We start from the raw sequence: 72,089 nt of genomic DNA on the forward strand, positions 1-72,089 counted from the left end.
TTTCACTCTGTTTTCTCCTATATGGATACATGTAGTTGGAACTCTAAATCAAACACAGTTTGTGCAAGCTCTTTGAATCTTGACACAATAATGTAGTTCCAAGATCTATCTCTATGGTTTGTTTCCTATTGATGTAGCCCTATGCAGAGACCGGCGCAAATCACTTTCATGGAAAAAGATTGGCAAGCTTCCAAAAAGCTATGAGTTTCCTGAAATCTCAGCACACATTTTTTCACCCAATCTTGATGACACTTTAAGGTAATGATCAGTATCCCAATCCCACTTGGCTCACCAAATTTCGTTCTTCTAGGTTCAACCGTTCGTTGGCAGTAACAGTTTAAATTTTTAGGATTCACTGTTTTCTCCTATATGGATACATGTAGTTGGAACTCTAAACCAAACACGGTTTGCGCTAGCTCTTTGTAACTTGAACCAATAAAGTAGTTCCAAGTTCTATCTCTATGGTTTGTTTCCTATTGATGTAGCCCTAAGAAGAGACTGGCGCAAATCCCGTTCATGGAAAGGGGTTGCCAAGATTCCAAAATCTACGAGTTTCCTGAAATCTCAGCACACATTTTTTCACCCAATCTTGATTACACTTTCAGGTTATGATCAGTACCCCAATCCCACTTGGCTCAACAAATTTCGTTCTTCTAGGTTTAACCGTTCGTTGGCAGTAACAGTTTTAATTTTTAGGTTTCACTCTGTTTTCTCCTATATGGATACATGTAGTTGGAACTCTTAATCAAACACGGTTTGTGCTAGCTCTTTGAAACTTGACACAATAAAATAGTTCCAATTTCTATCTCTATGGATTGTTTCCTATTGATGTAGCCCCAAGCAGAGAGTGGCGCAAATCACTTTCATCGAAAGGGGTTGCCAAGCTTCCAAAAAACTACGAGTTTCCTGAAATCTCAGCACACATTTTTTCACCCAATCTTGATGACACTTTCAGGTAATGATCAGTATCCCAATCCCACTTGGCTCACCAAATTTCGTTCTTCTAGGTTAAACCGTTCGTTCGCAGTAACAGTTTAAATTTTTAGGTTTCACTCTGTTTTTTCCTATATGGATTCATGTAGTTTTAACTCTAAATCAAACACGGTTTGTGCTGGCTCTTTGAAACTTGACACAATAGAGTAGTTCCAAATTCTATCTCCATGGTTTTTTTCCTATTGATGTAGCCCTAAGCAGAGACTGGCGCAAATCCCTTTAATTGAAAGGGGTTGCCAAGCTTCCAAACAACTACGAGTTTCCTGAAATCTCAGCACACATTTTTTCACCCAATCTTGATGACACTTTCAGGTAATGATCAGTACCCCAATCCCACTTCGCTAAACAAATTTCGTTCTTCTAGTTTAAACCGTTCGTTGGCAGTACCAGTTTTAATTTTTAGGTTTCACTCTGTTTTCTCCTATATGGATATATGTAGTTGGAACTCTAAACCAAACACGGTTTCTGCTAGCTCTTTGAAACTTGATACAATAAAGTAGTTCCAAGTTCTATTTCTATGGTTTGTTTCCTATGGATGTAGCCCTAAGCAGAGACTGGCGCAAATCACTTTCATGGAAAGGGTTGCCAAGCTTCCAAAAACTACGAGTTTCCTGAAATCTCAGCACACATTTTTTCACCCAAACTTGATGACACTTTCAGGTAATGATCAGTACCCCAATCCTCCTTGGCTCACCAAATTTCATTCTTCTAGGTTAAACCATTCGTTGGCAGTAACAGTTTTAATATTTAGGTTTTACTCTGTTTTCTCCAATATGGATACATGTATTTGGAACTCTAAATCAAAGACGGTGTGTCCTAGCTCTTTGAAACTTGACACAATAAAGTAGTTCCAAGTTCTATCTATATGGTTTGTTTCCTATTGATGTAGCCCTAAGAAGAGACTGCCGCAAATCACTTACATGGAAAGGGGTTGCCAAGCTTCCAAAAAACTACGAGTTTCCTGAAATCTCAACACACATTTTTTCACCCAATCTTGATGACACTTTCAGTTAATGATCAGTACCCCAATCCCACTTGGCTCACCAAATTTCGTTCTTCTAGGTTAATCCGTTCGTTGGCAGTAAGAGTTTTAATTTTCAGGTTTCACTCTGTTTTCTCCTATATGGATACATGTAGTTGGAACTCTAAATCAAACACAGTTTGTCCTAGCTCTTTGAAACTTGACACAATAAAGTAGTTCCAAGTTCTATCTCTATGGTTTGTTTCCTATTGATGTAGCCCTAAGCAGGGAGCGGCGCAAATCACTTTCATGGAAAGGGATTGCCAAGCTTCCAAAAAAGTACGAGTTTCCTGAAATCTCAGCGCACATTTTTTCACCCAATTTTTATGACACTTTCAGGTAATGATCAGTACCCCAATCCCACTTGGCTCACCAAATTTCGTTCTTCTAGGTTAAACTGTTCGTTGGCAGTAAGAGTTTTAATTTCTAGGTTTCACTCTGTTTTCTCTTATATGGATACATGTAGTTGGAACTCTACACCAAACACGGTTTGTGCTAGCTCTTTGAAACTTGACACAATAAAGTAGTTCCAAATTCTATCTCTATGGTTTGTTTCCTATTGATGTAGCCCTAAGCAGAGACTGGCGCAAATCACTTTAATTGAAAGGGGTTGCCAAGCTTCCAAACAACTACGAGTTTCCTGAAATCTCAGCACACATTTTTTCACCCAATCTTGATGACACTTTCAGGTAATGATCAGTACCCCAATCCCACTTCGCTAAACAAATTTCGTTCTTCTAGTTTAAACCGTTCGTTGGCAGTACCAGTTTTAATTTTTAGGTTTCACTCTGTTTTCTCCTATATGGATATATGTAGTTGGAACTCTAAACCAAACACGGTTTCTACTAGCTCTTTGAAACTTGATACAATAAAGTAGTTCCAAGTTCTATTTCTATGGTTTGTTTCCTATGGATGTAGCCCTAAGCAGAGACTGGCACAAATCACTTTCATGGAAAGGGTTGCCAAGCTTCCAAAAACTACGAGTTTCCTGAAATCTCAGCACACATTTTTTCACCCAAACTTGATGACACTTTCAGGTAATGATCAGTACCCCAATCCTCCTTGGCTCACCAAATTTCATTCTTCTAGGTTAAACCATTCGTTGGCAGTAACAGTTTTAATATTTAGATTTTACACTGTTTTCTCCAATATGGATACATGTATTTGGAACTCTAAATCAAACACGGTTTGTGCTAGCTCTTTGAATCTTGACACAATAAAGTAGTTCCAAGTTCTATCTCTATGGATTGTTTCCTATTGATGTAGCCCTCAGCAGAGATGGCGCAAATCACTTACATGGAAAGGGGTTGCCAAGCTTCCAAAAAACTATGAGTTTCCTGAAATCTCAGCACACATTTTTTCACCCAATCTTGATGACACATTCAGGTAATGATCAGTACCCCCAATCCAACTTGGCTCAATAATTTCGATCTTCTAGGTTAAACCGTTCGTTGGCAGTAAGAGTTTTAATTTTTAGGTTTCACTCTGTTTTCTCCTATATGGATTCATGTAGTTTGAACTCTAAATCAAACACGGTTTGTGCTGGCTCTTTGAAACTTGACACAATAGAGTAGTTCAAATTCTATCTCCATGGTTTTTTTCCTATTGATGTAGCCCTAAGAAGAGGCTGGCGCAAATCACTTACATGGAAAGGGGTTGCCAAGCTTCCAAAAAACTACGAGTTTCCTGAAATCTCAACACACATTTTTTCACCCAATCTTGATGACACTTTCAGTTAATGATCAGTACCCCAATCCCACTTGGCTCACCAAATTTCGTTCTTCTAGGTTAAACCGTTCGTTGGCAGTAACAGTTTAAATTTTTAGGTTTCACTCTGTTTTCTCCTATATGGATACATGTATTTGGAACTCTAAATCAAAGACTGTTTGTGATAGCTCTTTGAAACTTGACACAATAAAGTAGTTCCAAGTTCTATATCTATGGTTTGTTTCCTATTGATGTAGCCCTAAGCAGAGACCAGCGCAAATCACTTTCATGGAAAGCGGTTGCCAAGCTTCCAAAAAACTACGAGTTTCCTGAAATTTCAGCACACATTTTTTCACCCAATCTTGATGATACTTTCAGGAAATGATCAGTACCCCAATCCCACTTGGCTCACCAAATTTTGTTTTTCTAGGTTAAACCGTTCGTTGGCAGTAACAGTTTTAATTTTTAGGGTTCATTCTGTTTTCTCCTATATGGATATATGTATTAGGAACTCTAAATCAAATACGGTTTGTGCTAGCTCTTTGAAACTTGACACAGTAAAATAGTTCCAAGTTCTATCCCTATGGTTTGATTCCTATTGATGTAGCCCTAACCAGAGACTGGCGCAAATCACTTTCATGGAAAGTGGTTGCCAAGCTTCCAAAAAACTACGAGTTTCCTGAAATCTCAGCACACATTTTTTCACCCAATCTTGATGACACTTTCAGGTAATGATCAGTACCACAATCCCACTTGGCTTACCAAATTTCATTCTTCTAGGTTAAACAGTTCGTTGGCAGTAACAGTTTTAATTTTCAGGTTTCACTCTGTTTTCTCCTGTATGGATACATGTAGTTGGAACTCTAAATCAAAGACGGTTTGTGCTAGCTCTTTGAAACTTGACACAATAAAGTAGTTCCAAGTTCTATCTATATGGTTTGTTTCCTATTGATGTAGCCCTAAGCAGAGACCGGAAAATCACTTTCATGGAAAGGGGTTGCCAAGCTACAAAAAACTACGAGTTTCCTGAAAACTCAGCACATATTTTTTCACCCAATCTTTATGACACGTTCAGGTAATGATCAGTACCGCAATCCCACTTGGCTCACCAAATTTTTTCTTTTAGATTAAACCGTTCGTTGGCAGTAACAGATTTAATTTTTAGGTTTCACTCTGTTTTCTCCTATATGGATACATGTATTTGGAACTCTAAATCAAACACGCTTTGTGATAGCTCTTTAAAACTTGACACAATAACGTGGTTTCAAGTTCTATCCCTATGGTTTTTTTCCTATAGATGTAGCCCTAGGCAGAGACTGGCGTCAATCACTTTCAGGGAAAGGGGTTGCCAAGCTTCCAAAATACGAAGAGTTTCCTGAAATCTCAGTAGACATTTTTTCTTCAAATCTTGATGACACTTTCAGGTAATGATCAGTAACCCAATCCCACTTGGCTCACCAAATTTCGTTCTTCTAGGTTAAACCGTTCGTTGGCAGTAACAGTTTTAATTTTTAAGTTTCACTCTGTTTTCTCCTATATGGATACATGTAGTTGGAACACTAAATCAAACACGGTTTGTGCTAGCTCTTTGAAACTTGACCCAATAAAGTAGTTCCAAGTTCTATCTATATGGTTTGTTTCCTATTGATGTAGCCCTAAGAAGAGACTGCCGCAAATCACTTACATGGAAAGGGGTTGCCAAGCTTCCAAAAAACTACGAGTTTCCTGAAATCTCAACACACATTTTTTCACCCAATCTTGATGACACTTTCAGTTAATGATCAGTACCCCAATCCCACTTGGCTCACCAAATTTCGTTCTTCTAGGTTAATCCGTTCGTTGGCAGTAAGAGTTTTAATTTTCAGGTTTCACTCTGTTTTCTCCTATATGGATACATGTAGTTGGAACTCTAAATCAAACACAGTTTGTCCTAGCTCTTTGAAACTTGACACAATAAAGTAGTTCCAAGTTCTATCTCTATGGTTTGTTTCCTATTGATGTAGCCCTAAGCAGGGAGCGGCGCAAATCACTTTCATGGAAAGGGATTGCCAAGCTTCCAAAAAAGTACGAGTTTCCTGAAATCTCAGCGCACATTTTTTCACCCAATTTTTATGACACTTTCAGGTAATGATCAGTACCCCAATCCCACTTGGCTCACCAAATTTCGTTCTTCTAGGTTAAACTGTTCGTTGGCAGTAAGAGTTTTAATTTCTAGGTTTCACTCTGTTTTCTCTTATATGGATACATGTAGTTGGAACTCTACACCAAACACGGTTTGTGCTAGCTCTTTGAAACTTGACACAATAAAGTAGTTCCAAATTCTATCTCTATGGTTTGTTTCCTATTGATGTAGCCCTAAGCAGAGACTGGCGCAAATCACTTTAATTGAAAGGGGTTGCCAAGCTTCCAAACAACTACGAGTTTCCTGAAATCTCAGCACACATTTTTTCACCCAATCTTGATGACACTTTCAGGTAATGATCAGTACCCCAATCCCACTTCGCTAAACAAATTTCGTTCTTCTAGTTTAAACCGTTCGTTGGCAGTACCAGTTTTAATTTTTAGGTTTCACTCTGTTTTCTCCTATATGGATATATGTAGTTGGAACTCTAAACCAAACACGGTTTCTACTAGCTCTTTGAAACTTGATACAATAAAGTAGTTCCAAGTTCTATTTCTATGGTTTGTTTCCTATGGATGTAGCCCTAAGCAGAGACTGGCACAAATCACTTTCATGGAAAGGGTTGCCAAGCTTCCAAAAACTACGAGTTTCCTGAAATCTCAGCACACATTTTTTCACCCAAACTTGATGACACTTTCAGGTAATGATCAGTACCCCAATCCTCCTTGGCTCACCAAATTTCATTCTTCTAGGTTAAACCATTCGTTGGCAGTAACAGTTTTAATATTTAGATTTTACACTGTTTTCTCCAATATGGATACATGTATTTGGAACTCTAAATCAAACACGGTTTGTGCTAGCTCTTTGAATCTTGACACAATAAAGTAGTTCCAAGTTCTATCTCTATGGATTGTTTCCTATTGATGTAGCCCTCAGCAGAGATGGCGCAAATCACTTACATGGAAAGGGGTTGCCAAGCTTCCAAAAAACTATGAGTTTCCTGAAATCTCAGCACACATTTTTTCACCCAATCTTGATGACACATTCAGGTAATGATCAGTACCCCCAATCCAACTTGGCTCAATAATTTCAATCTTCTAGGTTAAACCGTTCGTTGGCAGTAAGAGTTTTAATTTTTAGGTTTCACTCTGTTTTCTCCTATATGGATTCATGTAGTTTGAACTCTAAATCAAACACGGTTTGTGCTGGCTCTTTGAAACTTGACACAATAGAGTAGTTCAAATTCTATCTCCATGGTTTTTTTCCTATTGATGTAGCCCTAAGAAGAGGCTGGCGCAAATCACTTACATGGAAAGGGGTTGCCAAGCTTCCAAAAAACTACGAGTTTCCTGAAATCTCAACACACATTTTTTCACCCAATCTTGATGACACTTTCAGTTAATGATCAGTACCCCAATCCCACTTGGCTCACCAAATTTCGTTCTTCTAGGTTAAACCGTTCGTTGGCAGTAACAGTTTAAATTTTTAGGTTTCACTCTGTTTTCTCCTATATGGATACATGTATTTGGAACTCTAAATCAAAGACTGTTTGTGATAGCTCTTTGAAACTTGACACAATAAAGTAGTTCCAAGTTCTATATCTATGGTTTGTTTCCTATTGATGTAGCCCTAAGCAGAGACCAGCGCAAATCACTTTCATGGAAAGCGGTTGCCAAGCTTCCAAAAAACTACGAGTTTCCTGAAATTTCAGCACACATTTTTTCACCCAATCTTGATGATACTTTCAGGAAATGATCAGTACCCCAATCCCACTTGGCTCACCAAATTTTGTTTTTCTAGGTTAAACCGTTCGTTGGCAGTAACAGTTTTAATTTTTAGGGTTCATTCTGTTTTCTCCTATATGGATATATGTATTAGGAACTCTAAATCAAATACGGTTTGTGCTAGCTCTTTGAAACTTGACACAGTAAAATAGTTCCAAGTTCTATCCCTATGGTTTGATTCCTATTGATGTAGCCCTAACCAGAGACTGGCGCAAATCACTTTCATGGAAAGTGGTTGCCAAGCTTCCAAAAAACTACGAGTTTCCTGAAATCTCAGCACACATTTTTTCACCCAATCTTGATGACACTTTCAGGTAATGATCAGTACCACAATCCCACTTGGCTTACCAAATTTCATTCTTCTAGGTTAAACAGTTCGTTGGCAGTAACAGTTTTAATTTTCAGGTTTCACTCTGTTTTCTCCTGTATGGATACATGTAGTTGGAACTCTAAATCAAAGACGGTTTGTGCTAGCTCTTTGAAACTTGACACAATAAAGTAGTTCCAAGTTCTATCTATATGGTTTGTTTCCTATTGATGTAGCCCTAAGCAGAGACCGGAAAATCACTTTCATGGAAAGGGGTTGCCAAGCTACAAAAAACTACGAGTTTCCTGAAAACTCAGCACATATTTTTTCACCCAATCTTTATGACACGTTCAGGTAATGATCAGTACCGCAATCCCACTTGGCTCACCAAATTTTTTCTTTTAGATTAAACCGTTCGTTGGCAGTAACAGATTTAATTTTTAGGTTTCACTCTGTTTTCTCCTATATGGATACATGTATTTGGAACTCTAAATCAAACACGCTTTGTGATAGCTCTTTAAAACTTGACACAATAACGTGGTTTCAAGTTCTATCCCTATGGTTTTTTTCCTATAGATGTAGCCCTAGGCAGAGACTGGCGTCAATCACTTTCAGGGAAAGGGGTTGCCAAGCTTCCAAAATACGAAGAGTTTCCTGAAATCTCAGTAGACATTTTTTCTTCAAATCTTGATGACACTTTCAGGTAATGATCAGTAACCCAATCCCACTTGGCTCACCAAATTTCGTTCTTCTAGGTTAAACCGTTCGTTGGCAGTAACAGTTTTAATTTTTAAGTTTCACTCTGTTTTCTCCTATATGGATACATGTAGTTGGAACACTAAATCAAACACGGTTTGTGCTAGCTCTTTGAAACTTGACCCAATAAAGTAGTTCCAAGTTCTATCTCTATGATTTGTTTCCTATTGATGTAGCCCTAAGCAGATACTGGCGCAAATCACTTTCATGGAAAGGGGTGGCCAAGCTTCCAAAAAACGACGAGTTTCCTGAAATCTCAGCACACATTTTTTCACCCAATCTTTATGACACTTTCAGGTAATGATCAGTACCCCAATCCCACTTGATTCACCAAATTTTGTTTTTCTATGTTAAACCGTTCGTTGGCAGTAACAGTTTTAATTTTTAGGTTTCACTCTGTTTTCTCCTATATGGATACATGTAGTTGGAACTCTAAATCAAACACAGTTTGTGCAAGCTCTTTGAATCTTGACACAATAATGTAGTTCCAAGATCTATCTCTATGGTTTGTTTCCTATTGATGTAGCCCTATGCAGAGACCGGCGCAAATCACTTTCATGGAAAAAGATTGGCAAGCTTCCAAAAAGCTATGAGTTTCCTGAAATCTCAGCACACATTTTTTCACCCAATCTTGATGACACTTTAAGGTAATGATCAGTATCCCAATCCCACTTGGCTCACCAAATTTCGTTCTTCTAGGTTCAACCGTTCGTTGGCAGTAACAGTTTAAATTTTTAGGATTCACTGTTTTCTCCTATATGGATACATGTAGTTGGAACTCTAAACCAAACACGGTTTGCGCTAGCTCTTTGTAACTTGAACCAATAAAGTAGTTCCAAGTTCTATCTCTATGGTTTGTTTCCTATTGATGTAGCCCTAAGAAGAGACTGGCGCAAATCCCGTTCATGGAAAGGGGTTGCCAAGATTCCAAAATCTACGAGTTTCCTGAAATCTCAGCACACATTTTTTCACCCAATCTTGATTACACTTTCAGGTTATGATCAGTACCCCAATCCCACTTGGCTCAACAAATTTCGTTCTTCTAGGTTTAACCGTTCGTTGGCAGTAACAGTTTTAATTTTTAGGTTTCACTCTGTTTTCTCCTATATGGATACATGTAGATGGAACTCTTAATCAAACACGGTTTGTGCTAGCTCTTTGAAACTTGACACAATAAAATAGTTCCAATTTCTATCTCTATGGATTGTTTCCTATTGATGTAGCCCCAAGCAGAGAGTGGCGCAAATCACTTTCATCGAAAGGGGTTGCCAAGCTTCCAAAAAACTACGAGTTTCCTGAAATCTCAGCACACATTTTTTCACCCAATCTTGATGACACTTTCAGGTAATGATCAGTATCCCAATCCCACTTGGCTCACCAAATTTCGTTCTTCTAGGTTAAACCGTTCGTTCGCAGTAACAGTTTAAATTTTTAGGTTTCACTCTGTTTTTTCCTATATGGATTCATGTAGTTTTAACTCTAAATCAAACACGGTTTGTGCTGGCTCTTTGAAACTTGACACAATAGAGTAGTTCCAAATTCTATCTCCATGGTTTTTTTCCTATTGATGTAGCCCTAAGCAGAGACTGGCGCAAATCCCTTTAATTGAAAGGGGTTGCCAAGCTTCCAAACAACTACGAGTTTCCTGAAATCTCAGCACACATTTTTTCACCCAATCTTGATGACACTTTCAGGTAATGATCAGTACCCCAATCCCACTTCGCTAAACAAATTTCGTTCTTCTAGTTTAAACCGTTCGTTGGCAGTACCAGTTTTAATTTTTAGGTTTCACTCTGTTTTCTCCTATATGGATATATGTAGTTGGAACTCTAAACCAAACACGGTTTCTGCTAGCTCTTTGAAACTTGATACAATAAAGTAGTTCCAAGTTCTATTTCTATGGTTTGTTTCCTATGGATGTAGCCCTAAGCAGAGACTGGCGCAAATCACTTTCATGGAAAGGGTTGCCAAGCTTCCAAAAACTACGAGTTTCCTGAAATCTCAGCACACATTTTTTCACCCAAACTTGATGACACTTTCAGGTAATGAACAGTACCCCAATCCTCCTTGGCTCACCAAATTTCATTCTTCTAGGTTAAACCATTCGTTGGCAGTAACAGTTTTAATATTTAGGTTTTACTCTGTTTTCTCCAATATGGATACATGTATTTGGAACTCTAAATCAAACACGGTTTGTGCTAGCTCTTTGAATCTTGACACAATAAAGTAGTTCCAAGTTCTATCTCTATGGATTGTTTCCTATTGATGTAGCCCTCAGCAGAGATGGCGCAAATCACTTTCATGGAGAGGGGTTGCCAAGCTTCCAAAAAACTACGAGTTTCCTGAAATCTCAGCACACATTTTTTCAGCCAATCTTGATGACACTTTCAGGTAATGATCAGTACCCCCAATCCAAGTTGGCTCAATAATTTCGTTCTCCTAGGTTAAACCGTTCGTTGGCAGTAAGAGTTTTAATTTTTAGGTTTCATTCTGTTTTCTCCTATATGGATTCATGTAGTTTGAACTCTAAATCAAACACGGTTTGTGCTGGCTCTTTGAAACTTGACACAATAGAGTAGTTCCAAATTCTATCTCCATGGTTTTTTTCCTATTGATGTAGCCCTAAGAAGAGGCTGGCGCAAATCACTTACATGGAAAGGGGTTGCCAAGCTTCCAAAAAACTACGAGTTTCCTGAAATCTCAACACACATTTTTTCACCCAATCTTGATGACACTTTCAGTTAATGATCAGTACCCCAATCCCACTTGGCTCACCAAATTTCGTTCTTCTAGGTTAAACCGTTCGTTGGCAGTAACAGTTTAAATTTTTAGGTTTCACTCTGTTTTCTCCTATATGGATACATGTATTTGGAACTCTAAATCAAAGACTGTTTGTGATAGCTCTTTGAAACTTGACACAATAAAGTAGTTCCAAGTTCTATATCTATGGTTTGTTTCCTATTGATGTAGCCCTAAGCAGAGACCAGCGCAAATCACTTTCATGGAAAGTGGTTGCCAAGCTTCCAAAAAACTACGAGTTTCCTGAAATCTCAGCACACATTTTTTCACCCAATCTTGATGACACTTTCAGGTAATGATCAGTACCACAATCCCACTTGGCTTACCAAATTTCATTCTTCTAGGTTAAACAGTTCGTTGGCAGTAACAGTTTTAATTTTCAGGTTTCACTCTGTTTTCTCCTGTATGGATACATGTAGTTGGAACTCTAAATCAAAGACGGTTTGTGCTAGCTCTTTGAAACTTGACACAATAAAGTAGTTCCAAGTTCTATCTATATGGTTTGTTTCCTATTGATGTAGCCCTAAGCAGAGACCGGAAAATCACTTTCATGGAAAGGGGTTGCCAAGCTACAAAAAACTACGAGTTTCCTGAAAACTCAGCACATATTTTTTCACCCAATCTTTATGACACGTTCAGGTAATGATCAGTACCGCAATCCAACTTGGCTCACCAAATTTTTTCTTTTAGATTAAACCGTTCGTTGGCAGTAACAGATTTAATTTTTAGGTTTCACTCTGTTTTCTCCTATATGGATACATGTATTTGGAACTCTAAATCAAACACGCTTTGTGATAGCTCTTTAAAACTTGACACAATAACGTGGTTTCAAGTTCTATCCCTATGGTTTTTTTCCTATAGATGTAGCCCTAGGCAGAGACTGGCGTCAATCACTTTCAGGGAAAGGGGTTGCCAAGCTTCCAAAATACGAAGAGTTTCCTGAAATCTCAGTAGACATTTTTTCTTCAAATCTTGATGACACTTTCAGGTAATGATCAGTAACCCAATCCCACTTGGCTCACCAAATTTCGTTCTTCTAGGTTAAACCGTTCGTTGGCAGTAACAGTTTTAATTTTTAAGTTTCACTCTGTTTTCTCCTATATGGATACATGTAGTTGGAACACTAAATCAAACACGGTTTGTGCTAGCTCTTTGAAACTTGACCCAATAAAGTAGTTCCAAGTTCTATCTCTATGATTTGTTTCCTATTGATGTAGCCCTAAGCAGATACTGGCGCAAATCACTTTCATGGAAAGGGGTGGCCAAGCTTCCAAAAAACGACGAGTTTCCTGAAATCTCAGCACACATTTTTTCACCCAATCTTTATGACACTTTCAGGTAATGATCAGTACCCCAATCCCACTTGATTCACCAAATTTTGTTTTTCTATGTTAAACCGTTCGTTGGCAGTAACAGTTTTAATTTTTAGGTTTCACTCTGTTTTCTCCTATATGGATACATGTAGTTGGAACTCTAAATCAAACACAGTTTGTGCAAGCTCTTTGAATCTTGACACAATAATGTAGTTCCAAGATCTATCTCTATGGTTTGTTTCCTATTGATGTAGCCCTATGCAGAGACCGGCGCAAATCACTTTCATGGAAAAAGATTGGCAAGCTTCCAAAAAGCTATGAGTTTCCTGAAATCTCAGCACACATTTTTTCACCCAATCTTGATGACACTTTAAGGTAATGATCAGTATCCCAATCCCACTTGGCTCACCAAATTTCGTTCTTCTAGGTTCAACCGTTCGTTGGCAGTAACAGTTTAAATTTTTAGGATTCACTGTTTTCTCCTATATGGATACATGTAGTTGGAACTCTAAACCAAACACGGTTTGCGCTAGCTCTTTGTAACTTGAACCAATAAAGTAGTTCCAAGTTCTATCTCTATGGTTTGTTTCCTATTGATGTAGCCCTAAGAAGAGACTGGCGCAAATCCCGTTCATGGAAAGGGGTTGCCAAGATTCCAAAATCTACGAGTTTCCTGAAATCTCAGCACACATTTTTTCACCCAATCTTGATTACACTTTCAGGTTATGATCAGTACCCCAATCCCACTTGGCTCAACAAATTTCGTTCTTCTAGGTTTAACCGTTCGTTGGCAGTAACAGTTTTAATTTTTAGGTTTCACTCTGTTTTCTCCTATATGGATACATGTAGATGGAACTCTTAATCAAACACGGTTTGTGCTAGCTCTTTGAAACTTGACACAATAAAATAGTTCCAATTTCTATCTCTATGGATTGTTTCCTATTGATGTAGCCCCAAGCAGAGAGTGGCGCAAATCACTTTCATCGAAAGGGGTTGCCAAGCTTCCAAAAAACTACGAGTTTCCTGAAATCTCAGCACACATTTTTTCACCCAATCTTGATGACACTTTCAGGTAATGATCAGTATCCCAATCCCACTTGGCTCACCAAATTTCGTTCTTCTAGGTTAAACCGTTCGTTCGCAGTAACAGTTTAAATTTTTAGGTTTCACTCTGTTTTTTCCTATATGGATTCATGTAGTTTTAACTCTAAATCAAACACGGTTTGTGCTGGCTCTTTGAAACTTGACACAATAGAGTAGTTCCAAATTCTATCTCCATGGTTTTTTTCCTATTGATGTAGCCCTAAGCAGAGACTGGCGCAAATCCCTTTAATTGAAAGGGGTTGCCAAGCTTCCAAACAACTACGAGTTTCCTGAAATCTCAGCACACATTTTTTCACCCAATCTTGATGACACTTTCAGGTAATGATCAGTACCCCAATCCCACTTCGCTAAACAAATTTCGTTCTTCTAGTTTAAACCGTTCGTTGGCAGTACCAGTTTTAATTTTTAGGTTTCACTCTGTTTTCTCCTATATGGATATATGTAGTTGGAACTCTAAACCAAACACGGTTTCTGCTAGCTCTTTGAAACTTGATACAATAAAGTAGTTCCAAGTTCTATTTCTATGGTTTGTTTCCTATGGATGTAGCCCTAAGCAGAGACTGGCGCAAATCACTTTCATGGAAAGGGTTGCCAAGCTTCCAAAAACTACGAGTTTCCTGAAATCTCAGCACACATTTTTTCACCCAAACTTGATGACACTTTCAGGTAATGAACAGTACCCCAATCCTCCTTGGCTCACCAAATTTCATTCTTCTAGGTTAAACCATTCGTTGGCAGTAACAGTTTTAATATTTAGGTTTTACTCTGTTTTCTCCAATATGGATACATGTATTTGGAACTCTAAATCAAACACGGTTTGTGCTAGCTCTTTGAATCTTGACACAATAAAGTAGTTCCAAGTTCTATCTCTATGGATTGTTTCCTATTGATGTAGCCCTCAGCAGAGATGGCGCAAATCACTTTCATGGAGAGGGGTTGCCAAGCTTCCAAAAAACTACGAGTTTCCTGAAATCTCAGCACACATTTTTTCAGCCAATCTTGATGACACTTTCAGGTAATGATCAGTACCCCCAATCCAAGTTGGCTCAATAATTTCGTTCTTCTAGGTTAAACCGTTCGTTGGCAGTAAGAGTTTTAATTTTTAGGTTTCATTCTGTTTTCTCCTATATGGATTCATGTAGTTTGAACTCTAAATCAAACACGGTTTGTGCTGGCTCTTTGAAACTTGACACAATAGAGTAGTTCCAAATTCTATCTCCATGGTTTTTTTCCTATTGATGTAGCCCTAAGAAGAGGCTGGCGCAAATCACTTACATGGAAAGGGGTTGCCAAGCTTCCAAAAAACTACGAGTTTCCTGAAATCTCAACACACATTTTTTCACCCAATCTTGATGACACTTTCAGTTAATGATCAGTACCCCAATCCCACTTGGCTCACCAAATTTCGTTCTTCTAGGTTAAACCGTTCGTTGGCAGTAACAGTTTAAATTTTTAGGTTTCACTCTGTTTTCTCCTATATGGATACATGTATTTGGAACTCTAAATCAAAGACTGTTTGTGATAGCTCTTTGAAACTTGACACAATAAAGTAGTTCCAAGTTCTATATCTATGGTTTGTTTCCTATTGATGTAGCCCTAAGCAGAGACCAGCGCAAATCACTTTCATGGAAAGCGGTTGCCAAGCTTCCAAAAAACTACGAGTTTCCTGAAATTTCAGCACACATTTTTTCACCCAATCTTGATGACACTTTCAGGAAATGATCAGTACCCCAATCCCACTTGGCTCACCAAATTTCGTTCTTCTAGGTTAAACTGTTCGTTGGCAGTAAGAGTTTTAATTTCTAGGTTTCACTCTGTTTTCTCCTATATGGATACATGTAGTTGGAACTCTAAACCAAACACGGTTTGTGCTAGCTCTTTGAAACTTGACACAATAAAGTAGTTCCAAATTCTATCTCTATGGTTTGTTTCCTATTGATTTAGCCCTAAGCAGAGACTGGCGCAAATCACTTTAATTGAAAGGGGTTGCCAAGCTTCCAAACAACTACGAGTTTCCTGAAATATCAGCACACATTTTTTCACCCAATCTTGATGACACTTTCAGGTAATGATCAGTACCCCAATCCCACTTCGCTAAACAAATTTCGTTCTTCTAGTTTAAACCGTTCCTTGGCAGTACCAGTTTTAATTTTTAGGTTTCACTCTGTTTTCTCCTATATGGATATATGTAGTTGGAACTCTAAACCAAACACGGTTTCTGCTAGCTCTTTGAAACTTGATACAATAAAGTAGTTTCAAGTTCTATTTCTATGGTTTGTTTCCTATGGATGTAGCCCTAAGCAGAGACTGGCGCAAATCACTTTCATGGAAAGGGTTGCCAAGCTTCCAAAAACTACGAGTTTCCTGAAATCTCAGCACACATTTTTTCACCCAAACTTGATGACACTTTCAGGTAATGATCAGTACCCCAATCCTCCTTGGCTCACCAAATTTCATTCTTCTAGGTTAAACCATTCGTTGGCAGTAACAGTTTTAATATTTAGGTTTTACTCTGTTTTCTCCAATATGGATACATGTATTTGGAACTCTAAATCAAACACGGTTTGTGCTAGCTCTTTGAATCTTGACACAATAAAGTAGTTCCAAGTTCTATCTCTATGGATTGTTTCCTATTGATGTAGCCCTCAGCAGAGATGGCGCAAATCACTTTCATGGAGAGGGGTTGCCAAGCTTCCAAAAAACTACGAGTTTCCTGAAATCTCAGCACACATTTTTTCAGCCAATCTTGATGACACTTTCAGGTAATGATCAGTACCCCCAATCCAACTTGGCTCAATAATTTCGTTCTTCTAGGTTAAACAGTTCGTTGGCAGTAAGAGTTTTAATTTTTAGGTTTCACTCTGTTTTCTCCTATATGGATTCATGTAGTTTGAACTCTAAATCAAACACGGTTTGTGCTGGCTCTTTGAAACTTGACACAATAGAGTAGTTCCAAATTCTATCTCCATGGTTTTTTTCCTATTGATGTAGCCCTAAGAAGAGGCTGGCGCAAATCACTTACATGGAAAGGGGTTGCCAAGCTTCCAAAAAACTACGAGTTTCCTGAAATCTCAACACACATTTTTTCACCCAATCTTGATGACACTTTCAGTTAATGATCAGTACCCCAATCCCACTTGGCTCACCAAATTTCGTTCTTCTAGGTTAAACCGTTCGTTGGCAGTAACAGTTTAAATTTTTAGGTTTCACTCTGTTTTCTCCTATATGGATACATGTATTTGGAACTCTAAATCAAAGACTGTTTGTGCTAGCTCTTTGAAACTTGACACAATAAAGTAGTTCCAAGTTCAATCTCTATGGTTTGTTTCCTATTGATGTAGCCCTAAGCAGAGACTGGCCCAAATCACTTTCATGGAAAGTGGTTTCCAAGCTTCCAAAAAACTACAATTTTCCTGAAATCTCAGCACACATTTTTTCACCCAAGCTTGATGACACTTTCAGGTAATGATCAGTACCCCAATACTCCTTGGCTCACCAAATTTCATTCTTCTAGGTTAAACCATTCGTTGGCACTAACAGTTTTAATATTTAGGTTTCACTCTGTTTTCTCCTATATGGATACATGTAGTTGGAACTCTAAATCAAACACGGTTTGTGCTAGCTCTTTGAAACTTGACACAATAAAGTAGTTCCTAGTTCTATCTCTATGGTTTGTTTCGTATTGATGTAGCCCTAAGCAGAGACTGTCGCAAATCACTTTCATGGAAAGGGGTTGCCAAGCTTTCAAAAAACTACGAGTTTCCTGAAATCTCAGCACACATTTTTTCACCCAAGCTTGATGACACTTTCAGGTAATGATCAGTACCCCAATCCGACTTGGCATTCCAAATTTCGTTCTTCTAGGTTAAACCGTTCGTTGGCAGTAACAGTTTTAATATTTAGATTTTACTCTGTTTTCTCCTATATGGATACATGTAGTTGGAACTCTAAATCAAACACGGTTTGTGCTAGCTCTTTTAAACTTGACACAATAAAGTAGTTCCAAGTTCTATCTCTATGGTTTGTTTCCTATTGATGTAGCCCTAAGCAGAGACTGTCGCAAAACACTTTCATGGAAAGTGGTTGCCAAGCTTCCAAAAAACTACGAATTTCCTGAAATCTCAGCACACATTTTTTCACCCAAGCTTGATGACACTTTCAGGTAATGATCAGTACCCCAATCCTCCTTGGCTCACCAAATTTCATTCTTCTAGGTTAAACCGTTCGTTGGCAGTAACAGTTTTAATTTTTAGGTTTCACTCTGTTTTCTCCTATATGGATACATGTAGTTGGAACTCTAAATCAAACACGGTTTTTGCTAGGTCTTTGAAACTTGACACAATAAAGTAGTTCCAAGTTCTATCTCTATGGTTTGTTTCCTATTGATGTAGCCCTAAGCAGAGACTGTCGCAAATCACTTTCATGGAAAGGGGTTGCCAAGCTTCCAAAAAACTACGAGTTTCCTGAAATCTCAGCACAAATTTTTTCACCCAATCTTGATGACACTTTCAGGTAATGATCAGTACCCCAATCCTCCTTGGCTCACCTAATTTCATTCTTTTAGGTTAAACCATTCGTTGGCACTAACAGTTTTAATATTTAGGTTTTAATCTGTTTTCTCCTATATGGATACATGTAGTTGGAACTGTAAATCAAACACGATTTGTGCTAGCTCTTTGAAACTTGACACACGAAAGTAGTTCCAAGTTCTATCTCTATGGTGTGTTTCCTATTGAAGTAGCCCTAAGAAGAGACTGGCGCAAATCCCTTTCATGGAAAGGGGTTGCCAAGCTTCCAAAAAACTACGAGTTTCCTGAAATCTCAGCACACATTTTTTCAAACACTCTTGATGACACTTTCAGGTGATGATCAGTACCCAAATCCCACTTGGCTCACCAAATTTCATTCTTGTAGGTTAAATCGTTCGTTGGCATTAACAGTTTTAATTTTTAGGTTTCACTCTGTTTTCTCCTATATGGATACATGTAGTTGGTACTCTAAATCAAACACGGTTTGTGCTAGCTCTTTGAAACTTGTCACAATAAAGTAGTTCGAAGTTCTATCTCTATGGTTTGTTTCCTATTGATGTAGCCCTAAGCAGAGACTGGCGCAAATCACTTTAATGGAAAGGGGTTGCCAAGCTTCCAAAAAACTACGAGTTTCCTGAAATCTCAGCACACATTTTTTCACCGAATCTTGATGACACTTTCTGGTAATGATCAGTACCCCAATCCCACTTGGCTCACCAAATTTAGTTCTTCTAGTTTAAACTGTTCGGGGCAGTAACAGTTTTAATGTTTAGTTTTCACTCTGTTTTCTCCTATATGGATACATGTAGTTGGAACTCTAAATCAAAGACGGTTTGTGCTAGCTCTTTGAAACTTGACAAATTAATGTAGTTCCAATTTCTATCTCTATGGTTTGTTTCCTATTGATGTAGCCCTAAGCAGAGACTGTCGCAAAACACTTTCATGGAAAGTGGTTGCCAAGCTTCCAAAAAACTACGAGTTTCCTGAAATCTCAGCACACATTTTTTCAAACACTCTTGATGACACTTTCAGGTGATGATCAGTACCCAAATCCCACTTGGCTCACCAAATTTCATTCTTCTAGGTTAAATCGTTCGTTGGCATTAACAGTTTTAATTTTTAGGTTTCACTCTGTTTTCTTCTATATGGATACATGTAGTTGGTACTCTAAATCAAACACGGTTTGTGCTAGCTCTTTGAAACTTGACACAATAAAGTAGTTCCAAGTTCTATCTCTATGGTTTGTTTCCTATTGATGTAGCCCTAAGCAGAGACTGGCGCAAATCACTTTAATGGAAAGGGGTTGCCAAGCTTCCAAAAAACTACGAGTTTCCTGAAATCTCAGCACACATTTTTTCACCGAATCTTGATGACACTTTCTGGTAATGATCAGTACCCCAATCCCACTTGGCTCACCAAATTTCGTTCTTCTAGTTTAAACCGTTCGGGGCAGTAACAGTTTTAATGTTTAGTTTTCACTCTGTTTTCTCCTATATGGATACATGTAGTTGGAACTCTAAATCAAACACGGTTTGTGCCAGCTCTTTGAAACTTGACACAATGAAGTAGTTCCAAGTTCTATCTCTATGGTTTGTTTCCTATTGATGTAGCCCTAAGCAGAGACTGTCGCAAAACACTTTCAAGGAAAGGGGTTGCCAAGCTTCCAAAAAACTACGAGTTTCCTGAAATCTCAGCACATATTTTTTCACCCAATCTTGATGACACTTTAAGTTAATGATCAGTACCCCAAACCACTTGGATCACCAAATTTCGTTCTTCTAGATTAAACCGTTCGTTGTCAGTAACAGTTTTAATTTTTAGGTTTCACTCTGTTTTCTCCTATATGGATACATGTAGTTGGAACTCTAAACCAAACACGGTTTGTGCCAGCTCCTTGAAACTTGACACAATGAAGTAGTTCCAAGTTCTATCTCTATGGTTTGTTTCCTATTGATGTAGCCCTAAGCAGAGACTGTCGCAAATCACTTTCATGGAAAGTGGTTGCCAAGCTTCCAAAAAACTACGAGTTTTTTGAAATCTCAGCACACATTTTTTCACCCAAGCTTGATGACACTTTCAGGTAATGATCAGTACCCCAATCCGACTTGGCATTCCAAATTTCGTTCTTCTAGGTTAAACCGTTCTTTGGCAGTAACAGTTTTAATTTTTAGGTTTCACTCTGTTTTCTCCTATATGGATACATATAGTTGGAACTCTAAATCAAACACGGTTTGTGCTAGCTCTTTGAAACATGACACAATAAAGTAGTTCCAAGTTATAACTCTATGGTTTGTTTCCTGTTGATGTAGCCCTAAGCAGAGACTGTCGCAAATCACTTTCATGGAAAGTGGTTGCCAAGCTTCCAAAAAACTACGAGTTTCCTGAAATCTCAGCACACATTTTTTCACCCAAGCTTGATGACACTTTCAGGTAATGATCAGTACCCCAATCCTCCTTGGCTCACCAAATTTCATTCTTCTAGGTTAAACCATTCGTTGGCACTAACAGTTTTAATATTTAGGTTTTAATCCGTTTTCTCCTATATGGATACATGTAGTTGGAACTGTAAATCAAACACGGTTTGTGCTAGCTCTTTGAAACTTGACACAATAAAGTAGTTCCAAGTTCTATCTCTATGATTTGTTTCCTAATGATGTAGCCCTAAGCAGAGACTGGCGCAAATCACTTTCATGGAAAGGGGTTCCCAAGCTTCCAAAAAACTACGAGTTTCCTGAAATCTCAGCACACATTTTTTCACGCAATCTTGATGACACTATCAGGTAATGATCAGTACCCCAATCCCACTTGGCTCAACAAATTTCGTTCTTCTAGGTTAAACCGTTCGTTGGCAGTAACAGTATTAATTTTTACGTTTCACTCTGTTTTCTCCCTTATGGATACATGTAGTTGGAACTCTAAATCAAACACGGTTTATGCTAGCTCTTTGAATCTTGACACAATAAAATAGTTCCAATTTCTATCTCTATGGATTGTTTCCTATTGATGTAGCCCTAAGCAGAGACTGTCGCAAATCACTTTCATGGAAAGGGGTTGCCAAGCTTCCAAAAAACTGTGAGTTTCCTGAAATCTCAGCACATATTTTTTCACCCAAGCTTGATGACACTTTCAGGTAATGATCAGTACCCCAATCCAACTTGGCTCACCAAATTTCGTTCTTCTAGGTTAAACCGTTCGTTGGCAGTAACAGTTTTAATTTTTAGGTTTCACTCTGTTTTCTCCTATATGGATACATATAGTTGGAACTCTAAATCAAACACGGTTTGTGCTAGCTCTTTGAAACTTGACACAATAAAGTAGTTCCAAGTTCTATCTCTATGGTTTGTTTCCTATTGATGTAGCCCTAAGCAGAGACTGTCACAAATCACTTTCATGGAAAGGGGTTGCCAAGCTTCTAAAAAACTACTAGTTTCCTGAAATCTCAGCACACATTTTTTACCCAAGCTTGATGACACTTTCAGGTAATGATCAGTACCCCAATCCGACTTGGCATTCCAAATTTCGTTCTTCTAGGTTAAACCGTTCGTTGGCAGTAACAGTTTTAATTTTTAGGTTTCACTCTGTTTTCTCCTATATGGATACATGTAGTTGGAACTCTAAATCAAACACGGTTTGTGCTAGCTCTTTGAAACTTGACACAATAAAGTAGTTCCAAGTTCTATCTCTATGGTTTGTTTCCTATTGATGTAGCCCTAAGCAGAGACTGGCCCAAATCACTTTCATGGAAAGTGGTTTCCAAGCTTCCAAAAAACTACGATTTTCCTGAAATCTCAGCACACATTTTTTCACCCATGCTTGATGACACTTTCAGGTAATGATCAGTACCCCAATACTCCTTGGCTCACCAAATTTCATTCTTCTAGGTTAAACCATTCGTTGGCACTAACAGTTTTAATATTTAGGTTTCACTCTGTTTTCTCCTATATGGATACATGTAGTTGGAACTCTAAATCAAACACGGTTTGTGCTAGCTCTTTGAAACTTGACACAATAAAGTAGTTCCAAGTTCTATCTCTATGGTTTGTTTCCTATTGATGTAGCCCTAAGCAGAGACTGGCGCAAATCACTTTCATCGAAAGGGGTTGCCAAGCTTCCAAAAAACTACAAGTTTCCTGAAATCTCAGCACACATTTTTTCACCCAAGCTTGATGACACTTTCAGGTAATGATCAGTACCCCAATCCGACTTGGCATTCCAAATTTCGTTCTTCTAGGTTAAACCGTTCTTTGGCAGTAACAGTTTTAAATTTTAGGTTTCACTCTGTTTTCTCCTATATGGATACATGTAGTTGGAACTCTAAATCAAACACGGTTTGTGTTAGCTCTTTGAAACTTGACACAATAAAGTAGTTCCAAGTTCTATCTCTATGGTTTGTATCCTATTGATTAGACCTAAGCAGAGACTGTCACAAATCACTTTCATGGAAAGGGGTTGCCAAGCTTCCAAAAAACTACGAGTTTCCTGAAATCTCAGCACACATTTTTTCACCCAAGCTTGATGACACTTTCAGGTAATGATCCGTACCCCAATCCGACTTGGCATTCCAAATTTCGTTCTTCTAGGTTAAACCGTTCGTTGGCAGTAACAGTTTTAATTTTTAGGTTTCACTCTGTTTTCTCCTATATGGATACATGTAGTTGGAACTCTAAATCAAACACGGTTTGTGCTAGCACTTTGAAACTTGACACAATAAAGTAGTTCCTAGTTCTATCTCTATGGTTTGTTTCCTATTGATGTAGCCCTAAGCAGAGACTGTCGCAAATCACTTTCATGGAAAGGGGTTGCCAAGCTTCCAAAAAACTACGAGTTTCCTGAAATCTCAGCACACATTTTTTCACCCAAGCTTGATGACACTTTCTGGTAATGATCAGTACCCCAATCCCACTTGGCTCACCAAATTTAGTTCTTCTAGTTTAAACTGTTCGGGGCAGTAACAGTTTTAATGTTTAGTTTTCACTCTGTTTTCTCCTATATGGATACATGTAGTTGGAACTCTAAATCAAAGACGGTTTGTGCTAGCTCTTTGAAACTTGACAAATTAATGTAGTTCCAATTTCTATCTCTATGGTTTGTTTCCTATTGATGTAGCCCTAAGCAGAGACTGTCGCAAAACACTTTCATGGAAAGTGGTTGCCAAGCTTCCAAAAAACTACGAGTTTCCTGAAATCTCAGCACACATTTTTTCAAACACTCTTGATGACACTTTCAGGTGATGATCAGTACCCAAATCCCACTTGGCTCACCAAATTTCATTCTTCTAGGTTAAATCGTTCGTTGGCATTAACAGTTTTAATTTTTAGGTTTCACTCTGTTTTCTTCTATATGGATACATGTAGTTGGTACTCTAAATCAAACACGGTTTGTGCTAGCTCTTTGAAACTTGACACAATAAAGTAGTTCCAAGTTCTATCTCTATGGTTTGTTTCCTATTGATGTAGCCCTAAGCAGAGACTGGCGCAAATCACTTTAATGGAAAGGGGTTGCCAAGCTTCCAAAAAACTACGAGTTTCCTGAAATCTCAGCACACATTTTTTCACCGAATCTTGATGACACTTTCTGGTAATGATCAGTACCCCAATCCCACTTGGCTCACCAAATTTCGTTCTTCTAGTTTAAACCGTTCGGGGCAGTAACAGTTTTAATGTTTAGTTTTCACTCTGTTTTCTCCTATATGGATACATGTAGTTGGAACTCTAAATCAAACACGGTTTGTGCCAGCTCTTTGAAACTTGACACAATGAAGTAGTTCCAAGTTCTATCTCTATGGTTTGTTTCCTATTGATGTAGCCCTAAGCAGAGACTGTCGCAAAACACTTTCAAGGAAAGGGGTTGCCAAGCTTCCAAAAAACTACGAGTTTCCTGAAATCTCAGCACATATTTTTTCACCCAATCTTGATGACACTTTAAGTTAATGATCAGTACCCCAAACCACTTGGATCACCAAATTTCGTTCTTCTAGATTAAACGGTTCGTTGTCAGTAACAGTTTTAATTTTTAGGTTTCACTCTGTTTTCTCCTATATGGATACATGTAGTTGGAACTCTAAACCAAACACGGTTTGTGCCAGCTCTTTGAAACTTGACACAATGAAGTAGTTCCAAGTTCTATCTCTATGGTTTGTTTCCTATTGATGTAGCCCTAAGCAGAGACTGTCGCAAATCACTTTCATGGAAAGTGGTTGCCAAGCTTCCAAAAAACTACGAGTTTTTTGAAATCTCAGCACACATTTTTTCACCCAAGCTTGATGACACTTTCAGGTAATGATCAGTACCCCAATCCGACTTGGCATTCCAAATTTCGTTCTTCTAGGTTAAACCGTTCTTTGGCAGTAACAGTTTTAATTTTTAGGTTTCACTCTGTTTTCTCCTATATGGATACATATAGTTGGAACTCTAAATCAAACACGGTTTGTGCTAGCTCTTTGAAACATGACACAATAAAGTAGTTCCAAGTTATAACTCTATGGTTTGTTTCCTGTTGATGTAGCCCTAAGCAGAGACTGTCGCAAATCACTTTCATGGAAAGTGGTTGCCAAGCTTCCAAAAAACTACGAGTTTCCTGAAATCTCAGCACACATTTTTTCACCCAAGCTTGATGACACTTTCAGGTAATGATCAGTACCCCAATCCTCCTTGGCTCACCAAATTTCATTCTTCTAGGTTAAACCATTCGTTGGCACTAACAGTTTTAATATTTAGGTTTTAATCCGTTTTCTCCTATATGGATACATGTAGTTGGAACTGTAAATCAAACACGGTTTGTGCTAGCTCTTTGAAACTTGACACAATAAAGTAGTTCCAAGTTCTATCTCTATGATTTGTTTCCTAATGATGTAGCCCTAAGCAGAGACTGGCGCAAATCACTTTCATGGAAAGGGGTTCCCAAGCTTCCAAAAAACTACGAGTTTCCTGAAATCTCAGCACACATTTTTTCACGCAATCTTGATGACACTATCAGGTAATGATCAGTACCCCAATCGCACTTGGCTCAACAAATTTCGTTCTTCTAGGTTAAACCGTTCGTTGGCAGTAACAGTATTAATTTTTACGTTTCACTCTGTTTTCTCCCTTATGGATACATGTAGTTGGAACTCTAAATCAAACACGGTTTATGCTAGCTCTTTGAATCTTGACACAATAAAATAGTTCCAATTTCTATCTCTATGGATTGTTTCCTATTGATGTAGCCCTAAGCAGAGACTGTCGCAAATCACTTTCATGGAAAGGGGTTGCCAAGCTTCCAAAAAACTGTGAGTTTCCTGAAATCTCAGCACATATTTTTTCACCCAAGCTTGATGACACTTTCAGGTAATGATCAGTACCCCAATCCAACTTGGCTCACCAAATTTCGTTCTTCTAGGTTAAACCGTTCGTTGGCAGTAACAGTTTTAATTTTTAGGTTTCACTCTGTTTTCTCCTATATGGATACATATAGTTGGAACTCTAAATCAAACACGGTTTGTGCTAGCTCTTTGAAACTTGACACAATAAAGTAGTTCCAAGTTCTATCTCTATGGTTTGTTTCCTATTGATGTAGCCCTAAGCAGAGACTGTCACAAATCACTTTCATGGAAAGGGGTTGCCAAGCTTCTAAAAAACTACTAGTTTCCTGAAATCTCAGCACACATTTTTTACCCAAGCTTGATGACACTTTCAGGTAATGATCAGTACCCCAATCCGACTTGGCATTCCAAATTTCGTTCTTCTAGGTTAAACCGTTCGTTGGCAGTAACAGTTTTAATTTTTAGGTTTCACTCTGTTTTCTCCTATATGGATACATGTAGTTGGAACTCTAAATCAAACACGGTTTGTGCTAGCTCTTTGAAACTTGACACAATAAAGTAGTTCCAAGTTCTATCTCTATGGTTTGTTTCCTATTGATGTAGCCCTAAGCAGAGACTGGCCCAAATCACTTTCATGGAAAGTGGTTTCCAAGCTTCCAAAAAACTACGATTTTCCTGAAATCTCAGCACACATTTTTTCACCCATGCTTGATGACACTTTCAGGTAATGATCAGTACCCCAATACTCCTTGGCTCACCAAATTTCATTCTTCTAGGTTAAACCATTCGTTGGCACTAACAGTTTTAATATTTAGGTTTCACTCTGTTTTCTCCTATATGGATACATGTAGTTGGAACTCTAAATCAAACACGGTTTGTGCTAGCTCTTTGAAACTTGACACAATAAAGTAGTTCCAAGTTCTATCTCTATGGTTTGTTTCCTATTGATGTAGCCCTAAGCAGAGACTGGCGCAAATCACTTTCATCGAAAGGGGTTGCCAAGCTTCCAAAAAACTACAAGTTTCCTGAAATCTCAGCACACATTTTTTCACCCAAGCTTGATGACACTTTCAGGTAATGATCAGTACCCCAATCCGACTTGGCATTCCAAATTTCGTTCTTCTAGGTTAAACCGTTCTTTGGCAGTAACAGTTTTAAATTTTAGGTTTCACTCTGTTTTCTCCTATATGGATACATGTAGTTGGAACTCTAAATCAAACACGGTTTGTGTTAGCTCTTTGAAACTTGACACAATAAAGTAGTTCCAAGTTCTATCTCTATGGTTTGTATCCTATTGATTAGACCTAAGCAGAGACTGTCACAAATCACTTTCATGGAAAGGGGTTGCCAAGCTTCCAAAAAACTACGAGTTTCCTGAAATCTCAGCACACATTTTTTCACCCAAGCTTGATGACACTTTCAGGTAATGATCCGTACCCCAATCCGACTTGGCATTCCAAATTTCGTTCTTCTAGGTTAAACCGTTCGTTGGCAGTAACAGTTTTAATTTTTAGGTTTCACTCTGTTTTCTCCTATATGGATACATGTAGTTGGAACTCTAAATCAAACACGGTTTGTGCTAGCACTTTGAAACTTGACACAATAAAGTAGTTCCTAGTTCTATCTCTATGGTTTGTTTCCTATTGATGTAGCCCTAAGCAGAGACTGTCGCAAATCACTTTCATGGAAAGGGGTTGCCAAGCTTCCAAAAAACTACGAGTTTCCTGAAATCTCAGCACACATTTTTTCACCCAAGCTTGATGACACTTTCAGGTAATGATAAGTACCCCAATCCGACTTGGCATTCCAAATTTCGTTCTTCTAGGTTAAACCGTTCGTTGGCAGTAACAGTTTTAATGTTTAGTTTTCACTCTGTTTTCTCCTATATGGATACATGTAGTTGGAACTCTAAATCAAAGACGGTTTGTGCTAGCTCTTTGAAACTTGACAAATTAATGTAGTTCCAATTTCTATCTCTATGGTTTGTTTCCTATTGATGTAGCCCTAAGCAGAGACTGTCGCAAAACACTTTCATGGAAAGTGGTTGCCAAGCTTCCAAAAAACTACGAGATTCCTGAAATCTCAGCACACATTTTTTCAAACACTCTTGATGACACTTTCAGGTGATGATCAGTACCCAAATCCCACTTGGCTCACCAAATTTCATTCTTCTAGGTTAAATCATTCGTTGGCATTAACAGTTTTAATTTTTAGGTTTCACTCTGTTTTCTTCTATATGGATACATGTAGTTGGTACTCTAAATCAAACACGGTTTGTGCTAGCTCTTTGAAACTTGACACAATAAAGTAGTTCCAAGTTCTATCTCTATGGTTTGTTTCCTATTGATGTAGCCCTAAGCAGAGACTGGCGCAAATCACTTTAATGGAAAGGGGTTGCCAAGCTTCCAAAAAACTACGAGTTTCCTGAAATCTCAGCACACATTTTTTCACCGAATCTTGATGACACTTTCTGGTAATGATCAGTACCCCAATCCCACTTGGCTCACCAAATTTCGTTCTTCTAGTTTAAACCGTTCGGGGCAGTAACAGTTTTAATGTTTAGTTTTCACTCTGTTTTCTCCTATATGGATACATGTAGTTGGAACTCTAAATCAAACACGGTTTGTGCCAGCTCTTTGAAACTTGACACAATGAAGTAGTTCCAAGTTCTATCTCTATGGTTTGTTTCCTATTGATGTAGCCCTAAGCAGAGACTGTCGCAAAACACTTTCAAGGAAAGGGGTTGCCAAGCTTCCAAAAAACTACGAGTTTCCTGAAATCTCAGCACATATTTTTTCACCCAATCTTGATGACACTTTAAGTTAATGATCAGTACCCCAAACCACTTGGATCACCAAATTTCGTTCTTCTAGATTAAACCGTTCGTTGTCAGTAACAGTTTTAATTTTTAGGTTTCACTCTGTTTTCTCCTATATGGATACATGTAGTTGGAACTCTAAACCAAACACGGTTTGTGCCAGCTCTTTGAAACTTGACACAATGAAGTAGTTCCAAGTTCTATCTCTATGGTTTGTTTCCTATTGATGTAGCCCTAAGCAGAGACTGTCGCAAATCACTTTCATGGAAAGTGGTTGCCAAGCTTCCAAAAAACTACGAGTTTTTTGAAATCTCAGCACACATTTTTTCACCCAAGCTTGATGACACTTTCAGGTAATGATCAGTACCCCAATCCGACTTGGCATTCCAAATTTCGTTCTTCTAGGTTAAACCGTTCGTTGGCAGTAACAGTTTTAATTTTTAGGTTTCACTCTGTTTTCTCCTATATGGATACATATAGTTGGAACTCTAAATCAAACACGGTTTGTGCTAGCTCTTTGAAACATGACACAATAAAGTAGTTCCAAGTTATAACTCTATGGTTTGTTTCCTGTTGATGTAGCCCTAAGCAGAGACTGTCGCAAATCACTTTCATGGAAAGTGGTTGCCATGCTTCCAAAAAACTACGAGTTTCCTGAAATCTCAGCACACATTTTTTCACCCAAGCTTGATGACACTTTCAGGTAATGATCAGTACCCCAATCCTCCTTGGCTCACCAAATTTCATTCTTCTAGGTTAAACCATTCGTTGGCACTAACAGTTTTAATATTTAGGTTTTAATCTGTTTTCTCCTATATGGATACATGTAGTTGGAACTGTAAATCAAACACGGTTTGTGCTAGCTCTTTGAAACTTGACACAATAAAGTAGTTCCAAGTTCTATCTCTATGATTTGTTTCCTAATGATGTAGCCCTAAGCAGAGACTGGCGCAAATCACTTTCATGGAAAGGGGTTCCCAAGCTTCCAAAAAACTACGAGTTTCCTGAAATCTCAGCACACATTTTTTCACGCAATCTTGATGACACTATCAGGTAATGATCAGTACCCCAATCCCACTTGGCTCAACAAATTTCGTTCTTCTAGGTTAAACCGTTCGTTGGCAGTAACAGTATTAATTTTTACGTTTCACTCTGTTTTCTCCCTTATGGATACATGTAGTTGGAACTCTAAATCAAACACGGTTTGTGCTAGCTCTTTGAATCTTGACACAATAAAATAGTTCCAATTTCTATCTCTATGGATTGTTTCCTATTGATGTAGCCCTAAGCAGAGACTGTCGCAAATCACTTTCATGGAAAGGGGTTGCCAAGCTTCCAAAAAACTACGAGTTTCCTGAAATCTCAGCACACATTTTTTCACCCAATATTGATGACACTTTCAGGTAATGATCAGTATCCCAATCCCACTTGGCTCACCAAATTTCGTTCTTCTAGGTTAAACCGTTCGTTGGCAGTAACAGTTTAAATTTTTAGGTTTCACTCTGTTTTCTCCTATATGGATTCATGTAGTTTGAACTCTAAATCAAACACGGTTTGTGCTGGCTCTTTGAAACTTGACACAATAGAGTAGTTCCAAGTTCTATCTATATGGTTTGTTTCCTATTGATGTAGCCCTAAGAAGAGACTGGCACAAATCACTTACATGGAAAGGGGTTGCCAAGCTTCCAAAAAACTACGAGTTTCCTGAAATCTCAACACACATTTTTTCACCCAATCTTGATGACACTTTCAGTTAATGATCAGTACCCCAATCCCACTTGGCTCACCAAATTTCGTGCTTCTAGGTTAATCCGTTCGTTGGCAGTAAGAGTTTCAATTTTCAGGTTTCACTCTGTTTTCTCCTATATGGATACATGTAGTTGGAACTCTAAATCAAACACAGTTTGTCCTAGCTCTTTGAAACTTGACACAATAAAGTAGTTCCAAGTTCTATCTCTATGGTTTGTTTCCTATTGATGTAGCCCTAAGCAGGGAGCGGCACAAATCACTTTCATGGAAAGGGATTGCCAAGCGTCCAAAATAGTACGAGTTTCCTGAAATCTCAGCGCACATTTTTTCACCCAATTTTTATGACACTTTCAGGTAATGATCAGTACCCCAATCCCACTTGGCTCACCAAATTTCGTTCTTCTAGGTTAAACTGTTCGTTGGCAGTAAGAGTTTTAATTTCTAGGTTTCACTCTGTTTTCTCTTATATGGATACATGTAGTTGGAACTCTAAACCAAACACGGTTTGTGCTAGCTCTTTGAAACTTGACAAAATAAAGTAGTTCCAAATTCTATCTCGATGGTTTGTTTCCTATTGATGTAGCCCTAAGCAGAGACTGGCTCAAATCACTTTAATTGAAAGGGGTTGCCAAGCTTCCAAACAACTACGAGTTTCCTGAAATCTCAGCACACATTTTTTCACCCAATCTTGATGACACTTTCAGGTAATGATCAGTACCCCAATCCCACTTCGCTAAACAAATTTCGTTCTTCTAGTTTAAACCGTTCGTTGGCAGTACCAGTTTTAATTTTTAGGTTTCACTCTGTTTTCTCCTATATGGATATATGTAGTTGGAACTCTAAACCAAACACGGTTTCTGCTAGCTCTTTGAAACTTGATACAATAAAGTAGTTCCAAGTTCTATTTCTATGGTTTGTTTCCTATGGATGTAGCCCTAAGCAGAGACTGGCGCAAATCACTTTCATGGAAAGGGTTGCCAAGCTTCCAAAAACTACGAGTTTCCTGAAATCTCAGCACATATTTTTTCACCCAAACTTGATGACACTTTCAGGTAATGATCAGTACCCCAATCCTCCTTGGCTCACCAAATTTCATTCTTCTAGGTTAAACCATTCGTTGGCAGTAACAGTTTTAATATTTAGGTTTTACTCTGTTTTCTCCAATATGGATACATGTATTTGGAACTCTAAATCAAAGACGGTGTGTCCTAGCTCTTTGAAACTTGACACAATAAAGTAGTTCCAAGTTCTATCTATATGGTTTGTTTCCTATTGATGTAGCCCTAAGAAGAGACTGCCGCAAATCACTTACATGGAAAGGGGTTGCCAAGCTTCCAAAAAACTACGAGTTTCCTGAAATCTCAACACACATTTTTTCACCAAATCTTGATGACACTTTCAGTTAATGATCAGTACCCCAATCCCACTTGGCTCACCAAATTTCGTTCTTCTAGGTTAATCCGTTCGTTGGCAGTAAGAGTTTTAATTTTCAGGTTTCACTCTGTTTTCTCCTATATGGATACATGTAGTTGGAACTCTAAATCAAACACAGTTTGTCCTAGCTCTTTGAAACTTGACACAATAAAGTAGTTCCAAGTTCTATCTCTATGGTTTGTTTCCTATTGATGTAGCCCTAAGCAGGGAGCGGCGCAAATCACTTTCATGGAAAGGGATTGCCAAGCTTCCAAAAAAGTACGAGTTTCCTGAAATCTCAGCGCACATTTTTTCACCCAATTTTTATGACACTTTCAGGTAATGATCAGTACCCCAATCCCACTTGGCTCACCAAATTTCGTTCTTCTAGGTTAAACTGTTCGTTGGCAGTAAGAGTTTTAATTTCTAGGTTTCACTCTGTTTTCTCTTATATGGATACATGTAGTTGGAACTCTACACCAAACACGGTTTGTGCTAGCTCTTTGAAACTTGACACAATAAAGTAGTTCCAAATTCTATCTCTATGGTTTGTTTCCTATTGATGTAGCCCTAAGCAGAGACTGGCGCAAATCACTTTAATTGAAAGGGGTTGCCAAGCTTCCAAACAACTACGAGTTTCCTGAAATCTCAGCACACATTTTTTCACCCAATCTTGATGACACTTTCAGGTAATGATCAGTACCCCAATCCCACTTCGCTAAACAAATTTCGTTCTTCTAGTTTAAACCGTTCGTTGGCAGTACCAGTTTTAATTTTTAGGTTTCACTCTGTTTTCTCCTATATGGATATATGTAGTTGGAACTCTAAACCAAACACGGTTTCTACTAGCTCTTTGAAACTTGATACAATAAAGTAGTTCCAAGTTCTATTTCTATGGTTTGTTTCCTATGGATGTAGCCCTAAGCAGAGACTGGCACAAATCACTTTCATGGAAAGGGTTGCCAAGCTTCCAAAAACTACGAGTTTCCTGAAATCTCAGCACACATTTTTTCACCCAAACTTGATGACACTTTCAGGTAATGATCAGTACCCCAATCCTCCTTGGCTCACCAAATTTCATTCTTCTAGGTTAAACCATTCGTTGGCAGTAACAGTTTTAATATTTAGATTTTACACTGTTTTCTCCAATATGGATACATGTATTTGGAACTCTAAATCAAACACGGTTTGTGCTAGCTCTTTGAATCTTGACACAATAAAGTAGTTCCAAGTTCTATCTCTATGGATTGTTTCCTATTGATGTAGCCCTCAGCAGAGATGGCGCAAATCACTTACATGGAAAGGGGTTGCCAAGCTTCCAAAAAACTATGAGTTTCCTGAAATCTCAGCACACATTTTTTCACCCAATCTTGATGACACATTCAGGTAATGATCAGTACCCCCAATCCAACTTGGCTCAATAATTTCGATCTTCTAGGTTAAACCGTTCGTTGGCAGTAAGAGTTTTAATTTTTAGGTTTCACTCTGTTTTCTCCTATATGGATTCATGTAGTTTGAACTCTAAATCAAACACGGTTTGTGCTGGCTCTTTGAAACTTGACACAATAGAGTAGTTCAAATTCTATCTCCATGGTTTTTTTCCTATTGATGTAGCCCTAAGAAGAGGCTGGCGCAAATCACTTACATGGAAAGGGGTTGCCAAGCTTCCAAAAAACTACGAGTTTCCTGAAATCTCAACACACATTTTTTCACCCAATCTTGATGACACTTTCAGTTAATGATCAGTACCCCAATCCCACTTGGCTCACCAAATTTCGTTCTTCTAGGTTAAACCGTTCGTTGGCAGTAACAGTTTAAATTTTTAGGTTTCACTCTGTTTTCTCCTATATGGATACATGTATTTGGAACTCTAAATCAAAGACTGTTTGTGATAGCTCTTTGAAACTTGACACAATAAAGTAGTTCCAAGTTCTATATCTATGGTTTGTTTCCTATTGATGTAGCCCTAAGCAGAGACCAGCGCAAATCACTTTCATGGAAAGCGGTTGCCAAGCTTCCAAAAAACTACGAGTTTCCTGAAATTTCAGCACACATTTTTTCACCCAATCTTGATGATACTTTCAGGAAATGATCAGTACCCCAATCCCACTTGGCTCACCAAATTTTGTTTTTCTAGGTTAAACCGTTCGTTGGCAGTAACAGTTTTAATTTTTAGGGTTCATTCTGTTTTCTCCTATATGGATATATGTATTAGGAACTCTAAATCAAATACGGTTTGTGCTAGCTCTTTGAAACTTGACACAGTAAAATAGTTCCAAGTTCTATCCCTATGGTTTGATTCCTATTGATGTAGCCCTAACCAGAGACTGGCGCAAATCACTTTCATGGAAAGTGGTTGCCAAGCTTCCAAAAAACTACGAGTTTCCTGAAATCTCAGCACACATTTTTTCACCCAATCTTGATGACACTTTCAGGTAATGATCAGTACCACAATCCCACTTGGCTTACCAAATTTCATTCTTCTAGGTTAAACAGTTCGTTGGCAGTAACAGTTTTAATTTTCAGGTTTCACTCTGTTTTCTCCTGTATGGATACATGTAGTTGGAACTCTAAATCAAAGACGGTTTGTGCTAGCTCTTTGAAACTTGACACAATAAAGTAGTTCCAAGTTCTATCTATATGGTTTGTTTCCTATTGATGTAGCCCTAAGCAGAGACCGGAAAATCACTTTCATGGAAAGGGGTTGCCAAGCTACAAAAAACTACGAGTTTCCTGAAAACTCAGCACATATTTTTTCACCCAATCTTTATGACACGTTCAGGTAATGATCAGTACCGCAATCCCACTTGGCTCACCAAATTTTTTCTTTTAGATTAAACCGTTCGTTGGCAGTAACAGATTTAATTTTTAGGTTTCACTCTGTTTTCTCCTATATGGATACATGTATTTGGAACTCTAAATCAAACACGCTTTGTGATAGCTCTTTAAAACTTGACACAATAACGTGGTTTCAAGTTCTATCCCTATGGTTTTTTTCCTATAGATGTAGCCCTAGGCAGAGACTGGCGTCAATCACTTTCAGGGAAAGGGGTTGCCAAGCTTCCAAAATACGAAGAGTTTCCTGAAATCTCAGTAGACATTTTTTCTTCAAATCTTGATGACACTTTCAGGTAATGATCAGTAACCCAATCCCACTTGGCTCACCAAATTTCGTTCTTCTAGGTTAAACCGTTCGTTGGCAGTAACAGTTTTAATTTTTAAGTTTCACTCTGTTTTCTCCTATATGGATACATGTAGTTGGAACACTAAATCAAACACGGTTTGTGCTAGCTCTTTGAAACTTGACCCAATAAAGTAGTTCCAAGTTCTATCTATATGGTTTGTTTCCTATTGATGTAGCCCTAAGAAGAGACTGCCGCAAATCACTTACATGGAAAGGGGTTGCCAAGCTTCCAAAAAACTACGAGTTTCCTGAAATCTCAACACACATTTTTTCACCCAATCTTGATGACACTTTCAGTTAATGATCAGTACCCCAATCCCACTTGGCTCACCAAATTTCGTTCTTCTAGGTTAATCCGTTCGTTGGCAGTAAGAGTTTTAATTTTCAGGTTTCACTCTGTTTTCTCCTATATGGATACATGTAGTTGGAACTCTAAATCAAACACAGTTTGTCCTAGCTCTTTGAAACTTGACACAATAAAGTAGTTCCAAGTTCTATCTCTATGGTTTGTTTCCTATTGATGTAGCCCTAAGCAGGGAGCGGCGCAAATCACTTTCATGGAAAGGGATTGCCAAGCTTCCAAAAAAGTACGAGTTTCCTGAAATCTCAGCGCACATTTTTTCACCCAATTTTTATGACACTTTCAGGTAATGATCAGTACCCCAATCCCACTTGGCTCACCAAATTTCGTTCTTCTAGGTTAAACTGTTCGTTGGCAGTAAGAGTTTTAATTTCTAGGTTTCACTCTGTTTTCTCTTATATGGATACATGTAGTTGGAACTCTACACCAAACACGGTTTGTGCTAGCTCTTTGAAACTTGACACAATAAAGTAGTTCCAAATTCTATCTCTATGGTTTGTTTCCTATTGATGTAGCCCTAAGCAGAGACTGGCGCAAATCACTTTAATTGAAAGGGGTTGCCAAGCTTCCAAACAACTACGAGTTTCCTGAAATCTCAGCACACATTTTTTCACCCAATCTTGATGACACTTTCAGGTAATGATCAGTACCCCAATCCCACTTCGCTAAACAAATTTCGTTCTTCTAGTTTAAACCGTTCGTTGGCAGTACCAGTTTTAATTTTTAGGTTTCACTCTGTTTTCTCCTATATGGATATATGTAGTTGGAACTCTAAACCAAACACGGTTTCTACTAGCTCTTTGAAACTTGATACAATAAAGTAGTTCCAAGTTCTATTTCTATGGTTTGTTTCCTATGGATGTAGCCCTAAGCAGAGACTGGCACAAATCACTTTCATGGAAAGGGTTGCCAAGCTTCCAAAAACTACGAGTTTCCTGAAATCTCAGCACACATTTTTTCACCCAAACTTGATGGCACTTTCAGGTAATGATCAGTACCCCAATCCTCCTTGGCTCACCAAATTTCATTCTTCTAGGTTAAACCATTCGTTGGCAGTAACAGTTTTAATATTTAGATTTTACACTGTTTTCTCCAATATGGATACATGTATTTGGAACTCTAAATCAAACACGGTTTGTGCTAGCTCTTTGAATCTTGACACAATAAAGTAGTTCCAAGTTCTATCTCTATGGATTGTTTCCTATTGATGTAGCCCTCAGCAGAGATGGCGCAAATCACTTACATGGAAAGGGGTTGCCAAGCTTCCAAAAAACTATGAGTTTCCTGAAATCTCAGCACACATTTTTTCACCCAATCTTGATGACACATTCAGGTAATGATCAGTACCCCCAATCCAACTTGGCTCAATAATTTCGATCTTCTAGGTTAAACCGTTCGTTGGCAGTAAGAGTTTTAATTTTTAGGTTTCACTCTGTTTTCTCCTATATGGATTCATGTAGTTTGAACTCTAAATCAAACACGGTTTGTGCTGGCTCTTTGAAACTTGACACAATAGAGTAGTTCAAATTCTATCTCCATGGTTTTTTTCCTATTGATGTAGCCCTAAGAAGAGGCTGGCGCAAATCACTTACATGGAAAGGGGTTGCCAAGCTTCCAAAAAACTACGAGTTTCCTGAAATCTCAACACACATTTTTTCACCCAATCTTGATGACACTTTCAGTTAATGATCAGTACCCCAATCCCACTTGGCTCACCAAATTTCGTTCTTCTAGGTTAAACCGTTCGTTGGCAGTAACAGTTTAAATTTTTAGGTTTCACTCTGTTTTCTCCTATATGGATACATGTATTTGGAACTCTAAATCAAAGACTGTTTGTGATAGCTCTTTGAAACTTGACACAATAAAGTAGTTCCAAGTTCTATATCTATGGTTTGTTTCCTATTGATGTAGCCCTAAGCAGAGACCAGCGCAAATCACTTTCATGGAAAGCGGTTGCCAAGCTTCCAAAAAACTACGAGTTTCCTGAAATTTCAGCACACATTTTTTCACCCAATCTTGATGATACTTTCAGGAAATGATCAGTACCCCAATCCCACTTGGCTCACCAAATTTTGTTTTTCTAGGTTAAACCGTTCGTTGGCAGTAACAGTTTTAATTTTTAGGGTTCATTCTGTTTTCTCCTATATGGATATATGTATTAGGAACTCTAAATCAAATACGGTTTGTGCTAGCTCTTTGAAACTTGACACAGTAAAATAGTTCCAAGTTCTATCCCTATGGTTTGATTCCTATTGATGTAGCCCTAACCAGAGACTGGCGCAAATCACTTTCATGGAAAGTGGTTGCCAAGCTTCCAAAAAACTACGTTTTCCTGAAATCTCAGCACACATTTTTTCACCCAATCTTGATGACACTTTCAGGTAATGATCAGTACCACAATCCCACTTGGCTTACCAAATTTCATTCTTCTAGGTTAAACAGTTCGTTGGCAGTAACAGTTTTAATTTTCAGGTTTCACTCTGTTTTCTCCTGTATGGATACATGTAGTTGGAACTCTAAATCAAAGACGGTTTGTGCTAGCTCTTTGAAACTTGACACAATAAAGTAGTTCCAAGTTCTATCTATATGGTTTGTTTCCTATTGATGTAGCCCTAAGCAGAGACCGGAAAATCACTTTCATGGAAAGGGGTTGCCAAGCTACAAAAAACTACGAGTTTCCTGAAAACTCAGCACATATTTTTTCACCCAATCTTTATGACACGTTCAGGTAATGATCAGTACCGCAATCCCACTTGGCTCACCAAATTTTTTCTTTTAGATTAAACCGTTCGTTGGCAGTAACAGATTTAATTTTTAGGTTTCACTCTGTTTTCTCCTATATGGATACATGTATTTGGAACTCTAAATCAAACACGCTTTGTGATAGCTCTTTAAAACTTGACACAATAACGTGGTTTCAAGTTCTATCCCTATGGTTTTTTTCCTATAGATGTAGCCCTAGGCAGAGACTGGCGTCAATCACTTTCAGGGAAAGGGGTTGCCAAGCTTCCAAAATACGAAGAGTTTCCTGAAATCTCAGTAGACATTTTTTCTTCAAATCTTGATGACACTTTCAGGTAATGATCAGTAACCCAATCCCACTTGGCTCACCAAATTTCGTTCTTCTAGGTTAAACCGTTCGTTGGCAGTAACAGTTTTAATTTTTAAGTTTCACTCTGTTTTCTCCTATATGGATACATGTAGTTGGAACACTAAATCAAACACGGTTTGTGCTAGCTCTTTGAAACTTGACCCAATAAAGTAGTTCCAAGTTCTATCTCTATGATTTGTTTCCTATTGATGTAGCCCTAAGCAGATACTGGCGCAAATCACTTTCATGGAAAGGGGTGGCCAAGCTTCCAAAAAACGACGAGTTTCCTGAAATCTCAGCACACATTTTTTCACCCAATCTTTATGACACTTTCAGGTAATGATCAGTACCCCAATCCCACTTGATTCACCAAATTTTGTTTTTCTATGTTAAACCGTTCGTTGGCAGTAACAGTTTTAATTTTTAGGTTTCACTCTGTTTTCTCCTATATGGATACATGTAGTTGGAACTCTAAATCAAACACAGTTTGTGCAAGCTCTTTGAATCTTGACACAATAATGTAGTTCCAAGATCTATCTCTATGGTTTGTTTCCTATTGATGTAGCCCTATGCAGAGACCGGCGCAAATCACTTTCATGGAAAAAGATTGGCAAGCTTCCAAAAAGCTATGAGTTTCCTGAAATCTCAGCACACATTTTTTCACCCAATCTTGATGACACTTTAAGGTAATGATCAGTATCCCAATCCCACTTGGCTCACCAAATTTCGTTCTTCTAGGTTCAACCGTTCGTTGGCAGTAACAGTTTAAATTTTTAGGATTCACTGTTTTCTCCTATATGGATACATGTAGTTGGAACTCTAAACCAAACACGGTTTGCGCTAGCTCTTTGTAACTTGAACCAATAAAGTAGTTCCAAGTTCTATCTCTATGGTTTGTTTCCTATTGATGTAGCCCTAAGAAGAGACTGGGGCAAATCCCGTTCATGGAAAGGGGTTGCCAAGATTCCAAAATCTACGAGTTTCCTGAAATCTCAGCACACATTTTTTCACCCAATCTTGATTACACTTTCAGGTTATGATCAGTACCCCAATCCCACTTGGCTCAACAAATTTCGTTCTTCTAGGTTTAACCGTTCGTTGGCAGTAACAGTTTTAATTTTTAGGTTTCACTCTGTTTTCTCCTATATGGATACATGTAGTTGGAACTCTTAATCAAACACGGTTTGTGCTAGCTCTTTGAAACTTGACACAATAAAATAGTTCCAATTTCTATCTCTATGGATTGTTTCCTATTGATGTAGCCCCAAGCAGAGAGTGGCGCAAATCACTTTCATCGAAAGGGGTTGCCAAGCTTCCAAAAAACTACGAGTTTCCTGAAATCTCAGCACACATTTTTTCACCCAATCTTGATGACACTTTCAGGTAATGATCAGTATCCCAATCCCACTTGGCTCACCAAATTTCGTTCTTCTAGGTTAAACCGTTCGTTCGCAGTAACAGTTTAAATTTTTAGGTTTCACTCTGTTTTTTCCTATATGGATTCATGTAGTTTTAACTCTAAATCAAACACGGTTTGTGCTGGCTCTTTGAAACTTGACACAATAGAGTAGTTCCAAATTCTATCTCCATGGTTTTTTTCCTATTGATGTAGCCCTAAGCAGAGACTGGCGCAAATCCCTTTAATTGAAAGGGGTTGCCAAGCTTCCAAACAACTACGAGTTTCCTGAAATCTCAGCACACATTTTTTCACCCAATCTTGATGACACTTTCAGGTAATGATCAGTACCCCAATCCCACTTCGCTAAACAAATTTCGTTCTTCTAGTTTAAACCGTTCGTTGGCAGTACCAGTTTTAATTTTTAGGTTTCACTCTGTTTTCTCCTATATGGATATATGTAGTTGGAACTCTAAACCAAACACGGTTTCTGCTAGCTCTTTGAAACTTGATACAATAAAGTAGTTCCAAGTTCTATTTCTATGGTTTGTTTCCTATGGATGTAGCCCTAAGCAGAGACTGGCGCAAATCACTTTCATGGAAAGGGTTGCCAAGCTTCCAAAAACTACGAGTTTCCTGAAATCTCAGCACACATTTTTTCACCCAAACTTGATGACACTTTCAGGTAATGATCAGTACCCCAATCCTCCTTGGCTCACCAAATTTCATTCTTCTAGGTTAAACCATTCGTTGGCAGTAACAGTTTTAATATTTAGGTTTTACTCTGTTTTCTCCAATATGGATACATGTATTTGGAACTCTAAATCAAAGACGGTGTGTCCTAGCTCTTTGAAACTTGACACAATAAAGTAGTTCCAAGTTCTATCTATATGGTTTGTTTCCTATTGATGTAGCCCTAAGAAGAGACTGCCGCAAATCACTTACATGGAAAGGGGTTGCCAAGCTTCCAAAAAACTACGAGTTTCCTGAAATCTCAACACACATTTTTTCACCCAATCTTGATGACACTTTCAGTTAATGATCAGTACCCCAATCCCACTTGGCTCACCAAATTTCGTTCTTCTAGGTTAATCCGTTCGTTGGCAGTAAGAGTTTTAATTTTCAGGTTTCACTCTGTTTTCTCCTATATGGATACATGTAGTTGGAACTCTAAATCAAACACAGTTTGTCCTAGCTCTTTGAAACTTGACACAATAAAGTAGTTCCAAGTTCTATCTCTATGGTTTGTTTCCTATTGATGTAGCCCTAAGCAGGGAGCGGCGCAAATCACTTTCATGGAAAGGGATTGCCAAGCTTCCAAAAAAGTACGAGTTTCCTGAAATCTCAGCGCACATTTTTTCACCCAATTTTTATGACACTTTCAGGTAATGATCAGTACCCCAATCCCACTTGGCTCACCAAATTTCGTTCTTCTAGGTTAAACTGTTCGTTGGCAGTAAGAGTTTTAATTTCTAGGTTTCACTCTGTTTTCTCTTATATGGATACATGTAGTTGGAACTCTACACCAAACACGGTTTGTGCTAGCTCTTTGAAACTTGACACAATAAAGTAGTTCCAAATTCTATCTCTATGGTTTGTTTCCTATTGATGTAGCCCTAAGCAGAGACTGGCGCAAATCACTTTAATTGAAAGGGGTTGCCAAGCTTCCAAACAACTACGAGTTTCCTGAAATCTCAGCACACATTTTTTCACCCAATCTTGATGACACTTTCAGGTAATGATCAGTACCCCAATCCCACTTCGCTAAACAAATTTCGTTCTTCTAGTTTAAACCGTTCGTTGGCAGTACCAGTTTTAATTTTTAGGTTTCACTCTGTTTTCTCCTATATGGATATATGTAGTTGGAACTCTAAACCAAACACGGTTTCTACTAGCTCTTTGAAACTTGATACAATAAAGTAGTTCCAAGTTCTATTTCTATGGTTTGTTTCCTATGGATGTAGCCCTAAGCAGAGACTGGCACAAATCACTTTCATGGAAAGGGTTGCCAAGCTTCCAAAAACTACGAGTTTCCTGAAATCTCAGCACACATTTTTTCACCCAAACTTGATGACACTTTCAGGTAATGATCAGTACCCCAATCCTCCTTGGCTCACCAAATTTCATTCTTCTAGGTTAAACCATTCGTTGGCAGTAACAGTTTTAATATTTAGATTTTACACTGTTTTCTCCAATATGGATACATGTATTTGGAACTCTAAATCAAACACGGTTTGTGCTAGCTCTTTGAATCTTGACACAATAAAGTAGTTCCAAGTTCTATCTCTATGGATTGTTTCCTATTGATGTAGCCCTCAGCAGAGATGGCGCAAATCACTTACATGGAAAGGGGTTGCCAAGCTTCCAAAAAACTATGAGTTTCCTGAAATCTCAGCACACATTTTTTCACCCAATCTTGATGACACATTCAGGTAATGATCAGTACCCCCAATCCAACTTGGCTCAATAATTTCGATCTTCTAGGTTAAACCGTTCGTTGGCAGTAAGAGTTTTAATTTTTAGGTTTCACTCTGTTTTCTCCTATATGGATTCATGTAGTTTGAACTCTAAATCAAACACGGTTTGTGCTGGCTCTTTGAAACTTGACACAATAGAGTAGTTCAAATTCTATCTCCATGGTTTTTTTCCTATTGATGTAGCCCTAAGAAGAGGCTGGCGCAAATCACTTACATGGAAAGGGGTTGCCAAGCTTCCAAAAAACTACGAGTTTCCTGAAATCTCAACACACATTTTTTCACCCAATCTTGATGACACTTTCAGTTAATGATCAGTACCCCAATCCCACTTGGCTCACCAAATTTCGTTCTTCTAGGTTAAACCGTTCGTTGGCAGTAACAGTTTAAATTTTTAGGTTTCACTCTGTTTTCTCCTATATGGATACATGTATTTGGAACTCTAAATCAAAGACTGTTTGTGATAGCTCTTTGAAACTTGACACAATAAAGTAGTTCCAAGTTCTATATCTATGGTTTGTTTCCTATTGATGTAGCCCTAAGCAGAGACCAGCGCAAATCACTTTCATGGAAAGCGGTTGCCAAGCTTCCAAAAAACTACGAGTTTCCTGAAATTTCAGCACACATTTTTTCACCCAATCTTGATGATACTTTCAGGAAATGATCAGTACCCCAATCCCACTTGGCTCACCAAATTTTGTTTTTCTAGGTTAAACCGTTCGTTGGCAGTAACAGTTTTAATTTTTAGGGTTCATTCTGTTTTCTCCTATATGGATATATGTATTAGGAACTCTAAATCAAATACGGTTTGTGCTAGCTCTTTGAAACTTGACACAGTAAAATAGTTCCAAGTTCTATCCCTATGGTTTGATTCCTATTGATGTAGCCCTAACCAGAGACTGGCGCAAATCACTTTCATGGAAAGTGGTTGCCAAGCTTCCAAAAAACTACGAGTTTCCTGAAATCTCAGCACACATTTTTTCACCCAATCTTGATGACACTTTCAGGTAATGATCAGTACCACAATCCCACTTGGCTTACCAAATTTCATTCTTCTAGGTTAAACAGTTCGTTGGCAGTAACAGTTTTAATTTTCAGGTTTCACTCTGTTTTCTCCTGTATGGATACATGTAGTTGGAACTCTAAATCAAAGACGGTTTGTGCTAGCTCTTTGAAACTTGACACAATAAAGTAGTTCCAAGTTCTATCTATATGGTTTGTTTCCTATTGATGTAGCCCTAAGCAGAGACCGGAAAATCACTTTCATGGAAAGGGGTTGCCAAGCTACAAAAAACTACGAGTTTCCTGAAAACTCAGCACATATTTTTTCACCCAATCTTTATGACACGTTCAGGTAATGATCAGTACCGCAATCCCACTTGGCTCACCAAATTTTTTCTTTTAGATTAAACCGTTCGTTGGCAGTAACAGATTTAATTTTTAGGTTTCACTCTGTTTTCTCCTATATGGATACATGTATTTGGAACTCTAAATCAAACACGCTTTGTGATAGCTCTTTAAAACTTGACACAATAACGTGGTTTCAAGTTCTATCCCTATGGTTTTTTTCCTATAGATGTAGCCCTAGGCAGAGACTGGCGTCAATCACTTTCAGGGAAAGGGGTTGCCAAGCTTCCAAAATACGAAGAGTTTCCTGAAATCTCAGTAGACATTTTTTCTTCAAATCTTGATGACACTTTCAGGTAATGATCAGTAACCCAATCCCACTTGGCTCACCAAATTTCGTTCTTCTAGGTTAAACCGTTCGTTGGCAGTAACAGTTTTAATTTTTAAGTTTCACTCTGTTTTCTCCTATATGGATACATGTAGTTGGAACACTAAATCAAACACGGTTTGTGCTAGCTCTTTGAAACTTGACCCAATAAAGTAGTTCCAAGTTCTATCTATATGGTTTGTTTCCTATTGATGTAGCCCTAAGAAGAGACTGCCGCAAATCACTTACATGGAAAGGGGTTGCCAAGCTTCCAAAAAACTACGAGTTTCCTGAAATCTCAACACACATTTTTTCACCCAATCTTGATGACACTTTCAGTTAATGATCAGTACCCCAATCCCACTTGGCTCACCAAATTTCGTTCTTCTAGGTTAATCCGTTCGTTGGCAGTAAGAGTTTTAATTTTCAGGTTTCACTCTGTTTTCTCCTATATGGATACATGTAGTTGGAACTCTAAATCAAACACAGTTTGTCCTAGCTCTTTGAAACTTGACACAATAAAGTAGTTCCAAGTTCTATCTCTATGGTTTGTTTCCTATTGATGTAGCCCTAAGCAGGGAGCGGCGCAAATCACTTTCATGGAAAGAGATTGCCAAGCTTCCAAAAAAGTACGAGTTTCCTGAAATCTCAGCGCACATTTTTTCACCCAATTTTTATGACACTTTCAGGTAATGATCAGTACCCCAATCCCACTTGGCTCACCAAATTTCGTTCTTCTAGGTTAAACTGTTCGTTGGCAGTAAGAGTTTTAATTTCTAGGTTTCACTCTGTTTTCTCTTATATGGGTACATGTAGTTGGAACTCTACACCAAACACGGTTTGTGCTAGCTCTTTGAAACTTGATACAATAAAGTAGTTCCAAATTCTATCTCTATGGTTTGTTTCCTATTGATGTAGCCCTAAGCAGAGACTGGCGCAAATCACTTTAATTGAAAGGGGTTGCCAAGCTTCCAAACAACTACGAGTTTCCTGAAATCTCAGCACACATTTTTTCACCCAATCTTGATGACACTTTCAGGTAATGATCAGTACCCCAATCCCACTTCGCTAAACAAATTTCGTTCTTCTAGTTTAAACCGTTCGTTGGCAGTACCAGTTTTAATTTTTAGGTTTCACTCTGTTTTCTCCTATATGGATATATGTAGTTGGAACTCTAAACCAAACACGGTTTCTACTAGCTCTTTGAAACTTGATACAATAAAGTAGTTCCAAGTTCTATTTCTATGGTTTGTTTCCTATGGATGTAGCCCTAAGCAGAGACTGGCACAAATCACTTTCATGGAAAGGGTTGCCAAGCTTCCAAAAACTACGAGTTTCCTGAAATCTCAGCACACATTTTTTCACCCAAACTTGATGACACTTTCAGGTAATGATCAGTACCCCAATCCTCCTTGGCTCACCAAATTTCATTCTTCTAGGTTAAACCATTCGTTGGCAGTAACAGTTTTAATATTTAGATTTTACACTGTTTTCTCCAATATGGATACATGTATTTGGAACTCTAAATCAAACACGGTTTGTGCTAGCTCTTTGAATCTTGACACAATAAAGTAGTTCCAAGTTCTATCTCTATGGATTGTTTCCTATTGATGTAGCCCTCAGCAGAGATGGCGCAAATCACTTACATGGAAAGGGGTTGCCAAGCTTCCAAAAAACTATGAGTTTCCTGAAATCTCAGCACACATTTTTTCACCCAATCTTGATGACACATTCAGGTAATGATCAGTACCCCCAATCCAACTTGGCTCAATAATTTCGATCTTCTAGGTTAAACCGTTCGTTGGCAGTAAGAGTTTTAATTTTTAGGTTTCACTCTGTTTTCTCCTATATGGATTCATGTAGTTTGAACTCTAAATCAAACACGGTTTGTGCTGGCTCTTTGAAACTTGACACAATAGAGTAGTTCAAATTCTATCTCCATGGTTTTTTTCCTATTGATGTAGCCCTAAGAAGAGGCTGGCGCAAATCACTTACATGGAAAGGGGTTGCCAAGCTTCCAAAAAACTACGAGTTTCCTGAAATCTCAACACACATTTTTTCACCCAATCTTGATGACACTTTCAGTTAATGATCAGTACCCCAATCCCACTTGGCTCACCAAATTTCGTTCTTCTAGGTTAAACCGTTCGTTGGCAGTAACAGTTTAAATTTTTAGGTTTCACTCTGTTTTCTCCTATATGGATACATGTATTTGGAACTCTAAATCAAAGACTGTTTGTGATAGCTCTTTGAAACTTGACACAATAAAGTAGTTCCAAGTTCTATATCTATGGTTTGTTTCCTATTGATGTAGCCCTAAGCAGAGACCAGCGCAAATCACTTTCATGGAAAGCGGTTGCCAAGCTTCCAAAAAACTACGAGTTTCCTGAAATTTCAGCACACATTTTTTCACCCAATCTTGATGATACTTTCAGGAAATGATCAGTACCCCAATCCCACTTGGCTCACCAAATTTTGTTTTTCTAGGTTAAACCGTTCGTTGGCAGTAACAGTTTTAATTTTTAGGGTTCATTCTGTTTTCTCCTATATGGATATATGTATTAGGAACTCTAAATCAAATACGGTTTGTGCTAGCTCTTTGAAACTTGACACAGTAAAATAGTTCCAAGTTCTATCCCTATGGTTTGATTCCTATTGATGTAGCCCTAACCAGAGACTGGCGCAAATCACTTTCATGGAAAGTGGTTGCCAAGCTTCCAAAAAACTACGAGTTTCCTGAAATCTCAGCACACATTTTTTCACCCAATCTTGATGACACTTTCAGGTAATGATCAGTACCACAATCCCACTTGGCTTACCAAATTTCATTCTTCTAGGTTAAACAGTTCGTTGGCAGTAACAGTTTTAATTTTCAGGTTTCACTCTGTTTTCTCCTGTATGGATACATGTAGTTGGAACTCTAAATCAAAGACGGTTTGTGCTAGCTCTTTGAAACTTGACACAATAAAGTAGTTCCAAGTTCTATCTATATGGTTTGTTTCCTATTGATGTAGCCCTAAGCAGAGACCGGAAAATCACTTTCATGGAAAGGGGTTGCCAAGCTACAAAAAACTACGAGTTTCCTGAAAACTCAGCACATATTTTTTCACCCAATCTTTATGACACGTTCAGGTAATGATCAGTACCGCAATCCCACTTGGCTCACCAAATTTTTTCTTTTAGATTAAACCGTTCGTTGGCAGTAACAGATTTAATTTTTAGGTTTCACTCTGTTTTCTCCTATATGGATACATGTATTTGGAACTCTAAATCAAACACGCTTTGTGATAGCTCTTTAAAACTTGACACAATAACGTGGTTTCAAGTTCTATCCCTATGGTTTTTTTCCTATAGATGTAGCCCTAGGCAGAGACTGGCGTCAATCACTTTCAGGGAAAGGGGTTGCCAAGCTTCCAAAATACGAAGAGTTTCCTGAAATCTCAGTAGACATTTTTTCTTCAAATCTTGATGACACTTTCAGGTAATGATCAGTAACCCAATCCCACTTGGCTCACCAAATTTCGTTCTTCTAGGTTAAACCGTTCGTTGGCAGTAACAGTTTTAATTTTTAAGTTTCACTCTGTTTTCTCCTATATGGATACATGTAGTTGGAACACTAAATCAAACACGGTTTGTGCTAGCTCTTTGAAACTTGACCCAATAAAGTAGTTCCAAGTTCTATCTCTATGATTTGTTTCCTATTGATGTAGCCCTAAGCAGATACTGGCGCAAATCACTTTCATGGAAAGGGGTGGCCAAGCTTCCAAAAAACGACGAGTTTCCTGAAATCTCAGCACACATTTTTTCACCCAATCTTTATGACACTTTCAGGTAATGATCAGTACCCCAATCCCACTTGATTCACCAAATTTTGTTTTTCTATGTTAAACCGTTCGTTGGCAGTAACAGTTTTAATTTTTAGGTTTCACTCTGTTTTCTCCTATATGGATACATGTAGTTGGAACTCTAAATCAAACACAGTTTGTGCAAGCTCTTTGAATCTTGACACAATAATGTAGTTCCAAGATCTATCTCTATGGTTTGTTTCCTATTGATGTAGCCCTATGCAGAGACCGGCGCAAATCACTTTCATGGAAAAAGATTGGCAAGCTTCCAAAAAGCTATGAGTTTCCTGAAATCTCAGCACACATTTTTTCACCCAATCTTGATGACACTTTAAGGTAATGATCAGTATCCCAATCCCACTTGGCTCACCAAATTTCGTTCTTCTAGGTTCAACCGTTCGTTGGCAGTAACAGTTTAAATTTTTAGGATTCACTGTTTTCTCCTATATGGATACATGTAGTTGGAACTCTAAACCAAACACGGTTTGCGCTAGCTCTTTGTAACTTGAACCAATAAAGTAGTTCCAAGTTCTATCTCTATGGTTTGTTTCCTATTGATGTAGCCCTAAGAAGAGACTGGCGCAAATCCCGTTCATGGAAAGGGGTTGCCAAGATTCCAAAATCTACGAGTTTCCTGAAATCTCAGCACACATTTTTTCACCCAATCTTGATTACACTTTCAGGTTATGATCAGTACCCCAATCCCACTTGGCTCAACAAATTTCGTTCTTCTAGGTTTAACCGTTCGTTGGCAGTAACAGTTTTAATTTTTAGGTTTCACTCTGTTTTCTCCTATATGGATACATGTAGATGGAACTCTTAATCAAACACGGTTTGTGCTAGCTCTTTGAAACTTGACACAATAAAATAGTTCCAATTTCTATCTCTATGGATTGTTTCCTATTGATGTAGCCCCAAGCAGAGAGTGGCGCAAATCACTTTCATCGAAAGGGGTTGCCAAGCTTCCAAAAAACTACGAGTTTCCTGAAATCTCAGCACACATTTTTTCACCCAATCTTGATGACACTTTCAGGTAATGATCAGTATCCCAATCCCACTTGGCTCACCAAATTTCGTTCTTCTAGGTTAAACCGTTCGTTCGCAGTAACAGTTTAAATTTTTAGGTTTCACTCTGTTTTTTCCTATATGGATTCATGTAGTTTTAACTCTAAATCAAACACGGTTTGTGCTGGCTCTTTGAAACTTGACACAATAGAGTAGTTCCAAATTCTATCTCCATGGTTTTTTTCCTATTGATGTAGCCCTAAGCAGAGACTGGCGCAAATCCCTTTAATTGAAAGGGGTTGCCAAGCTTCCAAACAACTACGAGTTTCCTGAAATCTCAGCACACATTTTTTCACCCAATCTTGATGACACTTTCAGGTAATGATCAGTACTTCAATCCCACTTCGCTAAACAAATTTCGTTCTTCTAGTTTAAACCGTTCGTTGGCAGTACCAGTTTTAATTTTTAGGTTTCACTCTGTTTTCTCCTATATGGATATATGTAGTTGGAACTCTAAACCAAACACGGTTTCTGCTAGCTCTTTGAAACTTGATACAATAAAGTAGTTCCAAGTTCTATTTCTATGGTTTGTTTCCTATGGATGTAGCCCTAAGCAGAGACTGGCGCAAATCACTTTCATGGAAAGGGTTGCCAAGCTTCCAAAAACTACGAGTTTCCTGAAATCTCAGCACACATTTTTTCACCCAAACTTGATGACACTTTCAGGTAATGAACAGTACCCCAATCCTCCTTGGCTCACCAAATTTCATTCTTCTAGGTTAAACCATTCGTTGGCAGTAACAGTTTTAATATTTAGGTTTTACTCTGTTTTCTCCAATATGGATACATGTATTTGGAACTCTAAATCAAACACGGTTTGTGCTAGCTCTTTGAATCTTGACACAATAAAGTAGTTCCAAGTTCTATCTCTATGGATTGTTTCCTATTGATGTAGCCCTCAGCAGAGATGGCGCAAATCACTTTCATGGAGAGGGGTTGCCAAGCTTCCAAAAAACTACGAGTTTCCTGAAATCTCAGCACACATTTTTTCAGCCAATCTTGATGACACTTTCAGGTAATGATCAGTACCCCCAATCCAAGTTGGCTCAATAATTTCGTTCTTCTAGGTTAAACCGTTCGTTGGCAGTAAGAGTTTTAATTTTTAGGTTTCATTCTGTTTTCTCCTATATGGATTCATGTAGTTTGAACTCTAAATCAAACACGGTTTGTGCTGGCTCTTTGAAACTTGACACAATAGAGTAGTTCCAAATTCTATCTCCATGGTTTTTTTCCTATTGATGTAGCCCTAAGAAGAGGCTGGCGCAAATCACTTACATGGAAAGGGGTTGCCAAGCTTCCAAAAAACTACGAGTTTCCTGAAATCTCAACACACATTTTTTCACCCAATCTTGATGACACTTTCAGTTAATGATCAGTACCCCAATCCCACTTGGCTCACCAAATTTCGTTCTTCTAGGTTAAACCGTTCGTTGGCAGTAACAGTTTAAATTTTTAGGTTTCACTCTGTTTTCTCCTATATGGATACATGTATTTGGAACTCTAAATCAAAGACTGTTTGTGATAGCTCTTTGAAACTTGACACAATAAAGTAGTTCCAAGTTCTATATCTATGGTTTGTTTCCTATTGATGTAGCCCTAAGCAGAGACCAGCGCAAATCACTTTCATGGAAAGTGGTTGCCAAGCTTCCAAAAAACTACGAGTTTCCTGAAATCTCAGCACACATTTTTTCACCCAATCTTGATGACACTTTCAGGTAATGATCAGTACCACAATCCCACTTGGCTTACCAAATTTCATTCTTCTAGGTTAAACAGTTCGTTGGCAGTAACAGTTTTAATTTTCAGGTTTCACTCTGTTTTCTCCTGTATGGATACATGTAGTTGGAACTCTAAATCAAAGACGGTTTGTGCTAGCTCTTTGAAACTTGACACAATAAAGTAGTTCCAAGTTCTATCTATATGGTTTGTTTCCTATTGATGTAGCCCTAAGCAGAGACCGGAAAATCACTTTCATGGAAAGGGGTTGCCAAGCTACAAAAAACTACGAGTTTCCTGAAAACTCAGCACATATTTTTTCACCCAATCTTTATGACACGTTCAGGTAATGATCAGTACCGCAATCCAACTTGGCTCACCAAATTTTTTCTTTTAGATTAAACCGTTCGTTGGCAGTAACAGATTTAATTTTTAGGTTTCACTCTGTTTTCTCCTATATGGATACATGTATTTGGAACTCTAAATCAAACACGCTTTGTGATAGCTCTTTAAAACTTGACACAATAACGTGGTTTCAAGTTCTATCCCTATGGTTTTTTTCCTATAGATGTAGCCCTAGGCAGAGACTGGCGTCAATCACTTTCAGGGAAAGGGGTTGCCAAGCTTCCAAAATACGAAGAGTTTCCTGAAATCTCAGTAGACATTTTTTCTTCAAATCTTGATGACACTTTCAGGTAATGATCAGTAACCCAATCCCACTTGGCTCACCAAATTTCGTTCTTCTAGGTTAAACCGTTCGTTGGCAGTAACAGTTTTAATTTTTAAGTTTCACTCTGTTTTCTCCTATATGGATACATGTAGTTGGAACACTAAATCAAACACGGTTTGTGCTAGCTCTTTGAAACTTGACCCAATAAAGTAGTTCCAAGTTCTATCTCTATGATTTGTTTCCTATTGATGTAGCCCTAAGCAGATACTGGCGCAAATCACTTTCATGGAAAGGGGTGGCCAAGCTTCCAAAAAACGACGAGTTTCCTGAAATCTCAGCACACATTTTTTCACCCAATCTTTATGACACTTTCAGGTAATGATCAGTACCCCAATCCCACTTGATTCACCAAATTTTGTTTTTCTATGTTAAACCGTTCGTTGGCAGTAACAGTTTTAATTTTTAGGTTTCACTCTGTTTTCTCCTATATGGATACATGTAGTTGGAACTCTAAATCAAACACAGTTTGTGCAAGCTCTTTGAATCTTGACACAATAATGTAGTTCCAAGATCTATCTCTATGGTTTGTTTCCTATTGATGTAGCCCTATGCAGAGACCGGCGCAAATCACTTTCATGGAAAAAGATTGGCAAGCTTCCAAAAAGCTATGAGTTTCCTGAAATCTCAGCACACATTTTTTCACCCAATCTTGATGACACTTTAAGGTAATGATCAGTATCCCAATCCCACTTGGCTCACCAAATTTCGTTCTTCTAGGTTCAACCGTTCGTTGGCAGTAACAGTTTAAATTTTTAGGATTCACTGTTTTCTCCTATATGGATACATGTAGTTGGAACTCTAAACCAAACACGGTTTGCGCTAGCTCTTTGTAACTTGAACCAATAAAGTAGTTCCAAGTTCTATCTCTATGGTTTGTTTCCTATTGATGTAGCCCTAAGAAGAGACTGGCGCAAATCCCGTTCATGGAAAGGGGTTGCCAAGATTCCAAAATCTACGAGTTTCCTGAAATCTCAGCACACATTTTTTCACCCAATCTTGATTACACTTTCAGGTTATGATCAGTACCCCAATCCCACTTGGCTCAACAAATTTCGTTCTTCTAGGTTTAACCGTTCGTTGGCAGTAACAGTTTTAATTTTTAGGTTTCACTCTGTTTTCTCCTATATGGATACATGTAGATGGAACTCTTAATCAAACACGGTTTGTGCTAGCTCTTTGAAACTTGACACAATAAAATAGTTCCAATTTCTATCTCTATGGATTGTTTCCTATTGATGTAGCCCCAAGCAGAGAGTGGCGCAAATCACTTTCATCGAAAGGGGTTGCCAAGCTTCCAAAAAACTACGAGTTTCCTGAAATCTCAGCACACATTTTTTCACCCAATCTTGATGACACTTTCAGGTAATGATCAGTATCCCAATCCCACTTGGCTCACCAAATTTCGTTCTTCTAGGTTAAACCGTTCGTTCGCAGTAACAGTTTAAATTTTTAGGTTTCACTCTGTTTTTTCCTATATGGATTCATGTAGTTTTAACTCTAAATCAAACACGGTTTGTGCTGGCTCTTTGAAACTTGACACAATAGAGTAGTTCCAAATTCTATCTCCATGGTTTTTTTCCTATTGATGTAGCCCTAAGCAGAGACTGGCGCAAATCCCTTTAATTGAAAGGGGTTGCCAAGCTTCCAAACAACTACGAGTTTCCTGAAATCTCAGCACACATTTTTTCACCCAATCTTGATGACACTTTCAGGTAATGATCAGTACCCCAATCCCACTTCGCTAAACAAATTTCGTTCTTCTAGTTTAAACCGTTCGTTGGCAGTACCAGTTTTAATTTTTAGGTTTCACTCTGTTTTCTCCTATATGGATATATGTAGTTGGAACTCTAAACCAAACACGGTTTCTGCTAGCTCTTTGAAACTTGATACAATAAAGTAGTTCCAAGTTCTATTTCTATGGTTTGTTTCCTATGGATGTAGCCCTAAGCAGAGACTGGCGCAAATCACTTTCATGGAAAGGGTTGCCAAGCTTCCAAAAACTACGAGTTTCCTGAAATCTCAGCACACATTTTTTCACCCAAACTTGATGACACTTTCAGGTAATGAACAGTACCCCAATCCTCCTTGGCTCACCAAATTTCATTCTTCTAGGTTAAACCATTCGTTGGCAGTAACAGTTTTAATATTTAGGTTTTACTCTGTTTTCTCCAATATGGATACATGTATTTGGAACTCTAAATCAAACACGGTTTGTGCTAGCTCTTTGAATCTTGACACAATAAAGTAGTTCCAAGTTCTATCTCTATGGATTGTTTCCTATTGATGTAGCCCTCAGCAGAGATGGCGCAAATCACTTTCATGGAGAGGGGTTGCCAAGCTTCCAAAAAACTACGAGTTTCCTGAAATCTCAGCACACATTTTTTCAGCCAATCTTGATGACACTTTCAGGTAATGATCAGTACCCCCAATCCAAGTTGGCTCAATAATTTCGTTCTTCTAGGTTAAACCGTTCGTTGGCAGTAAGAGTTTTAATTTTTAGGTTTCATTCTGTTTTCTCCTATATGGATTCATGTAGTTTGAACCTAAATCAAACACGGTTTGTGCTGGCTCTTTGAAACTTGACACAATAGAGTAGTTCCAAATTCTATCTCCATGGTTTTTTTCCTATTGATGTAGCCCTAAGAAGAGGCTGGCGCAAATCACTTACATGGAAAGGGGTTGCCAAGCTTCCAAAAAACTACGAGTTTCCTGAAATCTCAACACACATTTTTTCACCCAATCTTGATGACACTTTCAGTTAATGATCAGTACCCCAATCCCACTTGGCTCACCAAATTTCGTTCTTCTAGGTTAAACCGTTCGTTGGCAGTAACAGTTTAAATTTTTAGGTTTCACTCTGTTTTCTCCTATATGGATACATGTATTTGGAACTCTAAATCAAAGACTGTTTGTGATAGCTCTTTGAAACTTGACACAATAAAGTAGTTCCAAGTTCTATATCTATGGTTTGTTTCCTATTGATGTAGCCCTAAGCAGAGACCAGCGCAAATCACTTTCATGGAAAGCGGTTGCCAAGCTTCCAAAAAACTACGAGTTTCCTGAAATTTCAGCACACATTTTTTCACCCAATCTTGATGACACTTTCAGGAAATGATCAGTACCCCAATCCCACTTGGCTCACCAAATTTCGTTCTTCTAGGTTAAACTGTTCGTTGGCAGTAAGAGTTTTAATTTCTAGGTTTCACTCTGTTTTCTCCTATATGGATACATGTAGTTGGAACTCTAAACCAAACACGGTTTGTGCTAGCTCTTTGAAACTTGACACAATAAAGTAGTTCCAAATTCTATCTCTATGGTTTGTTTCCTATTGATTTAGCCCTAAGCAGAGACTGGCGCAAATCACTTTAATTGAAAGGGGTTGCCAAGCTTCCAAACAACTACGAGTTTCCTGAAATATCAGCACACATTTTTTCACCCAATCTTGATGACACTTTCAGGTAATGATCAGTACCCCAATCCCACTTCGCTAAACAAATTTCGTTCTTCTAGTTTAAACCGTTCCTTGGCAGTACCAGTTTTAATTTTTAGGTTTCACTCTGTTTTCTCCTATATGGATATATGTAGTTGGAACTCTAAACCAAACACGGTTTCTGCTAGCTCTTTGAAACTTGATACAATAAAGTAGTTTCAAGTTCTATTTCTATGGTTTGTTTCCTATGGATGTAGCCCTAAGCAGAGACTGGCGCAAATCACTTTCATGGAAAGGGTTGCCAAGCTTCCAAAAACTACGAGTTTCCTGAAATCTCAGCACACATTTTTTCACCCAAACTTGATGACACTTTCAGGTAATGATCAGTACCCCAATCCTCCTTGGCTCACCAAATTTCATTCTTCTAGGTTAAACCATTCGTTGGCAGTAACAGTTTTAATATTTAGGTTTTACTCTGTTTTCTCCAATATGGATACATGTATTTGGAACTCTAAATCAAACACGGTTTGTGCTAGCTCTTTGAATCTTGACACAATAAAGTAGTTCCAAGTTCTATCTCTATGGATTGTTTCCTATTGATGTAGCCCTCAGCAGAGATGGCGCAAATCACTTTCATGGAGAGGGGTTGCCAAGCTTCCAAAAAACTACGAGTTTCCTGAAATCTCAGCACACATTTTTTCAGCCAATCTTGATGACACTTTCAGGTAATGATCAGTACCCCCAATCCAACTTGGCTCAATAATTTCGTTCTTCTAGGTTAAACAGTTCGTTGGCAGTAAGAGTTTTAATTTTTAGGTTTCACTCTGTTTTCTCCTATATGGATTCATGTAGTTTGAACTCTAAATCAAACACGGTTTGTGCTGGCTCTTTGAAACTTGACACAATAGAGTAGTTCCAAATTCTATCTCCATGGTTTTTTTCCTATTGATGTAGCCCTAAGAAGAGGCTGGCGCAAATCACTTACATGGAAAGGGGTTGCCAAGCTTCCAAAAAACTACGAGTTTCCTGAAATCTCAACACACATTTTTTCACCCAATCTTGATGACACTTTCAGTTAATGATCAGTACCCCAATCCCACTTGGCTCACCAAATTTCGTTCTTCTAGGTTAAACCGTTCGTTGGCAGTAACAGTTTAAATTTTTAGGTTACACTCTGTTTTCTCCTATATGGATACATGTATTTGGAACTCTAAATCAAAGACTGTTTGTGCTAGCTCTTTGAAACTTGACACAATAAAGTAGTTCCAAGTTCAATCTCTATGGTTTGTTTCCTATTGATGTAGCCCTAAGCAGAGACTGGCCCAAATCACTTTCATGGAAAGTGGTTTCCAAGCTTCCAAAAAACTACAATTTTCCTGAAATCTCAGCACACATTTTTTCACCCAAGCTTGATGACACTTTCAGGTAATGATCAGTACCCCAATACTCCTTGGCTCACCAAATTTCATTCTTCTAGGTTAAACCATTCGTTGGCACTAACAGTTTTAATATTTAGGTTTCACTCTGTTTTCTCCTATATGGATACATGTAGTTGGAACTCTAAATCAAACACGGTTTGTGCTAGCTCTTTGAAACTTGACACAATAAAGTAGTTCCTAGTTCTATCTCTATGGTTTGTTTCGTATTGATGTAGCCCTAAGCAGAGACTGTCGCAAATCACTTTCATGGAAAGGGGTTGCCAAGCTTCCAAAAAACTACGAGTTTCCTGAAATCTCAGCACACATTTTTTCACCCAAGCTTGATGACACTTTCAGGTAATGATCAGTACCCCAATCCGACTTGGCATTCCAAATTTCGTTCTTCTAGGTTAAACCGTTCGTTGGCAGTAACAGTTTTAATATTTAGATTTTACTCTGTTTTCTCCTATATGGATACATGTAGTTGGAACTCTAAATCAAACACGGTTTGTGCTAGCTCTTTTAAACTTGACACAATAAAGTAGTTCCAAGTTCTATCTCTATGGTTTGTTTCCTATTGATGTAGCCCTAAGCAGAGACTGTCGCAAAACACTTTCATGGAAAGTGGTTGCCAAGCTTCCAAAAAACTACGAATTTCCTGAAATCTCAGCACACATTTTTTCACCCAAGCTTGATGACACTTTCAGGTAATGATCAGTACCCCAATCCTCCTTGGCTCACCAAATTTCATTCTTCTAGGTTAAACCGTTCGTTGGCAGTAACAGTTTTAATTTTTAGGTTTCACTCTGTTTTCTCCTATATGGATACATGTAGTTGGAACTCTAAATCAAACACGGTTTTTGCTAGGTCTTTGAAACTTGACACAATAAAGTAGTTCCAAGTTCTATCTCTATGGTTTGTTTCCTATTGATGTAGCCCTAAGCAGAGACTGTCGCAAATCACTTTCATGGAAAGGGGTTGCCAAGCTTCCAAAAAACTACGAGTTTCCTGAAATCTCAGCACAAATTTTTTCACCCAATCTTGATGACACTTTCAGGTAATGATCAGTACCCCAATCCTCCTTGGCTCACCTAATTTCATTCTTTTAGGTTAAACCATTCGTTGGCACTAACAGTTTTAATATTTAGGTTTTAATCTGTTTTCTCCTATATGGATACATGTAGTTGGAACTGTAAATCAAACACGATTTGTGCTAGCTCTTTGAAACTTGACACACGAAAGTAGTTCCAAGTTCTATCTCTATGGTGTGTTTCCTATTGAAGTAGCCCTAAGAAGAGACTGGCGCAAATCCCTTTCATGGAAAGGGGTTGCCAAGCTTCCAAAAAACTACGAGTTTCCTGAAATCTCAGCACACATTTTTTCAAACACTCTTGATGACACTTTCAGGTGATGATCAGTACCCAAATCCCACTTGGCTCACCAAATTTCATTCTTGTAGGTTAAATCGTTCGTTGGCATTAACAGTTTTAATTTTTAGGTTTCACTCTGTTTTCTCCTATATGGATACATGTAGTTGGTACTCTAAATCAAACACGGTTTGTGCTAGCTCTTTGAAACTTGTCACAATAAAGTAGTTCGAAGTTCTATCTCTATGGTTTGTTTCCTATTGATGTAGCCCTAAGCAGAGACTGGCGCAAATCACTTTAATGGAAAGGGGTTGCCAAGCTTCCAAAAAACTACGAGTTTCCTGAAATCTCAGCACACATTTTTTCACCGAATCTTGATGACACTTTCTGGTAATGATCAGTACCCCAATCCCACTTGGCTCACCAAATTTAGTTCTTCTAGTTTAAACTGTTCGGGGCAGTAACAGTTTTAATGTTTAGTTTTCACTCTGTTTTCTCCTATATGGATACATGTAGTTGGAACTCTAAATCAAAGACGGTTTGTGCTAGCTCTTTGAAACTTGACAAATTAATGTAGTTCCAATTTCTATCTCTATGGTTTGTTTCCTATTGATGTAGCCCTAAGCAGAGACTGTCGCAAAACACTTTCATGGAAAGTGGTTGCCAAGCTTCCAAAAAACTACGAGTTTCCTGAAATCTCAGCACACATTTTTTCAAACACTCTTGATGACACTTTCAGGTGATGATCAGTACCCAAATCCCACTTGGCTCACCAAATTTCATTCTTCTAGGTTAAATCGTTCGTTGGCATTAACAGTTTTAATTTTTAGGTTTCACTCTGTTTTCTTCTATATGGATACATGTAGTTGGTACTCTAAATCAAACACGGTTTGTGCTAGCTCTTTGAAACTTGACACAATAAAGTAGTTCCAAGTTCTATCTCTATGGTTTGTTTCCTATTGATGTAGCCCTAAGCAGAGACTGGCGCAAATCACTTTAATGGAAAGGGGTTGCCAAGCTTCCAAAAAACTACGAGTTTCCTGAAATCTCAGCACACATTTTTTCACCGAATCTTGATGACACTTTCTGGTAATGATCAGTACCCCAATCCCACTTGGCTCACCAAATTTCGTTCTTCTAGTTTAAACCGTTCGGGGCAGTAACAGTTTTAATGTTTAGTTTTCACTCTGTTTTCTCCTATATGGATACATGTAGTTGGAACTCTAAATCAAACACGGTTTGTGCCAGCTCTTTGAAACTTGACACAATGAAGTAGTTCCAAGTTCTATCTCTATGGTTTGTTTCCTATTGATGTAGCCCTAAGCAGAGACTGTCGCAAAACACTTTCAAGGAAAGGGGTTGCCAAGCTTCCAAAAAACTACGAGTTTCCTGAAATCTCAGCACATATTTTTTCACCCAATCTTGATGACACTTTAAGTTAATGATCAGTACCCCAAACCACTTGGATCACCAAATTTCGTTCTTCTAGATTAAACCGTTCGTTGTCAGTAACAGTTTTAATTTTTAGGTTTCACTCTGTTTTCTCCTATATGGATACATGTAGTTGGAACTCTAAACCAAACACGGTTTGTGCCAGCTCCTTGAAACTTGACACAATGAAGTAGTTCCAAGTTCTATCTCTATGGTTTGTTTCCTATTGATGTAGCCCTAAGCAGAGACTGTCGCAAATCACTTTCATGGAAAGTGGTTGCCAAGCTTCCAAAAAACTACGAGTTTTTTGAAATCTCAGCACACATTTTTTCACCCAAGCTTGATGACACTTTCAGGTAATGATCAGTACCCCAATCCGACTTGGCATTCCAAATTTCGTTCTTCTAGGTTAAACCGTTCTTTGGCAGTAACAGTTTTAATTTTTAGGTTTCACTCTGTTTTCTCCTATATGGATACATATAGTTGGAACTCTAAATCAAACACGGTTTGTGCTAGCTCTTTGAAACATGACACAATAAAGTAGTTCCAAGTTATAACTCTATGGTTTGTTTCCTGTTGATGTAGCCCTAAGCAGAGACTGTCGCAAATCACTTTCATGGAAAGTGGTTGCCAAGCTTCCAAAAAACTACGAGTTTCCTGAAATCTCAGCACACATTTTTTCACCCAAGCTTGATGACACTTTCAGGTAATGATCAGTACCCCAATCCTCCTTGGCTCACCAAATTTCATTCTTCTAGGTTAAACCATTCGTTGGCACTAACAGTTTTAATATTTAGGTTTTAATCCGTTTTCTCCTATATGGATACATGTAGTTGGAACTGTAAATCAAACACGGTTTGTGCTAGCTCTTTGAAACTTGACACAATAAAGTAGTTCCAAGTTCTATCTCTATGATTTGTTTCCTAATGATGTAGCCCTAAGCAGAGACTGGCGCAAATCACTTTCATGGAAAGGGGTTCCCAAGCTTCCAAAAAACTACGAGTTTCCTGAAATCTCAGCACACATTTTTTCACGCAATCTTGATGACACTATCAGGTAATGATCAGTACCCCAATCCCACTTGGCTCAACAAATTTCGTTCTTCTAGGTTAAACCGTTCGTTGGCAGTAACAGTATTAATTTTTACGTTTCACTCTGTTTTCTCCCTTATGGATACATGTAGTTGGAACTCTAAATCAAACACGGTTTATGCTAGCTCTTTGAATCTTGACACAATAAAATAGTTCCAATTTCTATCTCTATGGATTGTTTCCTATTGATGTAGCCCTAAGCAGAGACTGTCGCAAATCACTTTCATGGAAAGGGGTTGCCAAGCTTCCAAAAAACTGTGAGTTTCCTGAAATCTCAGCACATATTTTTTCACCCAAGCTTGATGACACTTTCAGGTAATGATCAGTACCCCAATCCAACTTGGCTCACCAAATTTCGTTCTTCTAGGTTAAACCGTTCGTTGGCAGTAACAGTTTTAATTTTTAGGTTTCACTCTGTTTTCTCCTATATGGATACATATAGTTGGAACTCTAAATCAAACACGGTTTGTGCTAGCTCTTTGAAACTTGACACAATAAAGTAGTTCCAAGTTCTATCTCTATGGTTTGTTTCCTATTGATGTAGCCCTAAGCAGAGACTGTCACAAATCACTTTCATGGAAAGGGGTTGCCAAGCTTCTAAAAAACTACTAGTTTCCTGAAATCTCAGCACACATTTTTTACCCAAGCTTGATGACACTTTCAGGTAATGATCAGTACCCCAATCCGACTTGGCATTCCAAATTTCGTTCTTCTAGGTTAAACCGTTCGTTGGCAGTAACAGTTTTAATTTTTAGGTTTCACTCTGTTTTCTCCTATATGGATACATGTAGTTGGAACTCTAAATCAAACACGGTTTGTGCTAGCTCTTTGAAACTTGACACAATAAAGTAGTTCCAAGTTCTATCTCTATGGTTTGTTTCCTATTGATGTAGCCCTAAGCAGAGACTGGCCCAAATCACTTTCATGGAAAGTGGTTTCCAAGCTTCCAAAAAACTACGATTTTCCTGAAATCTCAGCACACATTTTTTCACCCATGCTTGATGACACTTTCAGGTAATGATCAGTACCCCAATACTCCTTGGCTCACCAAATTTCATTCTTCTAGGTTAAACCATTCGTTGGCACTAACAGTTTTAATATTTAGGTTTCACTCTGTTTTCTCCTATATGGATACATGTAGTTGGAACTCTAAATCAAACACGGTTTGTGCTAGCTCTTTGAAACTTGACACAATAAAGTAGTTCCAAGTTCTATCTCTATGGTTTGTTTCCTATTGATGTAGCCCTAAGCAGAGACTGGCGCAAATCACTTTCATCGAAAGGGGTTGCCAAGCTTCCAAAAAACTACAAGTTTCCTGAAATCTCAGCACACATTTTTTCACCCAAGCTTGATGACACTTTCAGGTAATGATCAGTACCCCAATCCGACTTGGCATTCCAAATTTCGTTCTTCTAGGTTAAACCGTTCTTTGGCAGTAACAGTTTTAAATTTTAGGTTTCACTCTGTTTTCTCCTATATGGATACATGTAGTTGGAACTCTAAATCAAACACGGTTTGTGTTAGCTCTTTGAAACTTGACACAATAAAGTAGTTCCAAGTTCTATCTCTATGGTTTGTATCCTATTGATTAGACCTAAGCAGAGACTGTCACAAATCACTTTCATGGAAAGGGGTTGCCAAGCTTCCAAAAAACTACGAGTTTCCTGAAATCTCAGCACACATTTTTTCACCCAAGCTTGATGACACTTTCAGGTAATGATCCGTACCCCAATCCGACTTGGCATTCCAAATTTCGTTCTTCTAGGTTAAACCGTTCGTTGGCAGTAACAGTTTTAATTTTTAGGTTTCACTCTGTTTTCTCCTATATGGATACATGTAGTTGGAACTCTAAATCAAACACGGTTTGTGCTAGCACTTTGAAACTTGACACAATAAAGTAGTTCCTAGTTCTATCTCTATGGTTTGTTTCCTATTGATGTAGCCCTAAGCAGAGACTGTCGCAAATCACTTTCATGGAAAGGGGTTGCCAAGCTTCCAAAAAACTACGAGTTTCCTGAAATCTCAGCACACATTTTTTCACCCAAGCTTGATGACACTTTCAGGTAATGATAAGTACCCCAATCCGACTTGGCATTCCAAATTTCGTTCTTCTAGGTTAAACCGTTCGTTGGCAGTAACAGTTTTAATGTTTAGTTTTCACTCTGTTTTCTCCTATATGGATACATGTAGTTGGAACTCTAAATCAAAGACGGTTTGTGCTAGCTCTTTGAAACTTGACAAATTAATGTAGTTCCAATTTCTATCTCTATGGTTTGTTTCCTATTGATGTAGCCCTAAGCAGAGACTGTCGCAAAACACTTTCATGGAAAGTGGTTGCCAAGCTTCCAAAAAACTACGAGATTCCTGAAATCTCAGCACACATTTTTTCAAACACTCTTGATGACACTTTCAGGTGATGATCAGTACCCAAATCCCACTTGGCTCACCAAATTTCATTCTTCTAGGTTAAATCGTTCGTTGGCATTAACAGTTTTAATTTTTAGGTTTCACTCTGTTTTCTTCTATATGGATACATGTAGTTGGTACTCTAAATCAAACACGGTTTGTGCTAGCTCTTTGAAACTTGACACAATAAAGTAGTTCCAAGTTCTATCTCTATGGTTTGTTTCCTATTGATGTAGCCCTAAGCAGAGACTGGCGCAAATCACTTTAATGGAAAGGGGTTGCCAAGCTTCCAAAAAACTACGAGTTTCCTGAAATCTCAGCACACATTTTTTCACCGAATCTTGATGACACTTTCTGGTAATGATCAGTACCCCAATCCCACTTGGCTCACCAAATTTCGTTCTTCTAGTTTAAACCGTTCGGGGCAGTAACAGTTTTAATGTTTAGTTTTCACTCTGTTTTCTCCTATATGGATACATGTAGTTGGAACTCTAAATCAAACACGGTTTGTGCCAGCTCTTTGAAACTTGACACAATGAAGTAGTTCCAAGTTCTATCTCTATGGTTTGTTTCCTATTGATGTAGCCCTAAGCAGAGACTGTCGCAAAACACTTTCAAGGAAAGGGGTTGCCAAGCTTCCAAAAAACTACGAGTTTCCTGAAATCTCAGCACATATTTTTTCACCCAATCTTGATGACACTTTAAGTTAATGATCAGTACCCCAAACCACTTGGATCACCAAATTTCGTTCTTCTAGATTAAACCGTTCGTTGTCAGTAACAGTTTTAATTTTTAGGTTTCACTCTGTTTTCTCCTATATGGATACATGTAGTTGGAACTCTAAACCAAACACGGTTTGTGCCAGCTCTTTGAAACTTGACACAATGAAGTAGTTCCAAGTTCTATCTCTATGGTTTGTTTCCTATTGATGTAGCCCTAAGCAGAGACTGTCGCAAATCACTTTCATGGAAAGTGGTTGCCAAGCTTCCAAAAAACTACGAGTTTTTTGAAATCTCAGCACACATTTTTTCACCCAAGCTTGATGACACTTTCAGGTAATGATCAGTACCCCAATCCGACTTGGCATTCCAAATTTCGTTCTTCTAGGTTAAACCGTTCTTTGGCAGTAACAGTTTTAATTTTTAGGTTTCACTCTGTTTTCTCCTATATGGATACATATAGTTTGAACTCTAAATCAAACACGGTTTGTGCTAGCTCTTTGAAACATGACACAATAAAGTAGTTCCAAGTTATAACTCTATGGTTTGTTTCCTGTTGATGTAGCCCTAAGCAGAGACTGTCGCAAATCACTTTCATGGAAAGTGGTTGCCATGCTTCCAAAAAACTACGAGTTTCCTGAAATCTCAGCACACATTTTTTCACCCAAGCTTGATGACACTTTCAGGTAATGATCAGTACCCCAATCCTCCTTGGCTCACCAAATTTCATTCTTCTAGGTTAAACCATTCGTTGGCACTAACAGTTTTAATATTTAGGTTTTAATCTGTTTTCTCCTATATGGATACATGTAGTTGGAACTGTAAATCAAACACGGTTTGTGCTAGCTCTTTGAAACTTGACACAATAAAGTAGTTCCAAGTTCTATCTCTATGATTTGTTTCCTAATGATGTAGCCCTAAGCAGAGACTGGCGCAAATCACTTTCATGGAAAGGGGTTCCCAAGCTTCCAAAAAACTACGAGTTTCCTGAAATCTCAGCACACATTTTTTCACGCAATCTTGATGACACTATCAGGTAATGATCAGTACCCCAATCCCACTTGGCTCAACAAATTTCGTTCTTCTAGGTTAAACCGTTCGTTGGCAGTAACAGTATTAATTTTTACGTTTCACTCTGTTTTCTCCCTTATGGATACATGTAGTTGGAACTCTAAATCAAACACGGTTTGTGCTAGCTCTTTGAATCTTGACACAATAAAATAGTTCCAATTTCTATCTCTATGGATTGTTTCCTATTGATGTAGCCCTAAGCAGAGACTGTCGCAAATCACTTTCATGGAAAGGGGTTGCCAAGCTTCCAAAAAACTGTGAGTTTCCTGAAATCTCAGCACATATTTTTTCACCCAAGCTTGATGACACTTTCAGGTAATGATCAGTACCCCAATCCAACTTGGCTCACCAAATTTCGTTCTTCTAGGTTAAACCGTTCGTTGGCAGTAACAGTTTTAATTTTTAGGTTTCACTCTGTTTTCTCCTATATGGATACATATAGTTGGAACTCTAAATCAAACACGGTTTGTGCTAGCTCTTTGAAACTTGACACAATAAAGTAGTTCCAAGTTCTATCTCTATGGTTTGTTTCCTATTGATGTAGCCCTAAGCAGAGACTGTCACAAATCACTTTCATGGAAAGGGGTTGCCAAGCTTCTAAAAAACTACTAGTTTCCTGAAATCTCAGCACACATTTTTTACCCAAGCTTGATGACACTTTCAGGTAATGATCAGTACCCCAATCCGACTTGGCATTCCAAATTTCGTTCTTCTAGGTTAAACCGTTCGTTGGCAGTAACAGTTTTAATTTTTAGGTTTCACTCTGTTTTCTCCTATATGGATACATGTAGTTGGAACTCTAAATCAAACACGGTTTGTGCTAGCTCTTTGAAACTTGACACAATAAAGTAGTTCCAAGTTCTATCTCTATGGTTTGTTTCCTATTGATGTAGCCCTAAGCAGAGACTGGCCCAAATCACTTTCATGGAAAGTGGTTTCCAAGCTTCCAAAAAACTACGATTTTCCTGAAATCTCAGCACACATTTTTTCACCCATGCTTGATGACACTTTCAGGTAATGATCAGTACCCCAATACTCCTTGGCTCACCAAATTTCATTCTTCTAGGTTAAACCATTCGTTGGCACTAACAGTTTTAATATTTAGGTTTCACTCTGTTTTCTCCTATATGGATACATGTAGTTGGAACTCTAAATCAAACACGGTTTGTGCTAGCTCTTTGAAACTTGACACAATAAAGTAGTTCCAAGTTCTATCTCTATGGTTTGTTTCCTATTGATGTAGCCCTAAGCAGAGACTGGTGCAAATCACTTTCATGGAAAGGGGTTGCCAAGCTTCCAAAAAACTACAAGTTTCCTGAAATCTCAGCACACATTTTTTCACCCAAGCTTGATGACACTTTCAGGTAATGATCAGTACCCCAATCCGACTTGGCATTCCAAATTTCGTTCTTCTAGGTTAAACCGTTCTTTGGCAGTAACAGTTTTAAATTTTAGGTTTCACTCTGTTTTCTCCTATATGGATACATGTATTTGGAACTCTAAATCAAACACGGTTTGTGTTAGCTCTTTGAAACTTGACACAATAAAGTAGTTCCAAGTTCTATCTCTATGGTTTGTATCCTATTGATTAGACCTAAGCAGAGACTGTCACAAATCACTTTCATGGAAAGGGGTTGCCAAGCTTCCAAAAAACTACGAGTTTCCTGAAATCTCAGCACACATTTTTTCACCCAAGCTTGATGACACTTTCAGGTAATGATCCGTACCCCAATCCGACTTGGCATTCCAAATTTCGTTCTTCTAGGTTAAACCGTTCGTTGGCAGTAACAGTTTTAATTTTTAGGTTTCACTCTGTTTTCTCCTATATGGATACATGTAGTTGGAACTCTAAATCAAACACGGTTTGTGCTAGCTCTTTGAAACTTGACACAATAAAGTAGTTCCTAGTTCTATCTCTATGGTTTGTTTCCTATTGATGTAGCCCTAAGCAGAGACTGTCGCAAATCACTTTCATGGAAAGTGGTTGCCAAGCTTCCAAAAAACTACGAGTTTCCTGAAATCTCAGCACACATTTTTTCACCCAAGCTTGATGACACTTTCAGGTAATGATAAGTACCCCAATCCGACTTGGCATTCCAAATTTCGTTCTTCTAGGTTAAACCGTTCGTTGGCAGTAACAGTTTTAATATTTAGGTTTTACTCTGTTTTCTCCTATATGGATACATGTAGTTGGAACTCTAAATCAAACACGGTTTGTGCTAGCTCTTTGAAACATGACACAAGAAAGTAGTTCCAAGTTCTATCTCTATGGTTTGTTTCCTATTGATGTAGCCCTAAGCAGAGACTGTCGCAAATCACTTTCATGGAAAGTGGTTGCCAAGCTTCCAAAAAACTATGAATTTCCTGAAATCTCAGCACACATTTTTTCACCCAAGCTTGATGACACTTTCAGGTAATGATCAGTACCCCAATCCTCCTGGGCTCACCAAATTTCATTCTTCTAGGTTAAACCATTCGTTGGCACTAACAGTTTTAATATTTAGGTTTTAATCTGTTTTCTCCTATATGGATACATGTAGTTGGAACTGTAAATCAAACACGATTTGTGCTAGCTCTTTGAAACTTGACACAATAAAGTAGTTCCAAGTTCTATCTCTATGGTTTGTTTCCTATTGATGTAGTCCTAAGCAGAGACTGGCGCATATCACTTCAATGGAAAGGGGTTGCCAAGCTTCCAAAAAACTACGAGTTTCCTGAAATCTCAGCACACATTTTTTCACCCAAACTTGATGACACTTTCAGGTAATGATCAGTACCCCAATCCTCCTTGGCTCACCAAATTTTGTTCTTCTAGGTTAAACCGTGCGTTGGCAGTAACTGTTTTAATTTTCAGGTTTCACTCTGTTTTCTCCTATATGGATACATGTAGTTGGAACTCTAAATCAAACATGGTTTGTGCTAGCTCTTTGAAACTTGACACACGAAAGTAGTTCCAAGTTCTATCTCTATGGTGTGTTTCCTATTGAAGTAGCCCTAAGAAGAGACTGGCGCAAATCCCTTTCATGGAAAGGGGTTGCCAAGCTTCCAAAAAACTACGAGTTTCCTGAAATCTCAGCACACATTTTTTCAAACACACTTGATGACACTTTCAGGTGATGATCAGTACCCAAATCCCACTTGGCTCACCAAATTTCATTCTTCTAGGTTAAATCGTTCGTTGGCATTAACAGTTTTAATTTTTATGTTTCACTCTGTTTTCTCCTGTATGGATACATGTAGTTGGTACTCTAAATCAAACACGGTTTGTGCTAGCTCTTTGAAACTTGACACAATAAAGTAGTTCCAAGTTCTATCTCTATGGTTTGTTTCCTACTGATGTAGCCCTAAGCAGAGACTGGCGCAAATCACTTTAATGGAAAGGGGTTGCCAAGCTTCCAAAAAACTACGAGTTTCCTGAAATATCAGCACACATTTTTTCACCGAATCTTGATGACACTTTCTGGTAATGATCAGTACCCCAATCCCACTTGGCTCACCAAATTTCGTTCTTCTAGTTTAAACCGTTCGGGGCAGTAACAGTTTTAATTTTTAGTTTTCACTCTGTTTTCTCCTATATGGATACATGTAGTTGGAACTCTAAATCAAAGACGGTTTGTGCTAGCTCTTTGAAACTTGACAAATTAATGTAGTTCCAATTTCTATCTCTATGGTTTGTTTCCTATTGATGTAGCCCTAAGCAGAGACTGTCGCAAAACACTTTCATGGAAAGGGGTTGCCAAGCTTCCAAAAAACTATGAGTTTCCTGAAATCTCAGCACATATTTTTTCACCCAATCTTGAAGACACTTTAAGTTAATGATCAGTACCCCAAACCACTTGGATCACCAAATTTCGTTCTTCTAGATTAAACCGTTCGTTGTCAGTAACAGTTTTAATTTTTAGGTTTCACTCTGTTTTCTCCTATATAGATACATGTAGTTGGAACTCTAAACCAAACACGGTTTGTGCCAGCTCTTTGAGACTTGACACAATGAAGTAGTTCCAAGTTCTATCTCTATGGTTTGTTTCCTATTGATGTAGCCCTAAGCAGAGACTGTCGCAAATCACTTTCATGGAAAGTGGTTGCCAAGCTTCCAAAAAACTACGAGTTTTTTGAAATCTCAGCACACATTTTTTCACCCAAGCTTGATGACACTTTCATTTAATGATCAGTACCCCAATCCGACTTGGCATTCCAAATTTCGTTCTTCTAGGTTAAACCGTTCGTTGGCAGTAACAGTTTTAATTTTTAGGTTTCACTCTGTTTTCTCCTATATGGATACATATAGTTGGAACTCTAAATCAAACACGGTTTGTGCTAGCTCTTTGAAACATGACACAATAAAGTAGTTCCAAGTTATAACTCTATGGTTTGTTTCCTGTTGATGTAGCCCTAAGCAGAGACTGTCGCAAATCACTTTCATGGAAAGTGGTTGCCAAGCTTCCAAAAAACTACGAGTTTCCTGAAATCTCAGCACACATTTTTTCACCCAAGCTTGATGACACTTTCAGGTAATGATCAGTACCCCAATCCTCCTTGGCTCACCAAATTTCGTTCTTCTAGGTTAAACCGTTCGTTGACAGTAACAGTTTTAATATTTAGGTTTTACTCTGTTTTCTCCTATATGGATACATGCAGTTGGAAGTCTAAATCAAAGACGGTTTGTGCTAGGTCCTTGAAACTTGACACAATAAAGTAGTTCCAAGTTCTATCTCTATGGTTTCTTTCCTATTGATGTAGCCCTAAGCAGAGACTGGCCCAAATCACTTTCATGGAAAGGGGTTGCCAAGTTTCCAAAAAACTGTGAGTTTCCTGAAATCTCAGCAAATTTTTTTCACCCAATCTTGATGACACTTTCAGGTAATGATCAGTACCCCAATCCTCCTTGGCTCACCAAATTTCATTCTTCTAGGTTAAACCATTCGTTGGCACTAACAGTTTTAATATTTAGGTTTTAATCTGTTTTCTCCTATATGGATACATGTAGTTGGAACTGTAAATCAAACACGGTTTGTGCTAGCTCTTTGAAACTTGACACAATAAAGTAGTTCCAAGTTCTATCTCTATGATTTGTTTCCTAATGATGTAGCCCTAAGCAGAGACTGGCGCAAATCACTTTCATGGAAAGGGGTTCCCAAGCTTCCAAAAAACTACGAGTTTCCTGAAATCTCAGCACACATTTTTTCACGCATTCTTGATGACACTATCTGGTAATGATCAGTACCCCAATCCCACTTGGCTCAACAAATTTCATTCTTCTAGGTTAAACCATTCGTTGGCACTAACAGTTTTAATATTTAGGTTTTAATCTGTTTTCTCCTATATGGATACATGTAGTTGGAACTCTAAATCAAACACGGTTTGTGCTAGCTCTTTGAAACTTGACACAATAAAGTAGTTCCAAGTTCTATCTCTATGATTTGTTTCCTAATGATGTAGCCCTAAGCAGAGACTGGCGCAAATCACTTTCATGGAAAGGGGTTCCCAAGCTTCCAAAAAACTACGAGTTTCCTGAAATCGCAGCACACAATTTTTCAGCCAATCTTGATGACACTTTCAGGTAATAATCAGTACCCCAATCCCACTTGGCTCACCAAATTTCGCTCTTCTAGGTTAAACCATTTGTTGGCAGTCACACTTTTAATTTTTAGGTTTCACTCTGTTTTATCCTATATGGATACATGTAGTTGGAACTCTAAATCAAAGACGGTTTGTGCTAGCTCTTTGAAACTTGACACAATAAAGCAGTTGCAAGTTCTAACTCTATGGTGTGTTTCCTATTGATGTAGCCCTAAACAGAGACTGGCGCAAATCACTTTCATGGAAAGGGGTTGCCAAGCTTCCAAAAAACTACGAATTTCCTGAAATCTCTGCACACATTTTTTCACCCAATATTGATGACACTTTCAGGTAATGATCAGTATCCCAATCCCACTTGGCTCACCAAATTTCGTACTTCTAGGTTAAACCGTTCGTTGGCAGTAACAGTTTTAATTTTCAGGTTCACTCTCTTTTCTCCTATATGGATATATGTAGTTTGAACTCTAAATCAAACACGGTTTGTGCTGGCTCTTTGAAACTTGACACAATAGAGTAGTTCCAAATTCTATCTCTATGGTTTGTTTCCTATTGATGGAGCCCTAAGCAGAGACTGGCGCAAATCACTTTCAAGGAAAGGTTTTGCCAAGCTTCCAAACAAATACGAGTTTCCTGAAATCTCAGCACACATTTTTTCACCCAATCTTGATGACACTTTCAGGAAATGATCAGTACCCCAATCCCACTTCGCTAACCAAATTTCGTTCTTCTAGTTTAAACGGTTCGTTGGGTGTAACAGTTTTAATTTTTAGGTTTCACTCTGTTTTCTCCTATACGGATATATGTAGATGGAACTCTAAACCAAACACGGTTTGTGCTAGCTCATTGAAACTTGATACAATAAAGTAGTTCCAAGTTCTATTTCTATGGTTTGTTTCCTATGGATGTAGCCCTAAGCAGAGACTGGCACAAATCACGTTCATGGAAAGGGTTGCCAAGCTTCCAAAAAACTACCAGTTTCCTGAATCCTCAGCACACATTTTTTCAGCCAATCTTGATGACACTTTCAGGTAATAATCAGTACCCCAATCCCACTTGGCTCACCAAATTTCGTTCTTCTAGGTTAAACCGCTTGTTGGCAGTAACACTTTTAATTTTTAGGTTTCACTCTGTTTTATCCTATATGGATACATGTAGTTGGAACTCTAAATCAAACACAGTTTGTGCTAGCTCTTTGAAACTTGACACAATAAAGTAGTTCCAAGTTCTATCTCTATGGTTTGTTTCCTATTGATGTAGCCCTAAGCAGAGATGGCGCAAATCCCTTTCATGGAAAGGCGTTGCCAAGCTTCCAAAAAACTACGAGTTTCCTGAAATCTCAGCACACATTTTTTCACCCAATCTTGATGACACGTTCAGGTAATCATCTGTACCGCAATCCCACTTGGCTCACCAAATTTCGTTCTTCTAGGTTAAACCGTTCGTTGGCAGTAAGAGTTTTAATTTTTAGGTTTCACTCTGTTTTCTCCTATATGGATACATGTAGTTGGAACTCAAAATCAAAGACGGTTTGTGCTAGCTCTTTGAATCTTGACACAATAACGTAGTTCCAAGTTCTATCTCTATGGTTTGTTTCCTATTGATGTAGCCCTACCAGAGACTGGCGCAAATCACTTTCATGGAAAGGGGTTGCCAAGCTTCCAAAAAACGACGAGTTTCCTGAAATCCAAGCACACTTTTTTTCACCCAATCTTGATGAAACTTGCAGGTAATGATCAGTACCCCAATCCCACTTGGCTCACCAAATTTCGTTCTTTTAGGTTAAACCGTTCGTTGGCAGTAACACTTTGAATTTTTAGGTTTCACTCTGTTTTCTCCTATATGGATACATGTAGTTGGAACTCTAAATCAAACACGGTTTGTGATAGCTCTTTGAAACTTGACACAGTAAAGTGGTTTCAAGTTCTATCTCTATGGTTTGTTTCCTATTGATGTAGCCCTAAGCAGAGACTGGCGCAAAACTCTTTCATGGAAACGGGTTGCCAAGCTTCCAAAAAACGACGAGTTTCCTGAAATCTCAGCACACATTTTTTCACTCACTCTTGATGACACTTTCAGGTTATGATCAGTACCCCAATCCCACTTGGTCACCAAATTTTGTTCTTCTAGGTTAAACTGTTCGTTTTCATTAACAGTTTTAATATTTAGGTTTCACTCTGTTTTCTCCTAATGGATACATGTAGTTGGAAATCTAAATCAAACATGGTTTGTGCTAGCTCTTTGAAACTTGACACAATAAAATAGTTCCAAGTTCTATCTCTATGGAG

The sequence above is a fragment of the Spermophilus citellus genome (assembly GCF_964194105.1).
Source record: "Spermophilus citellus genome assembly, chromosome: 6".
Taxonomy (NCBI): Eukaryota; Metazoa; Chordata; class Mammalia; order Rodentia; family Sciuridae; genus Spermophilus; species Spermophilus citellus.